This window comes from Acomys minous (assembly GCF_964271855.1).
Source record: "Acomys minous genome assembly, chromosome: 11".
NCBI classification, from domain to species: domain Eukaryota; kingdom Metazoa; phylum Chordata; class Mammalia; order Rodentia; family Muridae; genus Acomys; species Acomys minous.
In genome coordinates this window covers 44,393,412-44,453,756 of record NC_140492.1, presented here as the reverse complement: position 1 = coordinate 44,453,756, position 60,345 = coordinate 44,393,412, and the positions used below count along the sequence as shown (strand labels likewise).

Sequence of the window (60,345 nt, the reverse complement as noted above, 5' to 3'; positions counted from 1 at the left end):
AGATCAAAAATTCCAGCGACACCACATGCTGGCAAGGATGTGGAGAGAGAGGAACACTCCTTCATTGCTGGTGGGAATGCAAACTAGTACAACCACTTTGGAAATCTATCTGGTGCTATCTCAGAAAGATGGGAATAGGGCTTCCTCAAGACCCAGCTATTCCACTCCTTGGAATATACCCAGAAGATGCTCCAGCACACAACTAGAACATTTGCTCAACCATGTTCATAGCAGCCTTATTCATAATAGCCAGAACATGGAAACAGCCTAAGTGTCCCTCAATAGAAGAATGGATAAAGAAACTGTGGTACATATACACTATGGAATACTATTCAGCTATTAAAAAGAAGGAATTCCTGAAATTTGTGGATAAATGGATTGAGCTAGAAATGATCATAATGAGTGAGTTAACCCAGAAGCAGAAAGACTCAAATGGTATATACTCACTTATATCTGCATATTAGCCCAAGGGGCATGTCCCACGAAAGCCTTCACTTACCAGAAAACTGAGACAGAGGGGAGGACATTCTAGTGGGACTCTAGATGAGAGAAGCATGGGAGAATGGCAAAGTAGAAGGATCCAGAGGGTCCTAGAAACCTACAAGTAGAACATTATGATAGGCAGATTTGGGCACAGGGGTCCCGCTCAAACTAAGGCACCAGCCAAGAACAATACAGGCGGTAAACTTTAAACCCCTACCCAGATCTAGACAATGGACAGAACACTCTCCACAGTAGTGTGGAGAGTGGGATATGACTTTCTCACATACTCTGGTGCCTCACCTTTGACCATGTCCCATGGAGGGTGAGACCTGGTGGCACTCAGAGGAAGGACAGCAGGTTACCAAGAAGAGACTTGATACTCTATGAACATATACAGGGTGAGGTAATCCCCCTTAGGAACAGTCATAGGGGAGGGGAATAAGGGGAAAATGGGAGGGAGGGAAGAATGGGAGGATTCAAGGGATGGGATAACCATTGAGATGTAACAAGAATAAATTAATAAAGGAGAAAAAAATAAAATCTTGAGTTTGGGACTGATTAATAAGCAACCAGTACTCTACCAGCTTATTATAACCATTGATCTCATTTTAAGTCTGCAACTTGCATTTATGTACCTTAAAACTTCTCTTCAGGTCCTTTAACTTTTATAACTTACACTTATTGACATTTAAACACTTTCTCCTAGACCTTCAAATATTACATACTTTCTCAGACTCTCAAACACTTGTTTTTATCAACTTGAAACACTTTCTTATAGACAGCCTTAGAACACCTTCTTGGAACAGTTTCTTAGACCTTCTAATATTCTTATCTTGCATGTATCAACCTTTAAACACTTTCTCAAACCCTCAAATATTTTAGACTTGCCTAACTTAAACTTTTAGACCCTCAGACCTTATATAAACCACACTTTTTTTCTATCCAGTTATTCACTAAGAGACACAGGCAGTTGAGTTACACTAAAAACCGTTTTCCATTTAACATGAAGCCTGTGAGCAGGGCAAGCCTGTTTGTCTTTTTAAATTAGAAAGGAGACCTCGTACCCAGTAGTTTTGACTAGGTAATGAATTGACTATTGTACTAACAGTGGATCTAACTGTCCTCTAGCTGTCAATCTATCATTAGCTTAGCCATCAATGTAATCAAAGACCTGAGAAGGATAAACTGTAACCTAGACAATATTATGTATCAATCAAAATGACAGAGATGTCTAACCATATCCTGGTACTCAGACAGTTGTCTCAGTTGTCTCTCGTGATAACATGGCTCAATGAGCAGAGACAGTCTGGCCATCAGCACAGAGGCACAGAAGATGAGGGGCTGCTTAGGTGGAAGGAGAACACAGAAGAGATTGACCTCACCTTGTATTCAGCAACATGAGACAATGACTTTCAGGGGGATGTCCAGTTTGTCCACAGTTAGGCTGATCCAAGGAGCAGTTTTGTTTAGTGACTAGAGACCACAATCCAGAGTTGGAGTCATCTGTCATGCCAAATCTTCTCAGAGAGCTTAAGGATTACTGCTAGGATGAAGCATTCTCTGTCATAATTAGTTTAAATATATTTAATGCCATATTCATCAGACCTCTGATAAGCTTGAGGACCAGTATATCTGTGCTCAATCCTTGTCTTTAGCTATCTTCTCTAAACTACATTTTACAAACATAAAACAGAATGTTATAATCTTTAATCTGTGGATAAGTGCTAAAGGATGACATCTGTCTAATTTTAGTATATTTGAATTGCTTGCTTTTAGGTATATTTTGGCTTATTATTTTAGAAAATGCCTGTGATTAACTGAATTAGTACCTAACAAAACCATAAGCTTTAATTAGCCTAAACAATTTGTGATAGTAGCTTTTTTAAAAGGAATGGAACGGCACATAGAATTTTAAGAATTATACAGGCACAATACCTTAAAAGAGTTGATACATAGTATGTTGTAACCAAATATAGCCTTAATTTTTTTTATCAATATAAAAAGATTTGAACAACCCCAAACCATCTACTCAGCCTAGGGAATGAGGCATCATTCTCTTGAAATTGTTGCATTAACTATTAGGCAACTGATTCACTTATATAGCTGAACATAAACCGCATCAGTTATTAGTACAACTTTAATGATATTTCTGAAGTAATATCAATGCAAAACTTTTATTCATAGATACAGTTCATTGATGGGCTGGCAGTCTTGCTGATTCTGCCCCATTTTATTATTAAGACTGAACAGCAAAAGTTAGCTTAAAGGACAGAGGTTGCTCTTGGTGCGGAGCAAGGCAACTGAATGATGTTGGCAGCATTCAATAGAGAGGCTTGCGTCTCCCACAAGCAAACTGGCTGCCAGCCTTGTGACTACCCTGTGCCAAGATGGCGGAGAGGCTATGATCCCATCCATTTTATCACTGAATCAACATGGCAGCCACCCACATGGTGTTAGAGGCTATGGTGGGCAATTAAAAACAGCCCTATTCAGAAAATAAATCCAAACATTTTCCTAAGGCAGTGACTTCTATCTTTTTGAGAATGAAGGTAGAACATAATAACCATAAATTTAGAAGACAAAACCTAAATTTTAACAGTGTAAGCAATTGAATAGCTCTAAAATTAATATCTCTTAACTTAAAAGTATCTTTTAGAATTACCCATTTCCAAAGTCTGCAATACAGCAGTCTGTTAACCTGAATTGACCTTCATAACAAGCAGAGAGTTCATTAGGACCAAGAGGCTCTAAAATTATTGCTGTATACCATGTGGGTATCTCAAGATGGTGGAGTCACATGGAAGACTACAGATCATTTGGTTCACAAGGTTGTTATTTAAAAACATCTGTGTTACAAACACATATACACACATATATATTCTAAACAAGCATTTCAACTTAAACTTTAAACATCACATCCAATAAGCAAATTATAAATTTTTAAAATTATAAACCTTTAGATAAGAGTCCCAATATAATCTTAAGCTATATAACCTGGAGGTACAACTTTAATACCTTATTAAAGAAACATTGTTTTAAATCTTAACTTTTATAGGTCTAGTTTTAAATAGAGGACAGTAATTACATAAAAACTTTAATTTAAAAGTACCTTTAGAGACCTGTTAGCTTATGCCACTTGATGCTTAGAATGGCTCCAACTCTAATTTAAAGTTTGTTAAACTTTTTTGTTACAGATGTTAAAGAAACTTTTTGTTAACCATTATCAATAACAAGTAATTTATAAGCAAGGTGTGCAGAACACAATAAATTTGTACATTTAAAATCAAACATATAGTGGCCACATACATTAATATATTTTAAGATAGGCTGACAAACCACACTTGGAGGGCCAGGCTTGTGACCAGACTGCAAGCTGGAAAAAGCCTTCACCAAGGACAAACAGCAGCCACCCCCAAAACCGGTGTCATCTTGGTACTTGTTCAGCACAACTGGTGGGACATTTTTAAAGACAAGGAGGGAGTGGGCAATCTTTAGCAATATTGTTTCCACCCCTCTCTTAATACTGTGCACTCAAGCCAGAGACCACAAGCAAGTGGGGAGCAGGGCAGGCGCTGCTGGCTGAGGGCTCAGGTGTTTCGAACCAGCAAGGATCTGATAACTTCAGGAGGCCCCAGAGGGCCTTTCCTGCTTCGGACAGAAACCGAGTATTCAAGTGGGAGGTGGGTGGCACTAGACTCAAGCTGCCATGCTTGAGACTTGGCTCATTTCTAGAACTGAGATGGTTACAAGCAAACAGAAACACAAAACAAATGTTACAAGCAAACAGAAACACAAAATGAATGTTACAAGAAAACAGAAACATAAAACGACTATACACGTAAATGCACCAGTACGGCAAGAGAAAGGAACCAAAATTCAGAATGCCCACTGTCCTGAGAGCCAACAGGCTCCATCACGTTCTGCCAGAAACCAAACTCAAAGCAGCCTATCCTGTAATCGGCTCTACCTGAATCAGAAAACCAGACGTGGTCTGGATAACCTACAAAAGATTCCTAGTCACGAGAGTCATACAAAGACAAAAGGAAACAAAGCACAAACTGACAAAATTACACTTCCGGGTGGGCACAGGTAGTGAGACATTGGCATCTGCCATGTTGCGGGAGCAACCCGCTTTGTCTCCCAGACTTGAAGTTGTCTGTATCATCCTTCTGTCCGTCAGCCTCCATCAACACTACATACACAAAATCTCACTCAACACTATACACAAACACAACAGTCATTGGCCAGGCAACATGATCAGCTCACTGATTTGAGGGAAAACAAATGTACTGGCTTGGCCACCAAGGAGAGCGTTCAATAGCCAGGTCTAGTACTAAACAGCCATGAGGCTCTAAGTCCTCCTTCTAGGGGTCAGAGACCCCTCCTGCTGGGGATGAAAGCCACCCCTTATAAGACCTCCTAAGATGTTTCATTATTTATGTGTGTTTTCTCCAGTTGCAAGAGGAAGTTCTTACAAACCAACAGTCTCCCATGCCTTGGTCTCAGCCTTCCAACTCTAGATGTGTGAGTTGCTAAATTCTGTTGCTTAAGTTTCTCAGTCTGTGAAAACTAATACAACAGTGCAGAGTAGAGATGTCATAAAAACTAATACAACAATACAGAGTAAAGATGTCATAAACTGTAACAGATGGTATTTGCAACTCAGAGTCAAGACCTATAACAGAACGAACACATGAGGCCATCTTTAAGTGCTGGTTCAAAACCTGGAAGCAGACTGAAGACACAAACAGATTCATCTACAATTTCCCTTCTCTTGTGTATGTTTGCTGTTTTTCCCTTTGACAGTCTTAAGTCTCTAAGGATTAGAAAACCTACGTGAGATAAGTAAAAAGGCAAACCGCTGAATGACGGAAGCCTGGTTTTAACAAGTGTGGCAGTTCACGCAGTGGAACTCTTGACCCCTGGTCACTAGCTCCATTTGGAGAAGTGACAGAATTTTTAGAGGGTGGAGCCTTGCTCAGGGAAGCATGTCACCAAGGGCAGGCTCTGAGAGTTTATCACAGGGCAATGCAGCAAACAGAAATTTAGCATCTCACAGGGTTGCAGGCAGCAGATTGAGACCAAGGTGGAGAAGGACTAATGGTCCCTCTTCCACATCACTCTATTGGTTTCTTGCATGATGAAACGTGATCAGACACATTCCTGCAGTGGCCACCAACTGCCATGCTTCCCCCACCATTATGGACTTCCCATCTCTAGACCCATAAGCCAAAATATGCTCTTTCTTATACAAGTTCCTTCTGCTATATTCTTTTTATTTATTTTATCACAGCCACAGATGTAATAAATACCACAGGGACATTCCAGTACACCATATACAGCACTAACTTTCATAGAACAAGAGAAGCACTGGAAATACTCAAATCACAATCAACTTAATACTGATTTCCAACACTGAGGAGGGAAATTTACTTTTAGTCTTTAGAGTAAGCACTGTGCAAGCACAGAGATATAAACAGAGTTAAACTCAGAGTCTGCATGTCTAGAATCTCTTCTTCACAATACACTAATGTTAATCATTATATTTTTCAGTGAGTTCCAGGAAGAATATATTTGACTGTGAAATGATATTTATTGTGGGTTTATTAAGTGTCTCTAACCTAGGAACATAGCAAATTAAGATAACAATTTGAGACTTCATCTTTGAAACAAACCAACCTCCTTGTCAAAGCAAAAAATGTTTCTTCACACTTATAATGAGACACTTTAACCTCAGTGTCCAGGTGGCCTAGGCCAAGCTTATTGACATTGACTTGGAAGAGGATAATAATTTAATTTTCATCGAAATAATGCTAACTAACTGCTATTAATGCTGGTTGAAGCTTTTGCTATAATTTTATACACAGCACCGTTGCCCTGGGAGTGTTGTTTGTCCATTCTCAAGGTAAAGAAACTGCTTTCCTGAGATAAGTAGCCTTCTCTTTACAGCTAGGATATGAGGAAACAGCGCCACCTTCTGATATGCACATATGATATGCAAATTAAAATATGAGGAAATTTAGGGCTTGTTTGTTGACCTAAATAAAAAAATTTCCATAAGAAATAATGGACTAGTCCCAAGAATTCCAGGGAATAAAACAGGAAAAATACTTTCTTTTTCATACACAGAATTTTGTGAATTTTCTTCTCTGGCAGTGAGAAGATTCATAAAATAATAATAATAATAATAAATATATAAGTCTCAGACACATAGAAACCTGAGAGAGAATATGAAAAGCAACGAGATGAATCTACTATTACATGTTTGTGAGACCCTCGGCTACAACAAGCCTACAATCCCTGCAGGAGACTCTCAGGGCTGATCACAACCCTGATCAGAACCCCAATGTATGTTCTTAATGTCCTGGTGGCCTTGAGACTGTACAAACTCTAACTAAAGCAATGGGATGCATCTAGTACTCCAGGTTCTGTTCTTAAATTTATCATTCCATGTGACATGGTGAAGCACCATCTGGGTAAATGCCCAGCATTCTTATAACTGGCTCTTAAGGTAGAGCTTTTCCAAATTTTCTGAGGAACCTCCAGATTCATTGCCACTGTGTTGGTACAAGTTTGCAGTCTTATCAGCAGTGGAAGAGTGTTCTCCTTACTCCATATCCTCACAGCATGAGCTGTCACTTGAGGTTTTAATCTTAGCTATTCTGACAGGTATAAGATGGGATCTCAGAGTCATTTTCATTTACATTTCCCTGATAACTAAGGACATTGAGCATTTCTTTATGTGGTTCTTGGTCATTCAAGATTCCTTTGTTGAGAATTCTCAGTTCAGTGCTGTACCCATTTTTAGTTGGGTCATTTGGTTTGTTGCTGTTTAATTTCTTAAGTTCTTTATATAGTTTAGACATTAGCCCTTTTTCAGATGAAGAGTTGGTGAATATCTTTTCCCAATTTGTAGGCTGTCATTTTGTCCTACTGATAGTGTCCTTTGCTTTGCAGAAGTTTTCTGGTTTCATGAGGTCTCTGTATTAATTGTTGATCTTAGGGCCTGAGCTATTGTTATTTTGTTCAGGAAGTTGTCTCCTGTCTGGTGGCAGTGTATGGGAGAGACCCAACCCCTGACACTGTTAGTGATATTTTGCTATACTTGTAGACAGTAGCCTAGCGTAACTGTTTTCTGAGAGGCTTCATCCAGCAACTGGGGAAAACAGATTTAGAGACCCAAGGCCAAACAGCAGGCCAAGCTCAGGGAGTTTTGTGGAAGAGTGGGAGGAAGTGTTGAGGGAGTCTGACCACCACAAGAAGACTTACAGAGTAAATTAACTGGGCCTATTGGGTCTCACAGAGACTGAACCACCAACCAAAGAGCAAGTAAGGCCTGGAGCAAGACCTTCTACAGATATGTAGTAGATGTGCAGCTTGGTCAATATTGTGGGTCACCTAACAATGGGAGTAGAGAGGCTGTCTCTGGCTCTGCTGCCTGCTTTGCATCCCTTTTCCCTAGCTGGATGCCTTATCTGGTCTCAGTGGGTGAAGATGTGCTTAGTACTTCTGTGACTTGAGGTGCCAGGTTGGCTTGTTACCCCTTTGGGGCCTCTCCTTCTCTGAGAAGAAGTAGAAGGGAGAATGAGAGGAGGGGTGTGATGATGGGAGTGAGAGGAGAAGAGAAAGGGGCTGGAATTAGGCTGTAAAGTGATTTAATAAATGGGAAACCTATTAATCCTCTAGACTGGCTGTGGATGGGACACTGAGCAGAGAAATCCAGGGAGATAGGACATGACACATGGATCCTTCAAAGGCTCTTCTACAGAATGGATCATTCATCTTCTTTTTTCTTCTTGCATCCAGGCCAGACCTGCAGATTACATTAGTACTCACCCAGCCTCCTGTGCCTTTTCTCTCTTTCCTTTCCTCAGATGTGCCTACTAGTCAAACCTCTGTGTGACTAATCCCATGTGCCACCTGCAGCTTGGAGGATCTGCATCGAGTGTACTGAAAAGTGACAAATGTGTTGGCAGCTTATATGATAAACAGCACATTAGCAGCATTGCTGAAGTCATAGGCATCTTTCATTTATTTTTATTTTTATCTCAAGGATTGGATCTTCTCTAAACTGGCTGCAATCACTTGTTCAATATGTCCAGAACCTTTCATGGAGATCACTGATCATGCCCAGCCTCTCCCCAAATGTGCTCTTCTTCCTGTCTTATGGGTTACTCTCCTACCAAGTCAGTGTGACTCCCTTCTGGAAGTTGTCTCTGATAGGGTTTCATTCTGCTCTGGCTCTTTGCACCAGGCTGTTCTACAGATCCTCAAATCTCACTAATGTGCCTTGCCCTGGGGAGACTCCCTTCTACTTTTCACTCAGATTTTTATTAGATAATAACTTTCTAGACATTGCTGTAAATCACTATGGCTAACTCAATGTTTTGGGGAGCTTTGCATTTGTATTGGTCTAATAATGCCTGATTCACTAGTAGCGACTCAATAAACACCTGTTCTGATAAAGGAATACATTGAATATTGCAAGAGAATAAAAGATGAAGACTATCATGGAAGTGTAAGAGAAGTTAAAAGTTAGTCTAGGATTGCAAATGTTAACTCTCCCCCAAGAGCAAAGATTTGCAGGAAGGACTTGGCCAAAAAAAAAAAAAAAAAAAAAAAAAATCATAGTAGAGACAGAAGCAGAATCAGATATATCAAAGGATTTCTATATTGTTCAAGAACCAGTAATAAATAAATGATTTTAATATAAACTGTCATTTCAGAAGAAAAGAAGTAAGAAAGGATAACATGTGTCTCTGTACTCTTTCAGAGTATATGGAACGATAATAGGATAATGGAAATTTAATCCTGGGAGACAGCTCAATTGGTAAAGTATTTGCAGCACAAACAGAGGTGTTCACTTCAATGAACAAAGCTCACATAGAAACTCAATTGTGGTGGTGACTGTTTCTATCGCCAGTGGTTGGGAGGCAGACTTAGCCAGGTCCTTGTTGCTTGCTCTCCAGCCATCCTAACTGAATTGGCACACTTCCGGCCAAGTAAGAGAATATATTTCAAAAAACAAGATAGACAGAACATTAGGACTATCTCAGAACTTTACCATGGACCTCTGTTCCTTAATTCCAGCATTGTTTTTATACTTACATTGTCCCAGGGTCTCTCCAGGTCCAATTAGCATGATTTGGAACTTGGCCGGAATTAAAAATCAAATAAAAATGTTTTTTAAAATCAAAAGTTGTCATCCTCCTCCCATTTTCTATCTCTTGAACCACTTATTACTCAGCCCTCCAGCCCAGCACCAGACTTAAGAACAGGTCAGACTCCACGCCAGAACACAGTGACATCTCTCCAAATGAAGCAGGTCACTGCCAGATGTATAAACACAACCTACTATTTTACTAGCAAAAGAAAATCAACAAAAATTGGAGCTATCAGGAACTTAGTACTCAGAAACTATGGAGCCTTGTGCCAAGCTGGATGCCAGCAGGGAGTGCTGATGTCATACCCCAGTTAACTCAGTTGGCATCAGCCACTTTCAATAAGAACCAGTATTTTAAATTGTTCCTTAATCCTATACTGGAACTATTGCAGAGATGGAGTGCATCATGGAACAGCAAAAGTCTTCAGAGCAGAGCTAGCCCCTAGATGCCCATTCATGGCATGATGCTGAAGCCCAGGTTTGCACAAGTGACAGTAGACAATGGCCATTCTGTGTGGTAGCACAGCTGTAAAGTCTCATGCCCAGCTCAGAGCTCTCTATCAGGATTTGACATGGAAAAGGGATGATGATGATGATGATGATGGCGATGATGATGATGATGATAATGAAAAGACTGATTACAAAGTCATGTTAGTTAACATAACTTCCATGAACACCAAGCTTTGAGGAAGAGGTCTACAAAACACTGCCTTGAAACTAGCATGCAGGAGGATCCAAGATGGCAGAAAGCAGTGTGGACCGTGTTTAAAAGCTCCAGTGAACAATTCAGGGAATTGCACAGATTTCTGAGCCAGGAACACCAAAGTCCCCACACCATGGCAGCAGAAGTGCTCCACGGTTTGGAGGGACCAGGGTGCGGAGGACCTGCTTGCCCCTACACACAGGAGGATCAGAGCAGCAGCGGCAGAGACAGCAGTGTCACCAGCAGCACCAGTGGCACCAGCAGCACCAGCGGCTCCAGCGGCACCAGTGGTGGTGGCTGAGGTTTGCAGCTCAGAGCCTTCCAGTGGAAGCAATTGGTGTGGTGGACAGTGGGAGTTGCTGTGGGAGAGGAGAGTCTGGACAGAATTTGGGTCATGTGGTGCCTTGAGACCCAAACAGGACTCAGCAGACAGTTCAGCCCCAGAGTCCTGGGTTTGCTCAGTGAGCTGTGCCGTGGAGAAGCTGGCTCAGCTCAGCAAGCAATTCTGCCCGAGGCACAGCTCTCCTGCTGTGACACAGGCTGAGCCGAGTGCTCACTTCCACCCTAGGCTCCAGCTTAGCACAGCCGCAGTTTTCCTGCGGTGACACAAGCTAGGCAGAGCGCTCAGTTCCACCCTAGGTGCTTGCTCAGCACAGTCGCAGTTCTCCTGCTGTGACGCAGGCTGGGTGGAGCGCTCACTTCCACCCTAGGCACCAGCTCAGCGCAACCGCAGTTTTCCTGTGGTGACACAAGCTGGGCAGAGCGCTCAGTTCTACCCTAGGCACTTGCTCAGCGCAGTTGCAGTTCTGCTGTGACGCAGGCTGAGTGGAGTGCTCATTTGCACCCTAGGCGCTTGCTCAGAGCAGTCGCAGTTCTCCTGCTGTGGCAGACGGTTCAGGCCCTGAGAATCTAGCTGAGCTTGACGCATGGTTCAGGCCCAGTATCCCTGACTGGACTTGGCAGGGGATCCAAAAGGCTGTGGATACCTTGGCCTGATCCAACGCTCATTCAGAGACCCAGAACTATTGCAGGACCCACAGCAAAGGGGAGCTGAGGATCACTGGCTGTGAGAGCCCAAAACGACAGGGCTAACCTCCTGCCATCCACACCAGTGAAGAATCAAGGCTTCCAGCCTACAGAAATCGTGAGAAAACAAGTGAATCTATCATCAGACTCCCTCCACCCAATTCTGGAAGTTACCTAGCAAAAACAGAGATGGCAAGATGTCTAAAGGACAGCATAAAAGCATACGCAAAAAAACCCAAAACAACATGGCGTCTCCAGTTTCCAGCTATCCCAAAGAAAACAACCCAGAGAACTCAAATACAACGGAAACACAAGAAAATGAACTCAAATCCTTGGTAATGAGGATGATAATGGAGGAAACAAATAAAATTCAAAATCAGATGCAGGAAGACGCAGCCAAGCAGGTGCGAGACATAAAAGAAGTACATAGAGCGGAACTGGAAAATTTTCAGGAAAATGTAAACAACCAGATGAAAGAAATAAAAAAATCTGTTCAAGATATAAAGATGAAATGGATTCAATGATAAAAACAGAGACAGAAGAAAAACGAGAACGTGAGACCTCAGAGAAGAAGGCGAATGGCACAGTGCTGAGCTTTTCTAACAGAATCCAAGAGATGGAAGAATGAATCTCAAGTCTAGAAAATACAATCACAGATCTTGAAGCAACCATTAAAGAAAATGCCAAATCTGGAAAACTCCTGACACAAAACGTCCAAGAAATTAAGGACACCATGAAAAGAAGAAATCTGAGGATAATAGGCATTGAAGAAAGAGAAAATATCAGACTCCAAGGCCCAGAAACTATTCTCAACAAAATCATAGAAGAAAATTTCCCCAATCTAAAGAAAGAGATGCCTATAAACATACAAGAGACATACAGAACACCAAATAGAATTGACCAGAAAAGAAAAACTGCCCGTCACATAATAATCAAAACACAAAACATACAGAACAAAGAAAAAAATATTAAAAGCTGCAAGGGAAAAGGGCCAAATAACATTTAATTGGCAACCTATCAGAATTACACCCAACTTCTCAGCAGAGACCATCAAAGCCAGAAGGGCCTGGACAGAGATCCTGCAAACCCTAAGAGACCACAGATGCCAGGCCAGAATACTTTACCCAGCAAAACTATCAATAACCATTGATGGAGAAAGCAAAATATTCCATGACAAAAACAAATTCAAACCGTACCTATCCACAAATCCAGCTTTACAGAAGGTACTAGAAGGAAAACTCCATCCCAAAGGGTCAAGCTACAACCAAAACTACTCAGGAAATAGATAACTATACCATGGCAAAAACAAAACTACACAAACGCTCGACCCGAATCAACATCAAAATTAAGACTCTTAACAGTTACTGGTCATTAATATCTCTCAACATCAATGGTCTCAATTCTCCAATAAAAAGACACAGAATAACTGAATGGATGCATAAACAGGATCCAACATTCTTCTGCATTCAAGAAACACATCTCACCCATAATGATAGGCATTACCTCAGGATAAAAGGTTGGAAAAAATATTCCAAGCAAATGGTCACAAGAAGCAAGCAGGGGTAGCCATTTTAATATCAAACAAAATAGACTTTCAACCAAGATTAATCAAAAGGGATGAGGACGGACACTTCATACTCATCAAAGGTAAAGTCAGCCAAGATGACATCACAATTCTGAACATCTATGCTCCCAATACAAGGGCACCCACATTTGTAAAAGATCTGCTAAAAAGGCTTAAACCACACATCGATCCCCACACAATAATAGTGGGAGACTTCAACACCCCACTCTCACTGAAGGACAAGTCATTGAAACAGAAAGTAAGCCGAGAAATAACATCATTAACCAATGCCATGGGTCAAATGGATCTAACAGATATCTATAGAACCTTTCACCCAAACAAGAAAGAATATACCTTCTTCTCTGCACCCCATGGAACCTTCTCCAAAATTGATCACATCGTAGTTCACAAAGAAAGCCTTAATATATACAAGAGGATTGAAATAATACCTTGTATCCTATCAGATCATCATGGGCTTAGGCTGCAATTCAACAACAACAGAAACAACAAAAAGCCTACACGTATGTGGAAACTAAACAACTCTCTGCTAAATGACACCTGGGTCAGGGAAGAAATAAAGAAAGAAATCAAGGAGTTTCTGAAATTCAATGAAAATGAAGGAACAACATACCCAAATTTGTGGGATACATTGAAAGCAGTGCTAAGAGGAAAATTCATAGCACTAAGTGCCTTTAAAAAGAAATTGGAAGCATCGCACATAAGCACCTTAACGACACAACTGGAAGCCCTAGAAAAAAAAGAAGTAGAAACACCCAAAAGGAGTAGACGTCTAGAAATAATCAAACTCAGGGGTGAAATTAACAAATTAGAAACTAAGAAAACAGTCCAAAGAATCAACAAGACCAAGAGCTGGTTCTTTGAGAAAGTCAACAAGATAGACAGACCATTAGCCAAACTAACTAAAAGGCAGAGAGACAGTATTGAAATCAACAAAATCAAAAATGAAAAGGGAGACATAACAACAGACACTGAAGAAATACAAAGAATCATAAGATCCTACTTTGAAGGCATATATGCCACAAAATTTGAAAATCTAAGGGAAATGGACGATTTTCTTGATCAATTTCACTTGCCAAAGTTGAGTGAAGAACAGATAAACAAGCTAAATAGTCCCATTTCCCCAACAGAAATTGAAACAATCATTGATAGTCTCCCAACCAAAAAAAGCCCAGGGCCAGATGGTTTCAGTGCAGAATTCTACCAGACTTTCAAGGGCGAGCTAATACCGATACTCTTCAAGCTACTCCAAAAGAGAGAAAGGGATGGAACATTACCAAGTTCATTCTATGAGGCCATAGTCTCATTGATACCTAAACCTCACAAAGACTCAACAAAGAAAGAGAATTTCAGACCAATTTCTCTTATGAACATCGATGCAAAAATACTAAATAAAATACTTGCAAAACGAATACAGGAGCACATCAAAGATATCATTCATCATGACCAAGTAGGCTTCATTCCAGACATGCAGGGATGGTTTAATATACGGAAATCCATCAATGTAATCTACCACATAAACAAACTGAAAATAAAAAAAACCACATGATCATCTCTTTAGATGCAGAGAAAGCATTTGATAAAATCCAACACCCATTCATGTTTAAAGTTTTAGAGAGATCGGGAATACAAGGCACTTTCCTCAACATAATGGAGCTTCAAACTAAACAGAGAATTCTCAACAGAGGAATATCAAATGGCTGAGAAACACTTAAAGAAATGCTCAACCTCCTTAATCATCAGGGAAATGCAAATCAAAACAACTCTGAGATTCCATCTTACACCCATCAGAATGGCTAAGATCAAAAATTCCAGCGACACCACATGCTGGCAAGGATGTGGAGAGAGAGGAACACTCCTTCATTGCTGGTGGGAATGCAAACTAGTACAACCACTTTGGAAATCTATCTGGTGCTATCTCAGAAAGATGGGAATAGGGCTTCCTCAAGACCCAGCTATTCCACTCCTTGGAATATACCCAGAAGATGCTCCAGCACACAACTAGAACATTTGCTCAACCATGTTCATAGCAGCCTTATTCATAATAGCCAGAACATGGAAACAGCCTAAGTGTCCCTCAATAGAAGAATAGATAAAGAAACTGTGGTACATATACACTAAGGAATACTACTCAGCTATTAAAAACAAGGAATTCCCAAAATTTGTGGATAAATGGATTGAGCTAGAAATGATCATAATGAGTGAGTTAACCCAGAAGCAGAAAGACTCAAATGGTATATACTCACTTATATCTGCATATTAGCCCAAGGGGCATGTCCCACAAAAGCATTCACTTATCAGGAAACTGGGACAGAGGGAAAGACATCCTATTGGGACTCTAGATAAGAGAAGCATGGGAGAATAGCAAAGTAGAAGATCCAGAGGGTCCTCGAAACCTACAAGTAGAACATTATGATAGGCAGATTTGGGCCCAGGGGTCCCGCTCAAACTAAGGCACCAGCCAAGGACAATACAGGCCGTAAACTTTAAACCCCTATCCAGATCTAGCCAATGGACAGAACATTCTCCACAGTAGAGTGGAGAGTGGGATATGACTTTCTCATGTACTCTGGTGCCTCACATTTGACCATGTCCCCTGGAGGGGGAGACCTGGTGGCACTCAGAGGAAGGACAGCAGGTTACCAAGAAGAGACTTGATACCCTATGAGCATATACAGGGGGAGGTAATCCCCCTCAGGAACAGTCATAGGGGAGGGGAATAAGGGGAAAATAGGAGGGAGGGAAGAATGGGAGAATACAAGGGATGGGATAACCATTGAGATGTAACAAGAATAAATTAATAAAAAAAATAACAAAAGCTGTCTGACCATGTGGTAAGTAGAACTGCCACTAGGAAGACCATAGAGCAATTACCTCCTGGTGAAGGACTAAGCAGGAGGGCTCATATGGGACAGGCAAATGAAGACCCAGGTGCTACCCTCACCAGGTGTTCAAGAACAGAGTGGATAGAGCAGGTCAGCAGGATGACTCCCCTTGGCAGTCATCCACAGCAAAAGCAGCTGTTGCTTGTCAAGGATACAATAAGATTTATCGTGGTAATATGTCACACCTCACTAACAAGACACAGGAAGTATTTAGATGTGTGTGCACTTATATATATTAAGGGTGCCCAGGTCTGCAATATCAAAGCAGTAGAGCACTCTTCCCATACCAGACCTCAGAGATCTCTGCAGAGCTTTCTGGTGAGTGAATCTGCTCTTTGAGGACCCTCTCTCCTTCTCCAAAAAGCTAGAACTGCAGTATAGATACCGATGTTTCTCCTTACTATCTTTTCCATTCTTTAATGGCCTCCTCAGAGTCCAGAGACTCACCTTCATTCTGTTTTTCTTCCAGCTCCAGGAGGCTGACTTTCTACAGCATGAAGTCTACAATGTGTTTCCTTCTCATCTCCATCTTCCTTCTCCAGTTAATGATCCCAGTGAACATGCAGCGTTCCTTAGACACTTTGGTGAATGATATGATCAAGAAAGCGCTCAATCGTGCAGGTAACAGATGGGGCAAGGAAAACCTGAGCTCAACCCTTTACTTACACCACCTCTTCCTAAGCCTTTACTTCATCTTTACCCCACTCCAAGATCCCTGCTTCTAGTTTGCCCACTGTAGCCCTACTTCCTGTTCAAGGATGCATCTGGTATCCTACTCTTTTTTGAGCTCTTGATGAAAGACTAAACCTTCTTGATTAGGAGGAACAAGGAGGGTGGTAGGTGTAATGTATAGATACAAGATTCAAGCGTAAATCAAAGCCAATCTATGAACTAAGTAAGAATAACTTCCTGTCACTTCATAAATTAAGCAATTAATTTGGGGTCTGGAGAGATGACTAGGTATTTCAGAGCTCTGGGTGCTCTTCCCGAGGACCTGGCACTCACATGATGTCTCACAAACATCTGTTAAGTTCTCTCCTAGAGGATCAGATGCCCTCTTCTGACCCCCACAAGTACAAGGCACGCATGTGTTGCACAGACATACATGTAGGCAAAATACCAATGCATACAATATTTTAAAAGAAATTACACCTTAAAGTGTAGTGAGTGCTCTGAATGTGAAAAGAATAATAACTATGACGCAAGAGGACTTTTAAGGAAGTTGTAAAAAAGAGAGAACATGTAAAACATTTGTTTAATTTTTTTTTTGTGGTTTCTTAACATTTCTCTCTGCCTTCTCCACTCCAATCCTTTGGAACCCCAACACCAGGTAGGAGAGAAAGAAAGTTAGTGGGTAGGGGAGGCATAGTTCTCTTTTGGCTACTTCATGCTCTTTAGGGTCATTGGGTTCCTTGGAGCAAGTGTAATTTTCTTATCTGGATATCTGTAACGTCTCATCCAACAGCAACCAGCAGCAGCAGAGGGAGCACAAGCTTTCTTCTTTCTCAAATCCCCCACTCCGGGCTCTAGGATCTATTTCCTTTCAAAGTCCCCAGAGCTAAACTACCTGCAGCTGGCACAGATCAGAGCCTTCCCAGAGCCTACACAAGGCAAATAGTGTGCTGCTCTGGACAATCTGAAGCAGACCCATATCCCACACCTGAGACTAAAACAAAAATATATTTATATAACATAACCAAAATTTTCCACTACAAGAATACAAGCAATACCACCACCATTTACTACTTGGAGTATCCTTTCTTGACAGAGACTAAGAAGCTCTCCTGCACTAGTGTCAAAAGTCAAGGTAGACTGGCCACCTGTCCTGCTGGTAAGTGACACAACACGAAGAATTTGAGCAAGATGTCCTATGTTCTTCCCTATCAATTCTCTAACAATGAATTATTTTCCTAGATCAAATTTGTACTACAATGGAGGTGAGCGACAGTCCAGACATCCCTTATTGATTCTCAGTTCCTTTAAAGATGATACTGATAGGACTTAAGTTTCTGTTCTTCCTTTCATTTCTTTCTGTTGTACCCTCTCTCATATGCCAACCATTTGTCTTCAATTGTCTGGTTATGGATATGGCCCTCATGTCTGCCTCAATTTATTCCCTTGCTTTGCTGAGCAAGTAGCCAACACAGAGGTAATTTGCCCTCAACTCAATGACATTAAAACTCCAAGTCCTTGTCTTTAAGTGATTCTTGTTTAAGAAGTTTAGGTGACTTTTCCCTTAAAGATAATTCCAAAAATTGAATTAGTTTTTTTTACCTAAGCCTAGATTTACCCATGAGCTTCCTGGAGAGTTAGGTAGGGACTCTCCAACTCTTACAGTCCAAGGTCTCTAATATCTGTGTCTCACATGACCATGCAGGTATGGCTGTCACTGGTTGTGCTTGTGGCTATGGCTGTGGATCTTGGCATATCAGGAACGGGAATACTTGCCAGTGCGGGTGCTCAGTCATGGACTGGGCCACTGCCCGCTGCTGTCGAATGGCCTAAGAATGAGGAGGCTGAGAACCCAGGTTTTTAATGATCATCATAATGAAACCATGGTGTCAACCAGGAAACCTGACTCATTGTCTTCATAATGAATCCATATTACCGAATAATTCTTCTTGAGTAATAAAGATTGATCTGTACCTCTGCATTTTGTCCTTAATGCTATTACTCCTAGTTTTGGTTGCCAGAAAATATTTTCAGTATCTCAGTGATCACCTCAGTACAGAATGTAAGATGGGTGGTGACGAAAGATATGGGAAGAATGGGAAAAGGGACTGACTCTCTCATTCTCCTACTTTCTCAGGATCTATCAAAAATATTGAATGTGTTGTTGGCATGAGATATAGTAAAGCAAAATGTCATGTTTGTATGGAGCTCACCAACTGGGACAGTGAATTCCAAGCCATATGCAGGATGACTTTGCAAGGTTGAGGCACAAAGGGAAATTTAAAACAATTTCTAACTTCTCACTATGTATGTGTACTCTCTCCAACTTATACACCTGAGATGGCTTTCCTGAAGGCAGCCTCTTTCCCATTGTCTTTGTTCCAGAAAGCCATAGGCCACAACAGCCCCGGCCTATCAAGAAGGTCATGTTACAGTGTATCTTTCTTTGTATAAAAATTTACAGAATTCCAAACAAAAAAATACTTTTAAATGTTGCTACTAATGTTAAGCAAATGAGGGACACAGTGGCTTGGCAGCAGTGCATTATAAGTTGAGGAGCTGCCAGTTTGGGGGCTTCATAGTTTTAAAGAAGGATATAAATCAGTTCTCAACTCTTAGACAATCAAAAATAGTTTTTCAAAAAAAAAATGGCCTGACTATTGACAAGTAAATAGGAATTCAGGTACATTGATTATCACTACAATTAAAAGTTCTCTGCTATTCTACTTCATTAGTGAGGCAATTTCTCAAAGCTAAAAATCATGGAATAGAGATAAAAATGCAATGAGATATAGTTATTTATCTGTGGATACATACTTTATTTAGGGAAAATCCTCATATTTCTCATTCAAAAAGCACATTTCTAGGAGATGGAATGATTGCTCAGTGTTTAAGAGTGCATGAGCTTGCAAAGGACCCTGGTTTGGTTTCCAACACCTAAACGTGGTTCACAACAATCTGTAACTCCAGTTCCTAAGGATTTGATCCCATCATCTGACCTCCGTGGGCACAAGGCACACATGTGCATGCAGACAAGACACTCCTGCACACTAAATAGAATAAATAAATATAATAAAATTTACAACAATATTGTAAACAAATTGTTTGTATTTACCAATTACTCATCAAAATGCTTTATAAAGGTTCCCCTCACTTGTACACTGTTCAACACTGGAAGCATATTTGTGCTAGCTGTTGTTCTGTTAATTGATAAAACAAGAGTCATTTTGGAAGGGACAACTGGAATTGAGAAAATGCCCCCAGCAGATTGGCCTTTGGGTAAGTGTGTAGGGCATTTTCTGGATTGATGTGGGTGAGCCCAGATCACTGTGGGTAGGACGACTCCTGGGCAAGTGACTCTGGATGGTTTAAGAAAGCAGGCTGAGCAAACCATAAGGAGCACACAGTCTTTCATGGCCTTTACATCAATTCCTGTCTCCAGGTTCTTGCCTTGAATCCCTGCCCTGACTTCCACAGTTGATGGACTAGAAGCTGTAAGGTGAAATAAACCTATTTCCCCATAGTTGTTTTTGGTCATAGTGTTTTTTAATCCAGGAAAAAAATCTCAAGTAAGACATAGTTCAAGATATATATGACCTTGACTGATCACTTTAAAATATAAAGCAGACCATGGCATTTTGGTATTGCAGTCATACTAACTAAAATGACCTTGATTAAATGAGGGATGAAATTCCATGTAGTTTATTAAGAATGACAAGCTGGTTTCTACCTACTGGTTATTACTCCAGGTTTGTTTCTGATCTTTGCTTACTTCACTCTGGCCACATCTGTACTCCTGCACACTACTACATCTACCCTCCTACTTCCTACCCAGAATGAACAAATTAACTTGTGTACAAGTCCAACTCTGAGTCCAGATCAGCTTCTTCTCTTTCTGTGATTCTTCTTCTTCTACCCCAGTCATGGCTAAACAGCCACAGACATTATTTTGATGGGTGCCTGTGACCCAAGGTGTGTATAAAAGAAAATACATGTTCATTAGACAGTGCCTCTGAAAAAGAAAATACAGAGGTTGTAGATGCAGGCCAGAGATCAGCAATGGTAGAAATAGAAGTTGAATTTTGTAGGTTAGGTTAATAATTAGCTGCCAACTTTGTGGCCAGTTTCCTTTCCTGTGAAAATGGAATCCTGATTTCATTTCTGGGTTGCAATGTCTTCTGCTTCCACCTTCCTTTTTTAACCAAATCCCACAATGTTTTTGACTCATCAGAAAGGAAAACAGCTGATACTGGAGAAGAAACCAGAGAAAGTTGGATACAGGGATTTTCTTAAAATCTAAGAGCTCTGTTTTTTTTTTTTGTTCACTTTACTTCTGCGCCCCATGCTATGCAGGGTACACTGTCACTGACCATCTGTGATTAGTTCTACAAATTATGGAACATTACAGTGACAAGATGGAAGGGCAGATCCCTCTCTTTAGGGTTATGCACTGTGAAAATGGTTATTCTTTCTCTCCCACCAATAAACACTCTTGCAGTAGCTGGGATCTAAGATAGTTTAGAAGAGGCAGAGTTTCAGACAACATGCCATTGTAACCTGATAGGGTGGATCATTGTGCACCACTTTGGCTAATCTAAATAAAACTAGCTAGAAACTCAGAGTTCCCAGAAACTCACAGAGCCATGGTGTTAAACAAGAAACTTCCAATAGTGTTCATGCAAATCATGCTGTTCAACACTTGCCATTTTGCCTGTGACACCGTACTTTCCAAATATTAAAGACATCTTTCTGAGCTTGTGTCTTCAGGGTTACTACCCCTTGACCTGAGTCTTCTCTTATCTACATGGTATGTTTCCTTTCCACATGTCCCAGCTAATACTGAGAAGGGGAGGCTATGTTGAGATACAGAGGAACTGAAATCAGCATCTTGCCTACAAGACTATCTTGTCGCTCTTCTGCCATCGTTGAGTTACATTATTGTTGGCAGTGAACATTCAGGGAAGTAAAATCCTAAGAGTAGTCACTGTTTAGAAACTCTTAGGCCGGGCCTGGTGGCACATGCTTTTAATCTCAGCACTCGGGAGGCAGAGGCAGGCAGATTACTGAATTCTAGGCCAGCCTGGTCTACAAGTGAGTCTAGGACAGCCAAGGCTACACAGAGAAACCCTGTCTCTGAAAAAGAAAACAAAACAAAAAACAGAAAGAAAGAAAGAAAACTCCTTAGATACCAATGCATTGAAGAATAGCTTTCAACCTCACAGTGTAAACTGAGGCATGGCATAGAATCAGCAGCTGGCTGGTAACCCTGCCCACTTTCTCGGAGGCAGGAACTGATAGTTACTGGCAATGGATTCCACTGATAGTGGTGGGCTGAGGGCACAGAATCAAATTGCTGGTGGTGGGCCAGTGTTGATAGCTTCCTGGTGGGGTTTTAAAGCTATCATGTAAGCTGAGGGTGGGGAAGAGTTGGGGTTGATGGCTCCTATCACGGGGTTCCACTGGTTGTAGCAAAGCATCTAAAAAAGAAAGGAAAGGAGAGAAAAGAACCACACACATGCACTTACACTTGATGATGAAGTAAGACAAATTCCAAGGAGCTTCAAACAAGCTTCTTCTTTCAAACGCCTCTTACTTTACACATTCATATACATACATATACACATATTTACACACACACACACACACACACACACACACACACACACACATTCACATATTGAGTGATGGAACCTCACACATACACGATTACATATTGCATGGATGGAAACAAAGTCCAACAACCTCACACACATAGACACATCTTGCTGGATGGCACAAACTCTGAAGAGTGAGTTCCAACAACCTGCTGTTGCACATAAACACATGTGCGCATCTATACATATATACATTTGATGCATAGAACAAACTCCGAGGAGCAAGTTCCAACAACTTTCCTATTTCTCCCACAGCTTATATATCCTAGCACATTCTTTCAAGAAGTATAAAAGTCATATTGTGTTTGCAGTCTGTTTTTCTTTCAGTGAATGATTACAGTGAGTACACATAAGAAAAACATGTTTATACCTTCACATGATCAAATTTTTTATAGGTGAAAAACAAATATGAAAAAGAAGTTATTCTGAGAAGCCATATGTGTTTGTAACCAAGCAACTTGCTATATATTAACAGACTATGATCAAGCAAGGTAATTTCTCAGCCAGCTTCTCTTTACCAGCAGGCTGCAATTTGCTGTTACAGTGAAGAAATCAGTTATCTTAAAAGGTAATCTTATCAAAATCTTAAGAGAATCATAAATATCAACCTCTACATAAAAATGATGAGCCATATCTACTTTAAATCTTTAAGGTGTACATCTATTCATTAATATTTTTTACTAAATCGTTTCAGGAAACTGAGGACAAAAAATAGGTGTAAGAGATTAATCATCCTGAAGTCCAGCTTTAGTGAGGGAGTCACATCAGCTAGTGCTGATTGGGGTATTGTCTTTGCTCACCAACCTCAAAAAGCCCCTAGTTTTACTATTAAGAGTGTATTCTTTCTTAACGTCAAATAATTCCCTAAAATTTTCTGCATCAGAGCCGCTAGCAAAAACATCTTTGCCTAACCTTGCTAAATAATCTATTTTTTCAAATTCTTTCCAAAGAAAGTGGTCACTGCTCGTAATCATTGTCTGTAGGCTCCTTTCCAGGTTGTTGGTTGAGTCATTGTCATTGAAGCAGATGCTGAGACTCAGCCAAACTTTGGGATGGAGCACAGGGAGTCTTATGGAATATTTTGGGGATAAAAGGGCCTGGAAAGTACAGGAGCTCCACAAGGAGACCAATGGAGCGAACAAATCTGGGCATGGGGCATGGGGATGGTGCTGCGGAGACTGATGCAGCAATCAAAGAGCATGCATAGTGAGGACCTAGACCCTCTGCTCAGAAGTAGTCGATAGGCAGCACAGTCTCTATGTGGGTACCATAATATGGGGAGTAGGGGCTGCCTCTGACATGGACTCTGAGGCCCACCTGTTGATCATGTCCCCCCTGGCGGGGCAGCCTTGCCAGGCCACAGAGGAGAGGATGGAGGCAGTGCAGATGAGACTTGACTGGCTAGGGTCAGATGATAGGGGAGGAGGGCTCCCCCTTTCTTAGGGTTAGGGGAGGAGGAAGGGGGATGAGGAAAGGAGGGTGGGACAGGAAGGAAGCCAGGAATGGGCCTACAATGGGGATGTAAAATGAATAAATTAAAAAAGAAATTTAAAAAATTGTGGTCACTAGGAGATGAAAACAAGTATTCACAGATATGCTTTCTGCCTCCTCCTGTGTAACCTCAAGTGTCTGGATTTGAATAGTGATTAGTTGAGGCACTGGGTAAGTCCTTCCCCATCTAACCTCAGAGCACTTCTCTATAGTGGGGTGTATGGGACAAGGGTTCTAGACACTGGTACCAGGCCAGTGGGGGTTAGATTTCTTCAGATAGTTTACTGTTCCTTATTTATTTGGGGGAAGTTTGATTGGGTTAAACTAGGAGAATCCATCCAGAAAGGGGGTGTGAATAATAGCTCATTGCAAAGAAACAGTGTATTCAGAGGTTACTACAGTCATGTTATTCTTGTGCAGATTTACATGTCTGTATATTTTCTTATTTGTTTCATATATAAAACAAATGAAAACACACAGACCTTAGCACTGTCTCTTCCCTTCTCTAAAAAAACAAAACAAAGACAAACAGAAAAATCAATAACTTTCCTTAGATCTATCACAGAGCTATGGCCACTGGATGAACCAACGCCCTGAAAACTGAAGAGGCTAGTGAACATAACCACCACATTTTATCCACAAAGACTGATCCCAAATCTTCATAAAACCACAGACAGTACCATTCCTACACATAGCACGCTGTCCTATATGCACAGACCTCTGATAGAGTTTAAATCAAGATGGCTGCTAAATGGTTTAGGCGACAAGAAGCTTACATAGCCTTAGCACCTGAACAGAACTACGGTCTGCACCCCAGGTAGGGCGGAGCACAAGATTTCATCCTGCAACTCAAAGCACTGTACATTTTCACTTCTGATTTTTTCTGAATAATGTGGTTAGAGTGTAGTTAATCCTGAATAACTGAAGCCACAGCAGCTGGGAAAACTATATAGAGAATGAAGATCAGTTCACCTGAGGCAGAAGGCAGTGGCAGGGACAAGATGTAAGGATGTTTTTGATGTATTGGTAGAAGTTGTGGTCCAGTCTAAGTTGTGAGTTTAAAAACTCCCGAAGGCACACTTGCTTGGCTTTTACCTTTAGAACCCACATCACATTCTCATGTTAATACTGAGGAATAATCCTCTCATGTATGTCTTAGTCTGTTTGTAGTCCTTCAGGAGAAAGAAAGTCCAAGAAACCCTTGTGAGGCACACAGGCCAGTCACTCAGACACTGATGAGATCCTATTATAGCATCCACTATGGGCTTATTGGCAGAAGGGCCAGACTGCGTAACAAGTTCTTAGGCAATCTAAAAACTACAAGAGGGATTAGAGCACAGAGCAAAAACAAGGCAGGACAAGAAGGAAAAACTATGGAGACATGGAAAAAGGAGCCTTGCAGTAATATGTAAAGTGAAGCCCTTGTGTCTGGCTTTGAGTGAAATGTCTCAGCAAAGCCTTTACTATGGTGAGGTTAATCAGGAGAGGCTGAGAAATTGTTTTGAGACTGTTTGAATCTTGAAGAAATGGTGTCACCCTGGAAAGTCTGAACTTGGTACTATGTGAGAGCTTGCAGCCACACAAACCTTGGTCCTAAGACCCTCCTAGAAAAGTTGGAGGTCTTACTTTTGATTATGAATAGCCATGGTCAAAAGGGACAGAGATAGCTGGGGGCGGTGGCACATGCCTATAATCCCAGCACTCAGGGAGGCTGAGGCAGGCAGATCTTTGTGAGTTCGAGGCCAGCCTGGTCTACAAAGTGAGTCCAGGACAGCCAAAGCTACACAGAGAAACCTGTCTCAAAAACAAACAAACAAAAGGGGTGGGGGGCCTGAGATTTTGGGAGTTGTCTGCTCTCTCGGGCAGCAAGGGTGAGATAGCTTTGGTAGTTGGAAGCTTTCCTAGTCCCAGTCATTCTGTAATGCTTGAAGGAAAAAACTGGAGTGAGTTACCTGGGTTTCAATCTTTCCCAAGAAGGATGAACTCTTGAAAGTGAAGGCTTAGCATCTTAGCATCTTGGTGACCTTCTCTCTACTGCAGCAACTATAACCAACATCAATCAATAGAGCCTCGTCCCAGAGACTGGCTGAAGGTTCTAGTAAGGTCAGAAGCTGAATTCCAACATGTGGGTTAAGGAGGGAACGTTGCTTGCTGCCAGATGACCTGAGCTATATCCACCTACATGGTGGAAAAAGAAACGTCCCACACATTGTCCTCCGACTTCCACACATGCACCATAGTACATGTGAGTACCCTGTTCATGTGCATATACACATTAAAACAAGTATGTTTTTAAAAAAGAATCCCAATAACTAACAAGAGTTACATAAGGCCTTTCTCCACTTATAATCTGATAATATTCTAGGAATTTTATCCTAAACTCTGCCTACAGTAAGACACCGTCCTAAACATTTATGTAACCCTAATGGCTCCTGGTTTTACTTTATCAGATTGCAATCCAAATTGGATGCTAGAGTCCCAGAAAGGTCCGAGAGAGCTGCCAGTCTTCAGTCTGGCATCTGTTGGGATCCTGAATAAATAAGTTCTAATACTAGAGAAGGAATGCCTAGGCAACAGGGTAGAAGAACATGCCAGTGAGAGTGAAGGCAAGTGGGCAAAAAGCTACCTTTTGGATTTCTCTTCTTCTTCTTCTTCTTCTTCTTCTTCTTCTTCTTCTTCTTCTTCTTCTTCCTCCTCCTCTTCTTCTTCTCCTTCTTCTTCTTGAATTTCTTGAATTGCAAGGTCTATCCACTTTGCCTACTGAAATAAGGACTCCTACCCAGGGAGTCTGGAAATTTTTGGAGAAAGTTTTGGTAGTTGTACCTAGCAAAACGAGGATGATAATTATCTACCAGCGAGTCTAGGCTGTGTGCACTAGGAATGATCCTGCAATGCCTAGAGTCCTTACAACAAAGAGACTCCTTCACACGACACGTCAGTAGGGCCAAAGCTTCAGAGACTCTTGGAACATATGTGTCTATCCTAAGAAAGATGGGTCTATTTCTCAAGTGAAAAGAATTCTGGTGCAGGCAGTAGAAAAGGTTAAAAATATCCTTCTACAAATGTGTATTTTTTAACCCAACATACAGGTTTTCCTTCTTCCTATCTTATGAGTACTGTTCACAGCCTAAACAGGGTGGAAGAGTGGCCAAGAGCTTGCCACACAGCTGACATTAGGATGTGTCCTTGTAATGCTGGCAGCTAGAAGCAGATTCTTAAACTATTTCAACTGACTAACCAAAACTATACCAATTGAAAGTACTTAGAGAAGCAGGTTTCTATTTCTGTAGAAACTATAAAAGTGATCATAGAGAGTTGAGTTTCCCACTTCCCATATTTTATTGGCCTATATGCCAAGTGTACTTGTTAACTCACTGCTCTCCATATGCCAGTGGACAGGGCTCCTGGACATTTCCTGCAGCAGTACAATGAAGATCATCATGGGGGCCACCTATATTGCAACAAACCACCCCTGAGCTCTTATTTTTAGCTGCCACATATACTATTTTTGAGGAGTTAGATGTTTTAGCTAAATAAATCTCTTACTTAGATGAAAAGGCTTTCAATTTTTCTTCTGGAAAAATGTATAAAATGGAAATATCCAAACACATAATCATTATGGAAAGTTAGCTCTGGACTTGGACAGAAGCTAGAAGAAGAAGAAGACTCCAAACAGAGTAAAAAGCAACAGGAAGCCATTTCCACAGACCCATGCTGACAGCATTTACCTCAACACCAAAAACTACTTCCACGAATAATGCTATAATTTGAAGGACTCTAAAACTCTCCTCCTGTCTTCAAATGCTCTGGTCAATTCTTTTATTTTCGACTGATACCATCAAGTTAGTTTGGAGAGCAAGCATCTCTGAGCCTAATTAAATACATATGTTATAGAGACTACCACTCTAAGCCTTTCTCAACAGGATGATTTGTATAATTGGAATACAAATAGCAAATGATAATTTTAAAAAATTGGCAAGGGGCCTAGAGAGCTGGCTCAGTGGTTAAGAGTACTTGCTGCTCTTCCAGAGGACCTGGGTTTAGTTCTCAGCACTGACATGGCATCCTTCAACAGTCTGCACTCCAGTTCAGAAACTCCAGCTCCCTCTTCTGGGCTCCATGGGAATCAGGAACATACACAGTAAATGTATACACCAGGAGGCAAAACATTAACATGCATAAAAATAAACATATCCTTAAGTATAAAAATCTAAAACTTGTTTTTCAAATAACCTTTAGAGTTAATTGTCCCTCTTCATAGTCCCTCTTTACCCTGCCCTCCCATCCCCCTCCCAATTTAATTCTCCTACTCTGGCTTTGCCTTTACCTCTCCATAACAGTGTATTCTGTTTTCCTTTCTTTGGGTGATCTTCATGTCCCCCCTGGTCCCTCACTAGGGATACAGTCTCTGTAGTTATTCAGCTCACAGCACACATATCAAAGCCTTAAAAGCTAACAGTCACACAAAAGACAAAACATGCAATATTTGTCTTCTTGGGCTTAAGTTACCTCACTCAAGGTATTATTTCTAGCACTGTCCATATTCCTGAAATTTTCATAATTTCATTTTCTTAAGAGCCAGATAATACTCTGTTATATAAATGTTCCACATTTTCATTACCACTCATCAGCTGGTGGACATCTAGACTATTCCAAATTCCTTGCTATTATGAATAGAGAAACAATGAATATGGATACACAAGTGTCTCTGTAGTAAGATGTAGAATGGATACATGCCCACGTGTGGTATATTTGGATCTTGAGGTAGATCTATTCTCAGCTTCCCAAGGAGCCACCACACTGGTTTCCATAGTGGCTGCACAAATTGTTAGTCCCACCAGTAATGGATAAAGCGTTCCTCTTTCCCACATCCTTATCAGCATATCTGCCATTCATTTTAGTGAACTTTGCCACTCTAGCTGGGGTAAGATAAAATCTCAAAGTTTTTGTTTTAATTTTTTTTTAATGGTTAAAGGTCATGAACATTTCTTTCTTTTTTTTTTTTTTAAGTGTTTCTCAGTTATTTGTGTTTCATCTTTTAAGAACTTTCTGTTTAGATCCATACCCCATTTTTAAATTTTTTGCAAGTTTGGGTTTCTTTTAACTTCCTTATATATTATAGACCTTAGCCATCTTATAGATATATAATTAGTAAAGATCTTTTCCAAGCCTGTAGCTTGATGTTTTGTCTGAATTATGTACCTTTTACCACAGAGAATCCTTCAGTTTCATGAGGTCCCATTTATTAATTTTTGTCCTTAGTGCCTATGCTATCAATGTCCTGTTGTAAAAGCATTTTCTGGTGCCAGTGAGTTCGAGCTTAGTCCTCACTTTCTCTTCGATCACATTCAAGGCATCTGGGGGTAAACTGAGATCCTTGATCCATTTGAGGCTGAGCTTTGAGTAGGATAATTGCCAACTAATTTTACAGTGTTCTGTTGGTCATCTCTGAAGGTCAGATTCATCATGGAGAAGGCAAGAGGGATGGAAGAATTTGGAGAGGATATCCTAACTGAAAAGAAATGTCTAGAAACACCAAGGATATTTGGTATTTGGCATATGATATGGGCTGTATTTGTAGGATGGCGGAAGAGGAAATGATAGGAGATAGATTAAGGAGGCTGAAGAGGGCTGAGAAATGGTGAAACTTACTTAGATGGAAACTAAGTTTCCTCCCACTGCAGGCTGAGCGTTGGTTCTCAATAAAAAGAGCTAAAGGGGAAGTTTAGGCCCTTTCCTAAGTAATGACAAATTCTGGGAAAAGAAATGTGTGCGCCTCCAGTGGCTTACAGAGGTCAGGATTTCAAAACCGAAACAGGTTTCACAAGGGAAGGGCTCAGTCAATATTAAATGGTATGCTTATGTAAGCAATGCGTCTATGAGAGGTTTAAGGCAAACAAGATAAGTATAGGTGTGCAGTGCCTTAATACTTCCAGAGAAAACCACACCCCATACGGTTTCCTCTGACTAGAATCACTTTCTTTAAAAATAAGTGTGTTTGTGTATGGATCGGATCCTGAAGCTACAAATAGAGATCATGAAAGAGAAAGAGGTCTTTTAAAAGAGAAGAGAGAAAATTAGATAAAAACAGAGTAATAGTATACAAGCTACATGAAAACAGAAGACCAGATGGGGAAGGAGGCCGGAGGAAGGAGAAAGGGAACAGCAGAAGAGAAACGCAGAACAAAAAAATGTATGAAAATGCCATAATAAAAACCCATTATTTTTATGATAATTTTAAAAGATAAAGAGTAAGTCCAAACCTAGCATTATTAATAATCACAGTAACATATTTAAATTACATATAACTTAGACGTACATTAAGAGGATTTACTTATGTATTTTACAAAATTTGTTTAATAATTTTTTTTTCAGAAGGAGAGTTTTTTTGTTTTAATTCTCTTACCTGTTGTTTTAATAGAGTTACTTCTAAGGTTTCAGTATGAAAGATGATTTTCCTGATGACCCATGGAGAAACCAAGAGGTTTTTGTTGCCTTTGTTTTTGTTTTGCTTATGAAACAGCAGGTATTCTCTTTTTAATATAAATTTATTTCCTTTAGTTTTCCCCCAATAATTGCTGAATTGTGCTGCCTCCCCTAGGGTAACATGTTGAAACTTTAATTTCCAGTATCTAAGAATGTGACTATTACCTGAAGATCTGGAGACATGGTCTTTAAAAAGTTAATTAAGGTAACAGATTGAATAAAGTGAGTCTTAGGTCAATTTTTCAGGTGTCATTAAGATGAGTCAGGACAAGGGGAAACGGGCAGAAGGCAGCCAGCTATACCCAAGGAGAAAGGTCTGACAATCCCAGCCATCCTGCCTTCACCTTGATCTTTTACCTCCATAATGGTGAGATTCCATTGCATAAATTAATGTGTTATACTCCACAGTGGCAACCCAAGGAGTCAAATGTACCAGGGAAGTGTAAAGGTGTCATGCATCAAAAGAGATGCTATCTGACTTCAAGCCCAGACATAGAATGACATGAACTTGAGAACCCACAGTGGTCCAAACCAAGAAGCAGACTGAGGTCAGTAAACAACTTCTTCATTATTTTCTGTTTACTTGTATGTGTTTGCTGTCCTTCCATTATGGCAAGGAGAAATATCAACATATAAGAAAAGCTTCAGGAGAAGGGAGAATTGTATTGTTTTCACTTTACATGCACAGACACCTATATAAACCTATAGGTAAACCTACAGTAGCTTCACCAGGTTCCAGTGGATGGCCCATACAGGTAAGAGCATTCCAAATTCAACCCCATAAGGTAGAAAAAAACAGAAGCCGAAAAGACAAAAGGACAGTAGGAAGTTGGGAGGGGCCTTGTGTGGAGGAATTTGGAGGAGTCTGAGGGGGAAATGAGCAGGAATATTTTAAATTTTTGTGTTTTGCTGTATACAGGTATGAACATCTCAAGAATAAAGAAAAATGATATTATACGAAAGAATCACCAAAGACAAAGGAAAAAGTGAAAAAAGAAAAAGAAAAGCTGCCTGAGTGAAGCAGAACAGAGGTGACTGGGTGAGGGAAGGCTGCTTCTAAGAAGGGAGGCCCCAGCCCAGGAGACACAAAACTCACTGACAGATGGACAAGAACAACATCAGATAAACCTGGGCAGCAATCAGCTTGTTCCTGTTGCCAACACTCAAGAAAGAGACTGACCTTTTAAATTCCATATCAAGCGATACAAAAGTGTAGAGGAAAGAACCAAGTTAAACACAGGACTAGCAGCTCCTCCTCTTTATACTAGATGAATGTGAAACATTATTTCATTACTGATCTATTTTTCTGGAAAGAATGAATATGTTTGACTACAAAATTATTGTTTGTTTCTGAGTTTGGGTGTGATTATTAACTGTTTCAGCCTTAGAAATATACAAAGAGAAAGAGAGAAAGAGAGAGAGAGAGAGAGAGAGAGAGAGAGAGAGAGAGAGAGAGAGAGAGAGAGAGAGAGAATGCTTTGAGACTATCTTTCAAACAAACTTACCACTTTGAAAAAGCACAGCCATGTTTCTTTACACTTAGACAATTTAGCCTCAAAGGCCCATTAACCAATACCTGACTTATTTACATTGATATGGAAGAGGATAATAATTTAACAATATAGTTTTACTAGAGTTACCATAATTAGCATTTATTAAATGCTGTTAGAAGCTGTCAGTATAGTTTTACACACATAGCCCATTTAGTCCTCACCATTGCTCTTGTTGGCCCATTCTCAATATGAGGAAGCTGAGGAAATGTGTCATCCTTTGAGGTACACTCAGAAGTCATGAAGAGACTGAAGGATAAGACAGAGAATTTGAGATTGTTTGTTGAGGCCCAAATAAAAACTTTTTAATTCTTATTTTAGTAATTTCTTAATGACTTAAGAATGTAGGGAACAGGAAGTTAGGAAAATACCTTCTTTTTCATATAAAGAGAAATTTTGTGAACTTGTTTCTCTGGCAATGAGAAGATTTATAAGAGGGGGGAAAGGTGTAGGGATGTCAGACACTTAGAAACCTGGGAGGGAGAGACAATATGAGAAACAATGAGATCATTCTATTTCACTGTCACAACGTCTCTGTGAGACCCTCAGCTACAGCAAGTTACTGGAGTCCATAAAGTCACTCACTGCAGGAGAATTTCCAGGATGATCTGCAGCTTGAATAGGTAAAATGTATATATTTAAAGGCACGGTATCCTTGAGAATGTAAGAACTCTAACACTGTGCCATACATCAAGAGTCCAGTTTCTGTTCTTAAATTTACCACTTCACAAGACTGATTGTTGCAGGGACACTAAAGAGACAAATTCCAGGGACATGAGGTCATGTTGTGGGTCAGCTGTGACACAAGGGCTTTTCAATGTCTTCATGGTTGGTGGCTCACAGTCACTCATTTTTTTTTTCTTGTTTGTACCTGCATTGTAGACCAGACCTGTATCATTATGGCATATCTTATTGCCTTCTCCCTGTTCCTTTTCAACAGTGGCCCCTGCTGAAATACTTGCATTTTCCCTTGGAGCTCAGGGGATCCACAGCTATTTTCCTAATGATTTTCAAATGTGTAAAGATGTTTGCTCATTAAACCCATGCTAACAGTATTACTGAATCCATTAGCAACTTTCCTCCTTGTACTTCCATTTCAAGTGCCTCACTTCCTTTTAACTACCTTGCTCCACATGTCCAGCACGTTTCATCAAGATTATTGGTTGCTCCTAGACTCTCCCAAAATGTCTTCTTGCTCCTGTCTCATGAATGTTCTACACAGTGGCTGGACAATATGTCCTGAATATGTATCACAGTACTCCATGAATCTTGAAAATAAGTAGATACAGTGGATTAGATAGGATCATTAGGCAATGTCACCCCTTCTCGACTGGACTTTGGGCTCGTCACTTCTAGATATGTTTCTTTCCCTGTTACTGGCTGAAATCTCAAGCAAGTCCCAGAGTGCTCTGAAGTCTTACTGTTTCTTTGTTATGATTCTGTGATTTGTCATGTGAAACCCTTGATGTAAATAGCCCACTGACCAGCTGTGCTGTGCCTGGACTATCCTATTTATCCAGCATGGCTACTCCCATTTGGAAGTTCTCACCCGAAGAGTTCCTTTCTGTGCTGTGTCTTTGCTTCAGGCTGCTCTCCTAGTCTTCAAGTGTCTTCCTCAGGGAAGACCCTTTCTACTTTTCACTCTCACTTTTACCAATTGGTAAATCTATAGCGTTTTTTCCCCCTGTAAACTGTTATATCATGTTTCGTGTTTTCTTCATCCACTGTACTATAAAGTCCACGGGAGCATAAGCTTTGATTTCATAACCTCACACCTGATTTCCCTGATAATAACCAAACATTTACATTAAAAAATGAAGAGAAACAAAGTGTAATTGTTCACACAATTACATATATTGTTTATACAATTTAAAATAGATGAAAATAAAATACTTTCAAGGAACTTTATGAGATGCTAAAAAGAAGTCTGTAAAACAAAAATTGTTTAGATGACCTGCTTTTCCTTTTCTCAAGCTGTGATATTGAGGCCAAGGATGCGTGTTCAGATGTTATTTCTCCCCAGAGGGCAGAGGTGTGGAGGCAAGACCTAGGAAAGCAGTCATAGCAGGGACTGAAGCGGAAGCTGAGATGTTACAGAGACCTGCCTGTTTTTCAGTCAGTTTTTGATTTTGATAATGAACCACCTCTTTAGAAGAAAACAGAGAAAGGGGTGGTGTTTTGTGCTTTTTCTGGGAAAATGGAATTGCACGACTGAGTAACAAGACTTTGTGCACAAGCATGAGGATATGAATTTGATGTCCCAAAGGACATATGCAACCAGGCATGGTGGTGTGTGCTTGCAGTCCCAGTGTGGGGGAGGCAGAGGTAGTCAGGTTCTTGGGACCTGCAGAGCCCTCGCTGCTTGTCTAGGCTACTGCGAGGGTCTGCGGATTGAAAAGACGACACAACAATGGGTCATTGGGCTAAGAGAATGTCGTTTATTGGGAGCAACAGAATTGCTTATATAGGGGAGGAACCAGCAATCCAACAGCACTGTGGAAAGTCCCCAAGAGGAAGCAAACCAAGGGCCAAGTAATGAGACTCAAGACAAGGAAAATGAAGGTAACCAGTGAAGCACAATGTTTCAACTGCAGACAAAAACAAGTAATGGTCAATACCAACACAGCTGCAGTTTCCCATGTGCTGGCAACCAGCCTAACCAATTAGTAAACTTCAGGTCATATGAGAAAGCGCAAAATACAAATCAGAAGAGATCCTGAGGGCAACACGCAAGAATGACTTGGGGCCTCCACATATACTCACATAGATTCAGCACATACACATGTTTGCCACCACCCAAGATAAAGGAAAATGAAGATTAAGTACCAGATGGCAAATACGGAGTGAGCATTTTCCAGCAGGGTACATTGAGCTCTTAGATTGGAACTCTAGGTAGAATGACTTCCTTTGCCTGGGCTGAGGACACATAAGGTGCTTTAGGGGGAACTGTGTCTCTTCCTTAGATATGTGAGGCTTAGATGACAAGTTAACATTCTGAAATTGTGCACACTTAGCTCTGAAGCCAAAGTTTGCAAAATGTGAGTTGTTAGATTTTCTTAACCAGTTCCCAGCATTGCTTTCATGCTTACAGCATCTCTGGGTCTGCGTAGCTCCTGACATCTTGGGTCCAGACTCCTGTTCCAAGTGGCACTCTTGAAACTTAATCTGAACTCAAACAACAACAACAACAAGAAAACAAAAAAAAAAAAACCCAAGCAAACAAAGTTTCCAAAGCTTGCATTGTAGCCATCCTCTCGATTCCTTATCTTTTGAATGACCAATTGATCAGCCCCCCAATCCTAGCACCAGTCTTCCAGGCCACATTTCACAAAAGGGTCAGGGACCATGCCAAGAAACAGTGACAACTTCACAGATGACCTAGAATCTTGCCAGGTGTGTAAATACAGCCTATCATTTTACTGTGAAAAGAGCAAAGTAGAAGAGAACCCAGAGAATGAACAAACAATGGGACCGTCACAGAGAGACAGCTAGGAGCCTTGTGTCACCCTTGATGGCAACAGGGAGTGCTGAGGGCACATCCCAGATGTCCCCGTTGGCGTCAGCCACTTTCAATAAAAACCAGTAGTTTAAATTGTTCCTTAAGTCTATACTTGAACTTTTAAACCCCAGAGAGGAAGTGCAGCAGGGAACAGCAGAAGTCTTCAGAGCAGAGCTAGCGCCTAGATGCCCATCTATGGCACGATGCCCAGGTTTGCACAAGTGACAGTAGACAATGGTCATTCTGTGTGGTAGCACAGCTGTAACGTCTCATGCCCAGCTCAGCGCGCCTTCCAGGGACTTAGCATGACAAGGGCAGAATAGTATTATAGAGATTGCAGAGGACTATGACAATGATCACAGTACATGGGACACATATGCTCAGAGGAGTTTATCAGTAAAAAGTGAATACTGAACTAGACCTTGTTGGAATTTTTATAACTCCTGTACAATATTCCTGTTTAGCTTCATAATGAGTATCAGTTACCTAGCATGAGGGGAAAGAGTCAGCATCCACCATCATACATCTGCTTTTGAAATGCCTATTTTGTTTTAGAAGAAAAGACTTGGAAGCTGAGTGTGCGTAGCCTCTGTGATCTCAAGCAGGCTTACATCCAAAAGAGAAAAATAATTTCATTGTATTTTTATGTTCTTTGAAAAATTATAGCATAATTACATGACCTTTATTCTTTTATGGCCAATGTGCCAAATAGAATATGCGCATAAAATTGGCATGTATCCTGTCTTATTCCACTTTAAAAATTTCATTTAGTCTCAGAGAAGTTAGAATGCATCTAGACAGGATACAGATAAAGCACAGCTTGAGTAAGGTGGGGTATAAATATCCACTAATATCGCCTGGTGGAGATGGCCATGGTATATGCCTTTGGCTCCTGCACTTGGAAGGCAAAGGCAGGTGAATATCTACGAGCTTGAAGCCAACTGGGTCTATAGAGCAAGTTCCAGGACATCCAATGCTATCCAGAGACACTCTTGTCTTGAAAACCCAAAGAAAAAAATCCACTAATATTCCAAGAGCTCCAGTTGTATCTTCAGCTCACTTACAATTATAGGCATGGATATTGTAAGGTTTAAAAGATAACTTTGTCACACATTGCATGTATCTTACAGGATCATAATACTCCCAAGAATTTAGCATCTCTCTGCTCTTTGTGGATTATTTGGACTGAGATCCCATTCTCATTCTTCCATGTGCATCTGCATGTATATATTTTAGATGTATTTTAAAATATAGAGAACACTCAGACCTTAGCATCCTGCCATGGGGGCAATGAAATCTCTTTACAGAGGATGGTCAGGATAACAAAGCAAGGCATCATCTTATGCTAAATAGTGGAAGTGAGAAGGTAATACAGAAGAAGTACTCTAAAGGTCCACTGTTGACCATCCCAAGGAAATGCAAATTGGTTTGATATACAACAAATAAAGGAGTTAAATACAACAAAAACCAAAACACCTACACATTAGCAAAGTCTAATTTGAGCCGGGGAAAACCCTGTCATGCATTTCCTTAATCTCTATGGGTTTTGTGGCACTAGCTCAAGATATTCCTGCCTAGTTACATCACACTCAGATTCTGGTAGACTCTTTGCTTAAATAGTAGCTCTGGGCACTCCTCCCCTCCCCTCCCCTCCCCCTCCCCTCCCCTCCCCCTCCCCTCCTCTTCTCTCCTGACTCCCTCTCTCCTCCTGCTATCTGTTATGTGTTGTTTCAGTGTACGGCCAAGGCTAGAGAAGCATTCACATTCTAAGCAAACCTTTTGGTGGGTCATTGCTCAGCATTAGTGAACCTTGGAGCTTTTTACCCAGACTATTTTATTCCCACATCTATCTACCGCAGCCCATTGCTCCAGGTGCTTTTGAGACTTGTCATGAATAAAGGAGCTCTTGGCTCCAGAATCCACCAAAGCTCGAAGAATGTGTAGATTAATAGCAGACCAGTAAGTTCATAGCTTGTCATGAATAGCTCTCACCTGCAGGCAATGTTGAACACCCTGTCAGAGAAGGGGATTGGGTGGTTTCCTCCATAACAAGTCTGTGAGGACCACTTGCAATTTCATAAGTTTTGCTCCTTTTTTAACTCTTGGTGAAACATTCTTTAAGCTTCAAAGGACTTCTCAGAACTCCAAAAAAGTGTTTTGCTTTGCTTTTATGTGCCTCCCCACCCCAGGCACTCAAAGAGCTCAGCACAAGTCTTGCCACACTTGTTTTGCAGTAACCATACAGAATTCATCAATTTGATTACTATTCTGGCTTATATCACTTAGGCTTCAAAAGCCACTCCTAATTTAAAAAAAAAATCATGCTTTATCATGGAACTTACCAGTCACTAAAGCTCAATAAAACACCTAAGTCTTTGATAAATTTACTTAAAAATAAATCTCCCTACTGAACATAGTCTTATCTAGCATGGTGAACAAGGCACTAAACATCGCTCATGTAAGCCTTAGTTTTTTATTGTTATTTTTACATCTTGTCATTTTCCTGTACTTACTGGACTCTTCCCATGGATTTTAAGATTTTGGATTCTAGGAAGGGCTCTTAGTAGAGAACTCACATGAACTCTCTTTTGCTTGTAAGTCTTGCCAACTGTAAGAAATGGTAAATTAACAATGCCATCTCAGTCTCTCTTAAATTCAACCAGAGGCTAATGTTGAGCATGGTAGCAGCACATTCATTTCCACGGAGAGCTGCTCCCTGACACAGGCAAGTCCTCTGACTAGGCATCTTGGCATGAGTTTTTACTACACATACACGTTGCTATGCTACCTCCGCCCCAGCTTTCAGGTGCTCTCTTCCTTACTTTCTACTCTCAGGGTACACACAAAATTTCTTCTACATTGTCCCCTCCCACACAACATATCAAACCGGGGTTCCACCTGAAAGAGAGGGTGTGAATGGAGAGAAATAGAACAGAGACACGAGGAGACGAGGCCAAGACAAATGTCTGATCAAGGCCCCTTTAATATGAGGGAGTCAGGCTTATATACAAGTTAGAACAAGTCTCTTGTTAGAGGTCCCCTCCCCTAGTTTCTCAGGCAGGCTGAAAAGAAGTCATTCCTGGAAAAGCTCTGAGTTGTCTCTCAGTGGGAGGTAATCCCAACTCCCAGGGGCAACAAAGCTCCTCTAGCACCACAAAGGATTCCTTCCAGCAGGGTCTGGAGACTCAAAGGTTATCAGAAGGCTCCCCTTGCACTCACTGAGTCACAGTACAGAAATATGGCTCCCCGCAACATATGCCCTCTCAAAAAAATAAATTTATAAAGACCCTGTCTTAGGTAGAATGAGCTGAATACTCCTCTTACCTGTCGTTGGTACATGAATTCCATTACTCACACCCTGTCTTAGGCAATAAGCTCCAGGCCCAACCTTACCTGTCACTGGCTTGCCTTCATACCACACAGGGTGAAGGGCAGTGCCTTCTGAGCTCAATCAAGCACCTGTGCTCAAATCAGCTTTGAATCCTGAGGCATGAGTTGAGCCAGGCAAAAGAGAAATGCACAGGCTAAATTCAAGCCCTGCCAGACCTGTCAAGGGAAATCCATACTGCAAAGTGCTGCTGAGTCCACAAGGGTGGATGTTGAAATGCAAGTCCAAATAAGTCTAGCAGCATAATGTTCAGAAGGAGCAACATAAGTCCAGGGGAGGCTTAACATGACGTAGTAGCCTGTCTGGCTGTCTTAAGCATAGTTAAGGCAAGAATAATGATTAGCAGTTTGTACAGTTTGGATTAAGGCAATAGAAAAAACAATAGCAAAATACAATAATACTAACAAGAAATTTTACCACTCCATAGTATATAAGAAACATGAACACAAACTATCACAGATCTCTTGTTTTTAAGGAAGTCTCTATAAAGCACCATTTCCAGAGTACAGTCTGGTTGGCACACTCTCAAAGTCCTCAAGGACAGTGTCTCATTTGGCAGCTTTAGGGTTTTAAAGTTCCTACAGTTTTTATTTGGATGGTTTTAGGTGCTGTGCATGTCCACCTGGAGCTGCTGTCTACCTGGCAGCAGGACCCTGTTTCGGTCTGTCTGAAACCCACTGTCACAAGCCACTACCACTAGCACAGGGCACTGGTCCAGTTTGCCAGTGGAGGCCAGTGGGGGAGTTTGCAGTTAGTTCATCTTGGAGCAGCTCGGGTTCAGTGGGGCTGGGTTGCTGGCAGTTTCAGTGGTGCTTCTTTGGCTTCTTGGCTCTGTCTGGTTCTGGGTCATGGACGCCCTGACATTTGTCTAGGCCCTTTCACTCCAGACCACACCATCTTTGTTGTCATGAGAATGTGACACTACGCATGCACTACATCTTTAAACTTTTCCAATTCATGTATGTTCTCAAATGGTAGGCCCCACTTACCAGGCCTCTATGTTACTCCATATCACAATGAGTAAGATAGCCCTGTTTGACTTGCTCTGCACTCTACCCACACGGACTTCTACTGAGTAGACAAAACAGCTATATGTATCATCTCCCAAAGCAAGGCCACTGCAACCCATGATGTAGCAACAAGGTATATAATCGGGTACCATATGAGGAACGGGATTCTGCCATGGATGTTCTACCCTTTTGGAGAGGAGCTTCCAGTGCATATTTTAGCATCCCAACTCCTCTTTGGTTATGATCATACCCATACACATGTGTCAGATAAATTGTGTGTGATTTTGGATATTCATCTTAATAGAGAACTGATAAAGGATCAAAAATAAAATCTACTTAACTAACCTGGTGAATAGTCAGTTATTGGAGTTCTTTACAGGCATCTGGGTTAGGGGTTACTTACAGGAGCAAGGATGAATCAAAAGCAACCAAACTACTGAAAAGCCCATGCAAGTATGAGTGGTGATTCCTGAGAGCATCTTGGAGTTCCTTGCACAACTTGCAAGCAGCTAAACCAGTTGAGGCTGTCCTTTAGGCAGCCTGGCTGGTCATTCTCCTTCCCCAGCAACTGGTTAGCTTCCCCTATTACACTTGTAGGGGCATTCTGGAAACACACAAGTTTCAACTTTTCTACACATGTGATGTTTGTTTACTGCTTGAGACTCACGAGCCTCTCTACATATCCTTGAGGGAACATTTTAATTCATAGGAAGTCACTAACAAGTATGCCTCAGCTGCCAATGTTCTTTGAAAGGTATGAGAAGTATCTACCTGGCAAAGACAGAGGGTTGTTTTGCATACTTAGGGTAGCTGAGTTGATAATGCCACAGGATATAAAAGCATCCTTGCTTGGCCAGGCTTTGAAAGCTGATTTTTGTGCATGAATCTGCTCTGTGGGAAATCCCTCTGCTTCTCCAAAGAGGTAGACCAGCTGCAGTATGGCTGCTTTGTCCCCTCTACCTCCTCTCTTCACAATATAGCTGTTTCTTTGTCCCTCACAATTAGCTACTCAAGAGCTCAACAATCTCATTTTCTTGGCTTCTTTCTTCCAGCCCCAAGACACCGTCTTTCAAAAGGATGAAGACTGCAACTTGCTCCTTTCTCATCTTCATCTCCCTTGTCCAGCTGATGGTACCGGTCACTGCTGAGTGGTCCTTCTACTCTTTGGTGGAGAAGCTCAAGGAAAGTTTCCGTAACCTAGGTAACTGATGGCTTGGGGGAAAGCTGAATTGAATCAGTGCCCACTCCTTCCCTTTCCTAAAATTCTAATTTCATCTCTAACCCATTCCAAGATTCAACCTCAATTTAATCAACTCTAGCCCTAACTTCCTGTCCAGGCCTTCCTTTATAGTCTTAGCCCTTCTTGACTCAAGATTAAAAGCTCAGTTTTCATAGATAGTCAACAGGCTTAGGAGGGCACCATCTGTAATTTATGAACAGACTATGAAAAGGCATAATACAAAGCTGAAGTTAGTTCATTTAGTTTGCACAGCCACTAAATGAGATGTGCACAACTATTATTTTAACTTCATAAATGAAGATACTAAGGCTTTCTTTCTTTCTCCTTCTTTTTGGAATTTCAAGATAGGGTTTCTCTATGTAGTCTTGGCTGTCCTGGACTTGCTTTCTAGACCAGGCTGGTCTTAAAGTCACAGCAAGCCACATTAATCCCCAGTGCCAGGACTAAAGGCTTGCACCACCATGCCCAGCTCCATACTAAGAATTAAAACTTAGTCATTTTCTTACTTGTGGAAACAGGGACACCTTTAAGACAGGAGATGCCTAAGAAAGGGAACGGTGAGGACAAGAGCTAACGACAATACCATTTACTCTTACCTACAGACTATCCTCCCTTCACTGTGACTACGAATATCTCCTGCACTAGTATCAAAGCTGTAGGCAGACTGGCTTCCTGTCCACCTGGTGAGTAACCAGAGGATTTGTGAGTAAGAAGCCCTGTTCCCCTCACCCCCATCCTCTAATACTCATATCCCCCCATACATCAGATCTTTATCTCCATGGAGCTGAGCCATAGTACCCAGACATGCTTTCATGATACTTAGTTCCCTTAAAGACACTACTAAGGAATTGTAGGTTTTCTCTTCCTGTCATTTTTTTCTCTATGTTGCCTTATACAGTCTACCCTGACTTGTGTTGTGTGGTCATAGATATGGCCTTTATCTATTCCCCATTCTATTTCCTTGTGTTGGTCAGAGAGGAGCTAGCACAGAGGGGAATTTACCATCAAATGAAAGGCAGTGAAATTCCAAGTCTTTTCACTTAAGTGATTTTTTTCTTAAAGATAGAACTCAAAATTGAGTTTGTTTCATGCCCCACAAACCCCAGATTTATACATCTAAGATTTATGTAGATAGGTTCTCCTTAGCTTCCCAGGGAGAACAGGTAGGGGTGTCTCTGTCTCTTACAGTCCAAGGTCTCTGATGTCTGTGTCTCACATGACAATGTAGGTTTGGCTGTCACTGGCTGTGCTTGTGGCTATGCCTGTGGATCTTGGGATATCCAGAATGGAAACACTTGCCACTGCCAATGTCCAGCCACAGACTGGACCACTGCCCGCTGCTGTCGACTGGCCTAGGAATGAGAAGACTGAGAACCCAGCTTTGAAATGATGGCAACCATGAAAATATGATCTCATCCAGTAAATCTGATTCATAGTCGCTCCGATGAAGCCATATTACACAGAAATCCAGCTCCTTAAGTAATAAATACAAATTTGCACCAGTTTATGTTTGTATCTTTAACACTATTACTCCTAGCTCGTGGTGCCCGTTGCTAGAACACATTTTCAGTATCTCAATGATCCTATCTCACTGGCTTATGAGATGGGTGGTCAAGAAGGAGACAATGCAAATGGGAACAATGGATCTCCTCCATCCAGTTCCCCTACTCCTGGATTTTAATGAAAAGGATGAGGATATTGGTTGACATGAAATACAGAGAAGGGAAATCACGTGCTTTTATGAGAATCACCATCTGCAACAGTGAGATTCAAGGCATGTGCAAGGTGACTGCAAAGTGTGGGCAGACGAGGAAATGTAAAAGAACTATTTCCTAACTTCTCAGCACATATGTATACTCCTTTCAATTCAAGTGCCTGTGATGGGTGTAAGGTAACTTCTTTTCCAGGTGCCTGACTCACAGTTGGCAAATGATAACCATGGTCCTCACCTGTCACTGAGAATTACTATAATGCATCTTACAGGGGCATTAAGACTTCTCAGATTTCAAAGCAAAAAAGTAACTTAAAATATTGATGACAATGTTCAGCAAGTGAGCAAGGGTTGGGTTTCAAATATTCTGTAAATTGGGGGCACCCATTTTGAGCCTCCCTAGGAGGCTATAATGCATGTGTCAATTTAGACTACCAAATAATTTTAGGTAATAATTATTGATCTGATTATTGACCACTCAAATGGAATTAAAATAAGTGAACTACAACTACAATAAAAATCTTCTCCTCCCTTCTTCTTAATTATGACAAAACTCTAAAAGCCAAAGACCACGAAGCACCCACTTTTTAATCTCTAAACTTCCTATAAAATAGCTAGACATGGTAGTGTATACTAGTAATCCAATACTGAAAAACATTTCTTGGACTTACTGCCAAGCCAGAGTAACTGAATTGGCAAGGTTCAGAAGAAGTAAGAAAACAAGGTTGACAGACCCTGAGGACAATTCCATAAGTTGACCTCCAACCTGCCCATATATGCATAGGCAACACAGAGACACACACAGAGACACAGACACACAAACATACTCAAACACAGACACATTGACACACACACAGAGAGTCTCTGTCTCTCTCTGTCTCTCTGTCTCTGTCTCTCTGTCTCTCTCTCTCTCTCTCTCTCTCTCTCTCTCTCTCTCTCTCTCTGTCTCTCTCTGTCTCTCTCTGTCTCTCTCTCTCTCTCTGTCTCTCTCTCTCTCTCTCTCTCTCTCTCTCTCTCTCTCTCTCTCTCTCTTTCTCTCTCCTTCCTCCCTCTGGGTATCCAGGGGCTGGGAAGGATGAAATAGAGCCAGAATGGGCAGGGCCTGTAGCATCCCAATCTGCCTGGGAGAGCCTTCCCTGAGGATTCTTGGAGCTATTACAGCTCTCAGCTATTTCAGTGGAACAGCAGCTCTCAGCTGATATTCAGTGATACAGCTTGTGTCTTTATTTAGGGTGAACAATGGTATATGGACTTTGAGGGGTGGGAAGGGATTTCCAGAGTGAGTGCATATCATTGGCTGGAGCTGAGATGCTGGGAATCCTTTCTTTGCATGGAGAGGACTCCGGGTACTAGGTAGAGTATGTGACTGCCTTGAGACTTGTGGAGGTAGTGGACTTTGAGCAGCGGGCCCATGCTGGCACAGAACACAGAGGGAGCAATCATTCCTGCCAGTCTCAAGATTGATATATTGAGGGTTTGGATACATCTCAATTTGCTCTATCTAGTTCCAGGCTGGTTTCTCCAGTGGCAGAGTCCATGTGGCTCCACCCCTATGTACATACATGAATACACATGTGTATTTGCACATGCATACATACATGTTATCTCTGTCTGTCTCTGTGTGTCACTGTCTCTGGGTTTCTCTCTGTGTGCTTGTCTCTCTCATACACACACACACACACACACACACACACACACACACACACGGTGTGGATGAAGTGCCATTATGTAAATGAGGACTAGGCATCTTCCTGAGGGTAAGCTAAGTTCTTGGGGAGCACTCCAGACACAACAGCTCCCCTTGCATGAGCTGAGGACACATGAAATGCTTTAATGTTATTTATGTTTTACAATGTGATGTTAATATTAATAGAAAACCTTAGGGATAAACAATATAGAAACAGAGTTGAAGAGTGCTTTGTTTGTACAGCAAGTAGGCAAGGGTCAATTGTCCTTGGTGGGCTTTTGGTCATCTGGACACAAGCTGGAGTTATATTTAGGAGGAGCTGTGGTTCTTGCTTTGCCTGGAGGTACCTTACTGCTTAAATGACAATGAATCTACCTTATTTAAATACCATGTAGGCGAAGATCTCCAGCAAAATTTGCATCAACATGAGACTTTCTACTTGTTTCCCAACATTTCTTTTACACTTACTTTGCCCCGGGGTCTGCTCAGTGCCCAACTTCATGTGTTATAGTCTTGGTCCAATTGGCATGCTTGGAACTTGACCTGAAGTAAGATAAAAGATAGACAGATGATAGATAGATAGATAGATAGATAGATAGATAGATGATAGATAGATAGATGATAGATAGATAGATGATAGATAGATCGATATCTTTCCAAAGCAAGCTTTGTATTCTTCTTCCTGTTCTTCCATCATTTGACAACATGATGCTCAGTCCTCCAATTCTAGTCCTAGGCTTCCTGGCCTCCCTTCACAAAGAAGTCAGGCTCCCTAACAACAAACTGGGACATTCCCCTTCCCCAAATTACCTGGGTCTCTTCTAGATTTCTTCAGATATAACCTATTATTTAGTGATAAAAGGGAGGAAAATATGAGAACTGAGAGAGGCAAGAAGAACTGTAGCTTCCAGGAAAAGGGAACTGAGATGTTATGGAGCTTTGTGCCAAACATGATGTCCTGCTGAAGCTGGTACAGGGACCAAACTAATGCCATCTTTTGTATGTTCTGTGAGAACTTGTCCTTTAGGTGACCTTTACTTCTCCCTGCTTCCAGGGAATGACCACACATTGCTGTAAACTGCACCAGCCAGCAGTCTCTGAGATAAAAAAAACTTCCCCTTGTGATCCAGCCTCCACACACCCAGCCTAAAGGTCAACATTCTTGTGACTGAAAACTATTGCTTACAAGTCTTCCCCTTTACTGTTTGGAATTTGTTGTCATTTTTGTTTTGTTTGTTTTGTTTTTTGAGACAGAGTTTCTCTGTGTAACAGCTCTGGCTGTCCTGAAACTCACTCTGCAGTCCAGGCTGGCCTTGAACTCACAGAGATCTACCTGCCATTGCCTCCCAAGTCCTAGGATTAAAGGTCTGTGCCTCACTGCCCAGCCTGGTGTTCTCCTTTATAAACTCATTTCCTTTGAAGCTCTGTGACACTCTCTTATCCTTTTGTTTCAGGAAGGATTATGATCCAAGCTCGAGTCCATAATACAGGACCCTGTGGGTGTTGTATCAGTATAGCGTCCTGGCGGCCTTTTTTGGGGGAGGGGGGTAGGCGGGTCTTGTGACCTATCTTTTACACTGGCATCAGCCATTTGGAAATGGCTGTTTAACTTGTCTTTTAATTCTGTCCCTGAAATTCTAAATTCCAGAGCAGAAGTACAGCGAAGAAAAGCAGAAGCACAAGCTAGCTCTGAGATGCTCCTTTATGGGGACAACACCCAGGCTTGTGCAAGTGATGGCAGATAATAGCCATTCTGTTTCATAATGTCACCTTAAAGCTCCATGCACAGCTCTTTGCTAGGGTTTGACATGGAAAAGAGAGATATAGTGATGGAGTCTGGTTGAGGAGAAATATTTCAGTTTGTATGAACACCGGAGATGAGTGTGCTTGAAGTACTATGAAATCATGACCATTTCTCAGAATTTTTTCTTAACTTCTGAAGGTTCTTGCTTAGTTTTATAATAGCAATTACTCAGTAGGAGAGAAAAGAGTCAATATTCATCACCATAATGCAGTTCTGAAACAATTTTGTTTAGGAGAAAAACTCTTTGAAGCTGCATGTGAGTAGCCTCTGTGGTCTCAAGCAGTCTTGCATCCAGGAAAGAAAAATCATTTTATCTTATTCTTATGTAGTTTACAATTCACAGCATAACTATATGGTCTTATTCTTTCATGATCAATGCCCAGTCAAACAGAAGATGTGCATAAAATTGGCATATATCTTGTCTTATTCCACTTTAAAATTTTCATTTAGTCTTAGAGAAGTTAGACAGCTTCATACAAAGGGCAATGCAGCGGAGTGGAGAGACCTTGGTTCTTGTCCCGGCTCCTCATCTATAAGATGGTCACCATTGACCTTAGGGAAGCATGTGATCACCTCAGTCTTAGGTTAGTTATCACCTGAGTGATGGAGTCCAATTAGCTCAGGGCAAAAGCCTTCCAAGCCCTCACACTCTGATGTGGATGCCAGTTGACATGTGGAGCACAGAGAAGCCCCTAGGATGCTGCATACAGAAGGTAATTGCCACTCTGGTGGGAGTTTAGAATGCCAGGATGGCAGTGCAAGTGTGGAGGGTGAAAGCTGGACTCATAAGGTATGAGGAGGACTAAGGACTCCTTTGAGAATTATACTAGAAGACATTTGTGTTACACAAGAAGCACTAGTTACACTCTGCCCATGTCCACAAACTTTGAACGACCAATCATTTAAATGATTAAGCTTAATTTAATTTTAACTAAGTTACATCCAAGTTTAAATTTAAAGTAAAATTTTAATTTAAATTAAAAAAATAAATTTAAACTTGAATGTATATTGTTATATGTGGTTTGTAGCCGTGTCTACCTAGATGAGGCCATATTTGTATTCCTTGCTGGCATGCATAGGCCTTACATTCTCCATCTGCCATTTTCTCAAGGGAGAAGTCATTTTATGTATATGGCCCATCCAGTATTGTTGTTCCCACTGGGAATAGAATACAAAGCTACCTATCATATCCTATAAGAGTCTTAGCATGTTCTAAAAATTCTTGAACCGTTTTAGACCAATTTCACATTAAATATGTATGATGTATTAATATATTATGTGTCATATATTCAGGTCTCATAAATATTCAAATACAGCATATATGTTGTGCACATCATATGTACATGTCTCATATATATTATCATACATAGCATAATATACCATATACTATTATATTATACACAGATATTTTATGCATGGTATCAAGTTTTACAAAGGATGGACAACTTGGGGCAAATGGAGATCTTCTAATACTCTGGGTTCTCCAAGTATACCTGCAGATCTTTTACATCTACAGGAACAGGTTATCATAAGAATTTGAGGAATAAAATTGTCAGGTATCATGTGTGTCTTCAGGACCATAATACTACCAAGCTTTTATAGCTGTGTCTGGCCCTTGTATGTGGTGTGGATTCATCTTCTACCCTTGTTCTCTTAAGGGCAGGTGCATGGTTTTAGTTTTTATTTAATTTGAAAAACACTCAGGGACTGGTATTATATTATTGTTTGGAAGATTGTTAGCAAGTTACAGCAAGGACCCAGCACACCAGAAGGTAACCTTAGAGGCCATGAATGTCCACTGATAATCATTTGTCCTGATATCCAGTAGATAAGAAAATTTCTGACTCTGTCTCTATCTCTGCATGTCTCCCTGTCTCTGTCTCTGTCTCTGTCTGTCTGTCTGTCTCTGTGTCTCTCTCTGTGGTGTGTGTGTGTGTGTGTGTGTGTGTGTGTGTGTGTGTTTTAATTTCAGGAGCTGGGACAGCTTAAATGCAACTCCATCCCTGAAAAGCTTACACCAGAATGTGCTGCAGTTCCATGATGCTGCACCTATAGAGCTCTCTGCAAGGCTTTCCAGGCACCACCATGGGACCAAGAGTTGCCACTTGGAAGTTCGGCAAGTTGGAGTGGAGGATGTTGAATCTTGTAAGTTTCTATTTTTCCAGACAGGTGAAAAGATTTTACTTGCTTAGTCTCTTGAACCTCACCTGTTATACTTTGGCCAAGTGTCACAATTTACAGGAAATTGTTATACAAGACATCCGGGCTGTCAAAATGTACTGAAATTGTTTACTCCATTGGGCTGTGCTTGTATATATTAAGCGTACCAGGTCAGTAATCACATGGTGTGTTAAACCTCTCATCTGGCCAGGCCCTGGAACCTTTCCTGAGCTTCTGGTAAATCATTTGGCTCTGTGAGAGTCCCCTTTTCTCCTCCTCAGCTAGAACACTTATAGTATGGTTACTCCCATTGTTCCCTCCCTACTCTCTCCACATTATGTCCTTCCCCTCACAGCCATGCCAGATCGCAGTGATCTCATGCTCTCTGTCTTTTTCCTCCAGCCACAGGACATTGACTTTCAACAGGATGAAGACTACAGCTTGCCCCCTTCTGATCTTCATCTGCCTTCTCCAGCTGATGGTCTCGGTGAATACTGAGGGGAGAAAGAGCAGGGAACTTCTCAGCCATGGAGGTATGCATGAGTAGGAGAGATCATAGGCTCATCTTTGCTCTTGTAAATACGAAAATCCCTTGTATCCCATTCTAGGCTCTCCGTCAACTTCATCCCTGCCTTCCTGACCAGGGCTTCCTCCAGCATCCTACCTACCCTTTAGAAATCTTAGATAAGAACTCAATGTTCTTGACTAGAATGAGGAAAAGGATAGGGCCTGTAACTTACCAACACATTATGAAGCAGTTATATTAAGCTTTTATTAGTTCATTTAATTTTCACAGACACTTTATGAGGTAAGTACAACTATTACTTTTTCTTCACAGTGGAAGAAACTAATTTTTCTGTTTGTTTTTTGAGACAGAGTTTCTCCATGTTATCTTGACTGTCCTGCACTCACTTTGTAGACCAGGCTGGTCTCAAACTTATAGAGATCCCCCTGCCTCTGCCTCCTGAGTGCTGGGATTAAAGGTCTGTGCCACCATGCCTGGCTATTTTGTTTTTAAGAAACTAAATTTTAATAGGTATTGAATGAACTACATATGGGAAGAGTGTCACTTCTAACATAGAAGAGGACTTAAAAGGCAATTTTGAGAAAAATCATATGGATTGTCACCTTTTCTTTTCTTACTTAGATGACTGTACCTGCACTGTAACTAGGACTCTCTCCTGCACTAGTGTCAAGGCCACAGGCAGACTAGCCTCCTGTCCTGCTGGTGAGTAACTCTTTAAGGAGAATTTGTAAAGAAGGTGTCACTGTGTTTTCTCCCATCAATCCTCTAATATCATCTTCTCCTAACTCGGGTTGTACTGCCATGGAGCTGAGCAAAATCCCAGGTTCCCAAGCATCCCTTCCTGATTTTCAGTTACCCAAGGATGCTACTGAGACACATTGGGATTCTTTTCTTCCTGTGACTTTTTCCTTCATGGCACTACATACCAGTCCTTCCTCTCTTAATGTCATGAATTCACCCTTCACTTCTTTCCTAATATATTCCCTTTATTTTGGGCAGGAGGCCAGGACAGGGGTGAATTTGCTATCAGTTGAAAGACAGCAAAACTCCACTTTCCAAATCCCTTGGTTTAAGTATTTTTCTGTTTTTGTTTGTTTGCTTTTTTTTTCTTAAAGAGAACTATAAAATTTTGAATAGCTTCATGTCCTGCAAAATCTGTATCTACTCATATGCTTCCTAAAAAGAAAGGACAGGGACATTCCAACTCTTACAGTCCAAGGTCTCTGATGTCTGTGTCTCACATGACCATGCAGGTATGGCTGTCACTAGTTGTGCTTGTGGCTATGGCTGTGGATCTTGGGATATCAGGAACGAAAATACTTGTCACTGCCAGTGTGCGGTCATAGACTGGACCACCGCCCGCTGCTGTCAAATGGCCTAAGAATGAGGAGGCTGAGAACTCAGTTTTGAAATGATTACTATAATGAAACCACAATACCAACTTGGAAACCTGCCTCATGTCACTGGATGAATGCATATTACCCAATAATCGTGCTTCTTGAAAAATAAAGATGAATTTGCACTAGCCTATGTTTATGTCTTCCATGTTATTACTTCTAACTCGGGATATCTCTTGTCAGAAATCATTTTCAATATCTCAGATTACATCTTAGTAAGGCATGTGAGAAGTGTGGTTAGGAAAGAGATGGGAAGAATGAGAAAACACACTGACCTCCTCTTTTTCTATCAGTCATTATTTAACAGAAAGTGTTGAGTACATAGTTTGGCATGAGCTACAGTAAAGAAAGTACCATGCTCTTATGGAGGTAAACAACTGAAATAGTGAACTCCAAGCCACGTGCAGGAAGATGTTCAAAGTGCAGGAAGACAAGCAAAGATTGAAAATAATTATTTTCAATGACTTCAATTAAATTATTTCTAACCCTTTAGCACACATATGCACTTTCTTACTGTAGTAGCCAAGATGACATTCATCAAGGTGACTTCCTTCCCAGTTGCTTTTCTTCTGGACAGCAAAGTCACATCACTCACATGTCACTGAATTTTACTGTACTTCCTTTTCCTGCTTGTAAAAGTTTACCAATGTCCTGTTTATAAAACCTACAGAACTGCAAGCCAGGTGATAGTAGGATATGCCTTTAATCATCCCACTGGAGAGGCAGAAATAGGTAGATATCCGTGAGTTTGAGGCCACCCTGGCCTATTCAACTAGTTCCAGGACAGCCAGCAAGCACTACACAAGAAACAGAAAACAAAAACAAAACAAAAATTTTGTTTAAAGATAGGCTTTTATTTAACAATAAAAGAGTGGGACAAATGAGAACTGAGAAAGATAACAAAAACTGTAGCTAGTAGGAAATGAGAATTGAGACATTATAGAGCCTTGTGCCTAACATCAAGTCCTGGTGAAGCTGGCATCAACCATTCAGCTGGAAATGGCTGTTTACCTTGTCTTTTAATTCTGTACCTGAAATTCTAAATTCCAGAGAGGAAGTACAGTGAGGAAAAACAGAAGTCTTCAGTGCAGAGCTAGCTCTGAGATGTTCATCTATGGGGACAACACCCAGGCTTGTGCAAGTGATGGCAGATAATAGCCATTCTGTTTGATAATGTCACCTTAAAGCTCCATGCCCAGCTCTTTGCTAGGGTTTGACATGGAAAAGAGAGATCTAATGATGGAGTCTGGTTGAGGAGAAATATTTCAGTTTTTATAAACACTGGTGATGAGTGTGCTTGGAGATGTACTATGAAATCATAACCATTTGTCAGAATTTTTTCTTAACTTCTGAAGGTTCTTGCTTAGTTTTATAATAGCAATTACTCAGTAGGAGAGAAAAGAGTCAATATTCATCACCATAATGCGGTTTTCAAACAATTTTGTTTAGGAGAAAAACTCTTTGAAGCTGCATGTGAGTAGCCTCTGTGGTCTCAAGCAGTCTTGCATACAGCAAGGAAAAATCATTTTTATCTTATTCTTATGTAGTTTACAATTCACAGCATAACTATATGGTCTTATTCTTTCATGATCAATGTCCAGTCCAGTCAAACAGAAGATGTGCATAAAATTGGCATATATCTTGTCTTATTCCACTTTAAAATTTTCATTTAATCTTAGAGAAGTTAGACAGCTTCATACAAAGGGCAATGCAGCGGAGTGGAGAGACCTTGGTTCTTGTCCCGGCTCCTTATCTATAAGATGGTCACCATTGACCTTAGGGAAGCATGTGATCACCTCAGTCTTAGGTTAGTTATCTCTTGAGTGATGGAGTCCAATTAGCTCAGGGCAAAAGCCTTCCAAGCCCTCATACTCTGATGTGGATCCTAGTTGTCATTTGGAACACAGAGAAGCCCCTAGGATGCTGCGTACAAAAGGTAATGCCCTCTCTGGTGGGAGTTTGGAATGCCAGCATGGCAGTGCAAGTGTGGAGGGTGAAAGGCTGAACTCCTAAGTTATGGAGGAGAATAAGGAGTCTTTTGGGAATCGTATTGGAGGACATTGATGTAACATTCTGACAAGCACTAGAGGCACTCTATTTAACTTAATTTAACTCAATTTAATTTAAAGGTTAGTGGAAATGTTTATATGTGGTTTGTAACTTGTCTACATAGGTGAGGCTGCTGACGTCCAGCCCCAGGGTGAGGCCACGGCTTAAAGAACGGCAGATACAAGAGCATCAATAGAGGAAAGGGAGGAATGAGCCAGGAATGGGTGTCAGGAGGAGTTTTACAGCCTGGCTGACTGGCAATCAGAGTGCTTCTTTATTTAGAGAGAACGCCAGTAGGCAGGGATAGATGCATGCTGTTCCAAAACATAGATCAAATCAGTTTTGTAACTGGACACATGTTTTAACTTCCTTTTGGTCATAAGTCACCAATGATAAAATGTAAGAGAGCAGAATTACATTTTACAATCTTTTTCCCTCATCAAACCCACAATGCAACTTTTAACAACACTGAAGTTTCAAGGGTACCTTTGCCAAAGCAGAACAGCCTGTTCTCAGGCTGGTAGCTCTTGCAGTTTCCTAGACAGAAAGAGAATCTCCAAACCAGCCTGGGCAGACTGTCTTGTCCCAAGCAGCGCATTAGCAACCTTTCATAGTCACAGTGCAAACTGTCATTAGGCTCAAAAAAATCTTCATGCCAAAGTTCCTGCAGTATTTTTTTATATTTGTAGAATTTATTTATATGTGTATTATTGATAATTTTTTTCCTTGGTCATACAACACCACAGTGGCGCCCTTTCTAAGAAAGGGAGGTCTTAATATTTTATTATTTTATCATTTATCCACACCATTCTTTGTCCATCAGTATACGGAAGAGGTTTTTAATTTGATTTGCTGTCAACTTCTCTAGCCAACTGAATATTGTTTACCTTTTAAATTTTACTTTGTTTTAATCATCTTGTTGCTCAGTCAGGAACATCTAGGGCACATGTGCCAAGAATATCTTTGAGTTGGAGCCTCATAAGGAGATATCTCGCATAATTATTTGAGTCATAGGAAGACCTTCAGATGGGACCAGATAAGCATATCTTCCTAAAAGCGGGAGGCACAGTATGGCCAGGACATTCCTGGGAAAACATGAAAGCAGTATTCTGGGAAGACAGCATAAATGAATCATATGAAAAACTTCATCAATTTAATATCCACAAGTTGTATAAATCATAAAAATGCCCCAATTACTTGACACATAGAGATCAAGGCCAAAAAGTAGGGGACGATACTACAGTGATTACATCACTTGGCTCAGCCTTGCTGGTGCTTTGTCAATCAGTTGTGCTGGCTTTATGATCTTTGCTGTTTCATTAGATATGGCTCTCCCATAAGGATATATATATATTCCTTGCTGGCAGGCATAGTTATTTGAGTCATAACTCCAAGAGTCTTAGCCTGTTCAAAAGCCTCCTGAACCTTTTCAGATCAACCTCTTATATGTATGATATATTATGTTTAATCATGTTTCATATATTCATGTCTCATATATATTTATTATAGCATATATGCATATGAATAATATATTCATGCTTTATAAAAGTTATATACCATATATAATATAGAGATATCATACATGTATGATATCAATTTTTACAACTGATAAACTACTTATTGCAAGTGGAGATATCCCAATACCATGGGTACTTCAAGTATACCTGCAGCTCTTTTATATTTACAGGCACAGGCTACTGTAGGATTAAATTTTTTTTTCAGGTATCATATGTGTCTAACAGGATCATAATACTACAAAGATTTTATAGCTCTGTCTGAGCTTTGTGTCTTCTGTGGGTTATCTTCTACCCTTGTTCTCTTAAGGGCACATGAATAGTTTTATATTTTATTTAATCTGAAAAACACTCAGGGATTAGTATTATGCTATATTTTAGAAGATTGTTAGCAAGTAACAGCAGGAACTCAGCACACCATCCCATGTCCAAGACTGTGACTGTGAAGGTAACCGTGGAGGCCATGAATGTCCATTGATAACCATTCCAAATAAATAAAAACTGATCCCAATATCCAGTAGCTAAGAAAGTGCTAAAAAAAAAAAGATTACAAAGATCTCACACAACCTGAACGATCCCACTACTTTATCCACTTGTTGGGCTTCCTTATGTTGAGAAAGCTCAGTGATACTTCCAAGCATTTCCTTTGTCCCTGAAGCCTTGGTGGGGATATTTCAAATTAGTTTAGCCCAGGGACAAGTGGGAATGGAGCCTCACATGCCTGGCTGTACCACACCAGGGTCTGGTAGACTACTGATTTGATCTTCAGCTCTGGTCATTTGCACTGTCTGTCTCTCTGGCATGCCTAGCTTCAGTGAGAGCCTCTCTCCTTCCCCAACCTCTAGTCCTCAGAAATGGGGAGCCCTCCTCTCCTATCATCTGACCTCAGCCTATCAAGTCTCCTCTGGTCGGCCTGTATCCTCTTCCTCCGTGGCCTGGCAAGGCCACCCTACCCGGAGGAAGTTATCAATGAGTGGGCACCAGAGTCCATGTCAGAAGTAGGCCCTACTCGCCACATTAGGGGACCACAAGGAGATGGGGCTGCCTATTGACTACATCTAAATAGGTGGTGTAGGTTCTATCCATGCATGGTCCTTGGTTCGTGTATCAGTCTCTGCAGTACAACCCCACCCATTCCCTGGCCAGATTTCTTGGCTCCATTGGTCTCCTTGTGCAGCTCCTGTCCCCTCTAGGTCCTTCTATCCTACCACTCTTCCATAAGACTCTGTGTACGCCACCCTGATGTTTGGATGTGAGACTCAGCTCCTGCTTTGTTCCTGTTCTGGGTGGAGTCTTTCAGAGGACCTTTATGGTATGTGCCAATCCTGTTCCTTCTCTTCATCGCTTCTGGGGTCTATTCTTTGTTCTTCTGAATGACAATTAAGCATTCTCTCTTGGGTTCTTCTTGTTATTTAGCTTCTTTAGGTCCATGTATTGTAGTGTGGTTATCCTGTATTATGTAGCTAATATTTGCTTGTAAGTATGAGTGTCTTTCTGGGTCTGGGTTACCTCACTCAGGATAATCTTTCCTAGTTCCATCCGTGTGCCTGCAAATTTCATGATTTTCTTGTTTTTAATAGGTGGGTAGTATTGTTGGGAGCCATGTTACATCTCTTGTGAAGACTTTTTGAGTATTCTGTGAGTGATCTCCTTGTGGTAAAGCCCTTGGAGGTTTTCTCCCACTTGGCAAGATCCAGTTGGACTGATATCCAGAAAGTCTTTTGAGAAATCTTGAGGCAATGTCCTTGGGAGTTTTTCTACTACTTGGCAAGATCCAGTGGGAATGATATTCAGAATGACTTATGTCAATCCTTGAGAGATGGAACCATGTTTTCTGCTTATGATCCCTGCTTTTTTTTTATGAAAGGTCAAGTAAAGACATGATTGGCCAAGACCTTTGTAATAAAGATTCTTTAGTAGATGGTCTTTAAATACTGATAAAATATTTGCGCAAGAAAAGGGGCTTGGAAAGGTCAACTACTTCTTCTGATGACCTAAGTATGCTAATACATTGGAATGAGAGAAAGGTCAGAACTGAGAGACGATAGGGCCTGAAGAGATAGGACTTACTGAGATGAGGCCCTAAAGTTCAGTAGTGAAGAGTCCTCAAGTTAACTTCAGGACAAGCTAGTAAGTAAACACTTGTCATGATCTTCAAAAAAATTGGATAGATTCATCCCATCTTGGACAAGGGAGAAAACAGTATTGGATAATGACAAATGATAATTATTTCTGCTTCATGAAAAAGTTAGAGTAGCACCATATTGTATAAATTGGCTTATAACTTAATACATATTAAGAATAATAAGATGTAAAGGTTATTTTGCTGTTAGAGGCTTATTCTTGCATTTTAATTGTTTTCCCTTTGAAACTGCATGTTTACTTCCAGCCTGCAAACCAACCAAACTGGTTGTACGTGGCTAGATATAATCATTTGGCTTGCAATACTTAGGTGTATTTAGTTATGACATAATCATTTGGATTGTCATACCGTATTGCTTAGATATGGACAAAGGTCAACTACGAGGAGGGAACAAGAGAAACAATACATGATGAGATTTTTGGATAATAATTAAAGGTGAATCTGATATTGTATATGTGTAATGCTTCAGAATTCTGTATAAATAAAGATGGCTCGAACTATTCAGGACCACTTGCTCAAACTGTAACAAGTGGTCGAGAGTTTTCCTTTTCACCAACTCCACATCTCTGTCCCAGGTTACTGAACTTGCTGGATACAGACTCCAGCATTCCAGTATTCCATTGTGTAAATGTATCATGATTTCTTTATCCATTCTTCAGTAGAGGAACATCTAGGTTGTTTCCAGATTCTGCCTATTATGAATAAAGCTGCTATGAATATTGTTGAGGGAATGTCCTGGTATGGAGGAGCATCTTTCGGGTATATGGTCAGGAGTGGTATGGCTGGGTCTTGAGAGGGCACTATTCCCAATTTTCTGAGAAAGTGCCAGATTGGTTTCCAAAGTGGTTGTTCAAGTTTCCACTCCTTACAGCAATGGAGGAGTGTTCTTGTTTCTCTACATCCTCGGCAGCTTGTGTTGTTACTTGATTTTTTTTTTTTTTAATCTCAGCCATTCTGGTAGGTATAAGATGGAATCTCAGAGTCATTTTGATTTACATTTCTCTGATGTCTAGAGGCATTGAACATTTAAGTGTTTCTCAGCCATTTGATATTATTATGTTGAGAATTTTCTGTTTAGCTCTGTACCCCTTTTAAAAATTGGATTATTTGGTTGGTTGGTGTTTATTTTCTTGAGTTCTTTATATATTTTGAATATTAGTCTTTGGTCATTTGTAGGGTTGGTGAAGATCTCCCAATTTGTAGGATGTCATTTGTTTTGTTCTGTTGACAGTGTTCATTGCCTTACAGAAGCTTTCAGTTTTGTTAGGTCCCATTTATTAATTGCTGATCTTAGATGCTGAGCTATTGGCATCTGTTCAAGAAGTTGTCTCCTGTGCCAATGAGCTCAAGGCTCTTCCCCACTTTTTCTTCTAACATATTTAGTGTGTCTGATTTTATGTTGAACTCTTTATACCACTTGGACTTTAGTTTTGTGAAGGGTGATAAATACGGGACTACTATTTTTGCACAAGTAGACATTCAGTTAGACCAGCACCATGTGTTGAAGATGCCATCTTTTCTCCATTGTATGGATTTCGCCTCTTTGTCAAAAATCAAGTGTTCATATGTGTGTGGATTTATTTCTGGGTCTTCGATTTGATTCCACTCATCCATCTGTTTGTTTCTACACCAGTACCATGCTGTTTTTATTACTGTTGCTCTATAGTACAGCTTGAGATCAGGGATATAGATACTTCCAGAAGATCTTTTTGTACAGGATTGTCTTAGCTATTAAGGTTTTTTTTATATATGAAATTGATAATTGTTCTTTCAATGTCTGTAAATAATTGTGTTGGCATTTTCACGGGAATTGCATTGAATCTGGGCATTGCTTTTGGTAAGATTGCCATTTTACTATGTTCATCCTACTGATCCATGAGCATGGAAGATCTTTCTATCTTCTAATATCTTCAATTTCTTTCTTCAGAGACTTGAAGTTTTGGGTTTTATTTATACAGGTCTTTCACTTGCTTGGTTAGAGTTACGCCAAGATACTGGCTATTGTGAAGGGTGTTATTTCCTTAATTTCTTTCTCAGCCTATTTGGATTTTGTATATAGCAGGGCTACTTTTTTTAGTTGATTTTGTACCCAGTCAATTTGCTGAAGGTGTATCAGCATAGGAGCTATTGGTCCTTTAACCAAGTGTCAACCCACAGGAAATTGTTATCCAGGCTGCCAAAATGTACTGAAATTGTTTATTCCATTGTATATATTAAGGGTACCAGGTCAGTAATTATATGGTATGTGAATTGCTCATCTGGCCAGGTCCTGAGCTTTCCTGAGCTTCTGGTGAGTCGTTGAGCTCTGTGAGTAACCTGTATTCTTTTAAACAGCAGAACAGCTATAGTATGGTTACTGCTGGCATACCATCCCTAGTCTCTCCACATTGTGTCCTTTCCCTCACACCAATGCAATATCTCAGTGATGTCATTCTCTGCCTTTTCCCTCCAGCCCCAGAACATTGACTTTCAACAGGATGAAGACTACAGCTTGTTTCCTTCTCATCTTTGTCTTCTTTCTCCAGCTGATGGTCTCAGTGCATACTGAGGCGAGAAAGAGCAGGAACATTTTCAGTTATCAAGGTAGGAGATGAGTATGAGAGATCATAGCCTAATCCTTGTTCTTGCTGACTGTACATAAATCTGAAAATCCCTTGTATCTCATTCTAAGATCTCCTTCAACTTCATCTCTCCCTGCCTTCCTGACCAGGGCTTCCTCCAGCATCCTACCTACCCTTTAGAAATCTTAGATAAGAACTTAATGTTCTTTATGATAATGAAGAAAAAGGATGGGGCTTATAACTTATGAACATATTATAAAACAAGCACAATATTAAGATTTTAGTTAGATCATTTAACTTCCAGAGACACTATATGATGTAAGAATAGCTGTTACTTTTTCTTCACAATGGAAGAAACTAAATCTTAAAAGGTAGCATGTGGACTACTTGTGAAAACAGTGACAACCCCAGGGCAGAAGAGGACTTAAAATGGAATTGCAAGATAATTGGCCATATCTTTTTCTCTTCCTCAGGTGACTTTACTGACCTGCCGTCTAATGCTATGTCCTGCACTAGTGTTAAGGCTACAGGCAAACTGTCCTCCTGTCCTTCTGGTAAGTAACTCCTCAAGGAGCATTTGTGAAAGTGTCCCTGTGTCCTCTCCCATCAATCCCTAATACCACCTTCTCCTTGCTAGGGTCTGTACTGCCATGGAGCTGAGCTATAGTCCCAGGTGTCCAACCATCCCTTCCTGATTTTCAATTCTCCAAGGATGCTACTGAGGAATTCATAGCCCCATGTGCCAGCCCTTCCTATCCCTCATGTCACGTCATGGATCTGGCCTTCATATCTTTCCTAATATATTATTCCCTTTTGTTGTGGGTAGGAGGCCAGAGTAGAGGTGAATTTGCTATCAATTGAAAAACAGTAAAATTCTACTTCCCAAGTCATTCAGTTTAAGTAATTTTAGATTTTGTTTGCTTGAAGAGAATTGTAAATTTGAATAGCTGTATGTCCTGTGAAACCCAGATGTACTCATGGACTTCCCAAGAAAGGAACGTTCCATTTCTAACAGTCCAAGGGCTCTGATATCTGTGTCTCACTTGACCATGTAGGGATGACTGCTACTGGTTGTGCTTGTGGCCATCACTGTGGATCATGGAATGTCCAGAATGAAAACATGTGCCAGTGCCTGTGTCCACTTGTACCCTGGACCATGGCCCGCTGCTGCAAACTTTCCTAGGAAGGAGAAGGTCGAGAACCCAGTGGGAAGTGATAACTATAACAAATCTGCAAGCTCAATTTAAAAATTTGGCTCATGTCGTCTTGAAATTCATATTACCCAGAGAACCCATTTCCTCAGAAAATAAAAACGAATTTGCACCAGCCTATGTTTATGTCTTTAGTGTTATTACTCCTAACTTAGGATATCTCTAGCCAGAAATCATTTCCAATGTTTCAGATTGCATCTCAGTAAGGCATGTGAAAAATGTGGTTAGGAAAGATATGGAGAGAATAGGAAAACAGACTGACCCTCCTCGTGTCCTATTACTCATTATTTACCAAGTATTAAGTACACTATTTGGCATGAACTAAAGTACCATGTTCTTATGGAGCTCAACAACTGGGACAGTGAACTCCAAGACACATGGAGGAAGACTCTCAAAGCGCACGCAGGCAAGGGAAAATTGAAAATAATTATTTCTATCCTTTTAGAGCACATATGATGTGCTTTCTTACTCAAGTATGCACAATGGCATTCATCAAGGTGACTTCCTTCCATGTTGCTTTTCTTCAGGAAAGCAAAATAACCTACTTTTACTATATTTCATCCTCCTGTGTATAAAAGCTTACAGAATTCATGGATATAAAAATTGTAGAATTGCAAGCCAGGTAGTAGTGGGACATGCCATTAGTACTAGCACTGGGGAGGGAGATATAGGTGGATCTCTATGAGTTTGAGGCTAGTCTGGTATACAAAGCTGGTTCCAGGACAGCCAGGGATAAACAAATAAACCATG

The 60,345-nt window shown here is 40.8% G+C and overlaps 3 protein-coding genes across 3 annotated transcripts; all 3 read left to right on the top strand.

Annotated features, from left to right (window-relative positions):
• Positions 1 to 16,301: 16,301 nt before the first annotated feature.
• On the top strand, positions 16,302 to 50,245 carry LOC311608880 (uncharacterized protein). The gene is made up of 8 exons (XM_084801470.1): positions 16,302 to 16,463; positions 17,611 to 17,673; positions 18,220 to 18,341; positions 19,658 to 19,793; positions 45,879 to 45,957; positions 48,597 to 48,727; positions 49,342 to 49,422; positions 49,974 to 50,245. Exons 1-8 carry the CDS (start codon positions 16,337 to 16,339, stop codon positions 50,099 to 50,101), a joined length of 867 nt encoding a protein of 288 aa, XP_084657596.1. The 5' UTR covers positions 16,302 to 16,336; the 3' UTR covers positions 50,102 to 50,245.
• On the top strand, positions 40,402 to 42,332 carry LOC311608112 (resistin-like gamma). The gene is made up of 4 exons (XM_084800376.1): positions 40,402 to 40,514; positions 40,645 to 40,793; positions 41,435 to 41,515; positions 42,061 to 42,332. The coding sequence occupies exons 2-4, from the start codon at positions 40,670 to 40,672 to the stop codon at positions 42,186 to 42,188; spliced, it is 333 nt and encodes a 110-aa protein (XP_084656502.1). The 5' UTR covers positions 40,402 to 40,514; positions 40,645 to 40,669; the 3' UTR covers positions 42,189 to 42,332.
• A 7,858-nt stretch (positions 50,246 to 58,103) lies between the features above and the next one.
• On the top strand, positions 58,104 to 59,707 carry LOC311608113 (resistin-like alpha). The gene is made up of 4 exons (XM_084800377.1): positions 58,104 to 58,113; positions 58,276 to 58,406; positions 58,858 to 58,938; positions 59,440 to 59,707. Exons 2-4 carry the CDS (start codon positions 58,301 to 58,303, stop codon positions 59,565 to 59,567), a joined length of 315 nt encoding a protein of 104 aa, XP_084656503.1. The 5' UTR covers positions 58,104 to 58,113; positions 58,276 to 58,300; the 3' UTR covers positions 59,568 to 59,707.
• The last annotated feature ends 638 nt before the right edge of the window (positions 59,708 to 60,345 follow it).

Excerpts from the sequence above, each read along its gene's own strand:
- LOC311608880 (XM_084801470.1), top strand. The coding sequence starts at position 16,337 with ATGAAGTCTACAATGTGTTTCCTTCTCATCTCCATCTTCCTTCTCCAG. Across the intron at positions 17,674-18,219 it reads ACTGGCCACCTGTCCTGCTG|GTATGGCTGTCACTGGTTGT; the intron begins GTAAGTGACACA and ends ATGACCATGCAG. Across the intron at positions 45,958-48,596 it reads GGGACAACACCCAGGCTTGT|CCACAGGACATTGACTTTCA; the intron begins GCAAGTGATGGC and ends TTTTTCCTCCAG.
- LOC311608112 (XM_084800376.1), top strand. The coding sequence starts at position 40,670 with ATGAAGACTGCAACTTGCTCCTTTCTCATCTTCATCTCCCTTGTCCAG. Across the intron at positions 40,794-41,434 it reads GGAAAGTTTCCGTAACCTAG|ACTATCCTCCCTTCACTGTG; the intron begins GTAACTGATGGC and ends TCTTACCTACAG. Across the intron at positions 41,516-42,060 it reads ACTGGCTTCCTGTCCACCTG|GTTTGGCTGTCACTGGCTGT; the intron begins GTGAGTAACCAG and ends ATGACAATGTAG.
- LOC311608113 (XM_084800377.1), top strand. The coding sequence starts at position 58,301 with ATGAAGACTACAGCTTGTTTCCTTCTCATCTTTGTCTTCTTTCTCCAG. Across the intron at positions 58,407-58,857 it reads GAACATTTTCAGTTATCAAG|GTGACTTTACTGACCTGCCG; the intron begins GTAGGAGATGAG and ends TCTCTTCCTCAG. Across the intron at positions 58,939-59,439 it reads ACTGTCCTCCTGTCCTTCTG|GGATGACTGCTACTGGTTGT; the intron begins GTAAGTAACTCC and ends TTGACCATGTAG.